Source organism: Aedes albopictus, chromosome 1, assembly GCF_035046485.1.
Source record: "Aedes albopictus strain Foshan chromosome 1, AalbF5, whole genome shotgun sequence".
Lineage (NCBI taxonomy): Eukaryota > Metazoa > Arthropoda > Insecta > Diptera > Culicidae > Aedes > Aedes albopictus.
The window spans coordinates 74,617,103-74,668,976 of NC_085136.1; the positions used below are offsets into that span (position 1 = coordinate 74,617,103).

A 51,874-nucleotide genomic window follows, 5' to 3' on the forward strand; every position below is an offset into this window, starting at 1 on the left:
AGATTATGGTTTTACTGCTGGTCAGTAACCTCTCAAGAAAAATCAGAATATGGCGATTATCTGCCTCTGGCTTCTGATATTAGCGCGACAGTCACTAATCATAACAGCGTCACCAGATTTAAAAGTATATAATTCCATTATATGGGGTTTGACAGCAAGAACACTCATTCTACTGAGTCAGTCTTGTCGTTCGTCACAAATACATTCAAAAACATCTGTCACTTCGTGAAATCCACGTGCTTTTGTTTTTGCCGGGAACACTTTTTCTTTTGTTTTGCCTTGCGACTGTCATGCGGCGGTATGCCTTGCGAGCGTACGACCGCCGCAGGGCTCTAATAAAAGATAAGCACGACAATATGTGCATCAGCACACTTTTCAACCTGATGGAAAGCGCTCGGATAGTTAAGAACTGTTGTCGCCAATACGGTCTTTCGGTAAATCCGAGTAAAACATCTAATATTCTTTTCACGGAAAGGCGAACCCGTAATGGAGTTCGACCTTTGTGGTGTCTCTTTGAGTCTGAAATTGATGTGACTGATCAGCTAAAGTACGTTGGAGTCATTCTTGATTACAAGCTTTCTTGAACAACCCACATTGAGTTCAGAATCAAGAAAGCTTGTATGGCCTTTGGGGAATGCCGGTGAACCTTTGATAAAACTTAGAAAAACCCAAGTACAGTGCCGTTTCGTTCGATGGAGGCTCGTCAGGGGGGGGACACGCGAATTATATGTCGCACAAAAATCGACCCCATCGATACCGGTGATCAAAACATCTAGTGCTCGCGCAGCAGCCTTAGAGGATCACATGAAGATTATCGAAGAAGAAAGGGCGGTGAAAGAACAGGAGCTTAAGGAACAGGACGAGCTAAGGAAGTGCGAACTCGAAGAAGAACAATGGCAGATCGAGGAGAAGAACCAGCTAATGGAGGAAGAGCGACGACTCCGCCAGCGAAAGCTGGAAGAGCAACGCGCGTTACTGGCGAAGCAGTAAATGTTCAGGAGAGAATCACTCGAGAAGAAGAACGAGCTCATCATGCGAATGTCGGAGGCAGGCAGCGGTAGCGGGAGTAGTATTGACTCGATCCCAGACTCCCGGGAAAGAGTGAATAGTTGGCTAGCGGATCAAGAATCGAACGGAAGAAGACTGGTGGGGAAGACGGGGAAGGAGCAACGAAGCAACATCGGTCTTCATCCTACTGGTTCCCACAGCCCGTCAAAATGTCAGCTGGAACAACAAAAGCTCGCGCTCGGCAACGAACAGGATCGCGAAAGGCAGTGTGGAAACATGGCTCAAGCTCGGTCGGAAATCATCGTGCAGCCGTTTCATCAGTACTTGGCGAACTCCCAGCCTAATCTTCATCAGAGACAGCGAGCGCATCACCCTGTGCACTCGCACCTTCAGCAGCATCAACTCAATCAGCAAAGGCAACCATCGCACAGTGATGCGAGGGCGGAAAAAAGTCGAAAAATCAACTTACGTATTTTGATTCAAATGTATTTTTTCATTTTTTCTCGACATTTGAATAGTCTATTTTCAAAATTTGGTGCTGATTGAACGAAAATTGATTTTTTTCCAGAGCTTTGAAGTAGGTGTAAATCATACTTGAAATTTAAGCTCCCATATAAAATGTATGGAAAAACAAAAACAAGCTTCCTCTAAGTTTTCAAATATGAGCACACATTTGTACACATTTGACGCTATATTCATTTTGAAGATTTTTTTGTCAGCTTTCAGAAAACCTAGGGGTTATTTTGCGCAAACTTGCGCAACATATGTTTTTCGGCAAAGAAACAACTAGAAAGCCCTTATGTTGAATGACATTTGACCTCCTGCTTACAGTTAGCGTATTGCTTTATTTATTTTGAAATTAAAAGGAGATACATGTATATCTTCAAATTATTACGATTGTATTGCTTCCATTTCTTATCTTTTATCATTCCACTTTTTATTTTCAAGGCTCAGACGTCATGAAGCTTTACGGAGCCATGCAAGCAACTCATACATAGACGAGAGGTCAATGGGAAAACATCTTTATATCTAAATTATTTCCAACACTTTCTCAAATTCTACATTGAGGAAGTTTCTATTCATTTGTATCGGCTCAGCGTTCATAGCGCATAACAGAGCCGATGTTTGTTGTAGAATGTTAACATTTTTGTGTGTGAAAAGTATTTTAGTTATTGTAGTCTGTGTTCGATTTATGACCGTTCCAAAATATTTTCGTATTTTAAATTTCGATTGCGATGGTGTCCCTTTGAGCCCTGTTTCTTGATTTTCGTGAAGTAAAAGGACCAATTTTAATTAGAAAGCATGAAATGACCCTAATATTCAAATCCGATCTTTTGATAAGTTGGTTGGCATGAATTTATCAACAAGCAAAAGTTTGATATTCACGCAAAACGTAACGCGTGGAATGTGTCAAACGCCAAAAAAAAGGTAAATTGGCATAGACAATTTTCAGTAAATAACTACGGAAGTCTTTAAAGAACTTTAATTGAAGCTGATGAGCAGATTTTGTTGAAGCTGGGACGTTACGCCAATAAAAAGAAGGAAGTTTTTTTTTTATCGAAATTGTAAACCCACGTATCTAAAATGAAAAAAAAAACAAAATACTTGAACTTATTAATCCATGTTAAATATATCAGGTTTTGTAATTGTTTGCATTACACACTTCTGGTAAACTTTTTTTTTGTCCTGTGTGAGTAATTAGGTGTTTTTGTTTTTCTATCGGATATTTTGTCTAAGATAGATCCTAATTCGCGGCCGGCGCTGGTATTGCTTATTGAAAAGTATTGGGATTCCAGCATTTACACAATGAAGAGAAAGCTAATCCCAAGCACCATATGTTGGTTCATTATGTAAATGCAGTTGTCCTTGCAATAACAGAGGAGCAACCGCGGGCGGTCAATCATGCTCATGCTCATGCTCATATTTTGTCTAAGATAGATCCTAATTTTCGCCACTTCCTCAAGCATTAACCAATAACTCTATGCTCTGGCATATTTTACCGGTAGCTGTTCGAAAAATATTTCTTTATATTATGTTTCCAGTTCAAAACCGAATTAGCGACATTTTTTCTTTGACTTCCGCTGCTTTTGCCTTTCGTTAAACACAATGTCGGAAGTGGGGCGCTGTATTGTACACCTGGTGCTCCATACGGCGCTCCACTTCCGACATTGTGTTTAACGCAAGGCAAAAGCAGCGGAAGTCAAAGAAAAAATGTCGCTAATTCGGTTTTGAACTGGAAACATAATAATATTTTTTTAGTATTGATTCAACATTTTTTTGTGCTCATGAATATTAGAAATTTATGGAAAATATAAATAAATACATAACTAAGTACTGGTACGAAATTGTTTTAGTTGGTTCAAAAGTGTAACGGTCAAACGAACTGGTTCTTCTGATCATTTAGGAGAACTTCAACGTTTCTCAAACTGAACAATGATTAATTTGAACCGGTTCATAACTAAGTTGGTTTTAGGCAGTTTGCGTTGATCTGTCATTGCACAGGCGGAAATTTTTTATTCTTTTCATAAGTTTATCGGATTAGTGAACTGGCTTTCCTTATCACTTATTTTGGTCCTATGTTTAATCGTTCATAAAAATAAATTATCAATTATCAAGCTGGACAGGAAAATTAATTAACCGGTTCATAAATTATTGTTTTTGATTAACCGGGTCTCAAAATTATCTTTTTTTTTTTGTCGAATGGGCATCCATTTACTAGTGGGATGAATTTCTTGATTTTACCGGTTCGAAAATGAACCGGTTTTCCAATTCACTTTTTTTATTTTTTGTGGAAGGTTAGCTATAAGAAGTTATTATAAAACAACTATCCTCAAGAGATATACTGTAATTATTTAACCGGTTAAAAAATAGATCGGTTAGACAAAACGGCTCAACAAATAATGAATTCTCCACTTGTTTATCATCAGAATGTATAGAACATCAGCATAATACCAGTTGGACGAAATCCTTGATTTTACCGGTTCAAAAGTGAACCGGTTGAGAAAACCGGTTCGCAAAATAATACATTTTATTCATGTTTAATTTCCCATGAGAATAATTATAAAAAAATTAACGATTTCTAATCGGAATTATAAAATATTTTTTACCGGTTCAAAAATGAATCGGTAAAATGAACCGGTTCGGCGAAATGTACATTTCTATTGTACTATTCGCTTCTCACTCAAAAAAAATCTGTTATCTCCATTGGTTCCCTTTTGGACGTTGGAGGGTAAAAAACATTCCCAAATTGTCCACTTCCCCAGGGGAACCAGGATTCCGGAACGGTCCTGAAAGTGGCCAACCTGGTCCAAAAGTTCTGAATTGACTTTTAGCGGTCCTATTTTGCAAAATTATGACAAACGATGTGTCGCAAGATAGGTTTAAAAAAAAAATTAAACTTTCCACTTCCCCAGGGGAACCAGGATTCCGGAACGGTCCTGAAAGTGGCCAATGTGGCCCATAGAAAGTCAACATGACTTCTAGTTAACTTATTCTAATAAATAATAAAGTTTTTATAAGCTTGGAACGAATATCATGCATGTTAGGACTTTTTGCCACCTTTTGTATGGAGCCGCATCACTGTGCATCGGTTCAGCAGCATAAACCTAGGCCGGCGGAGCAGCAGATATGTCAGCCACGGTGGCAGCAGCAATCAGTTCATCCGCATAATCCATTCGCCTACGGCATGTTGCTTCAGCAGCGGAACGATGGACATCAGTTTGATGCAATACAGGCTCCGATGGCATTCGAGCAGCCAATCCAACATCTAGCGGACATCCCGTGGTCCAGTGTATCCTCCTCGCATGCGCAAGTTGACTGGCAGCCCCACCGCTATCAGCAGGAGATCGTGCCTCCACAAAATCCAGAGCAGCCAGCAGCAAGGCTGGAACAACCCGTCGTACTCCAGTCGCAGCAGATTGCAGCTCGACAAGTGGCCAATGTTCATCAGTAGCTATGAACAGTCTACAGCTGCCTGCGGCTACACGAATGCGGAAAACCTAATTCGTCTGCAGCAATGCCTCACTGGACAGCCAGAGAATCGGTTTGTAGCAAACTTCTTCTACCAGAGAATGTACCTCACGCCATTGAGACACTTCGAATACGCTTCGGTCGACCGGAACTACTACTCAAATTGCTTCTTGAAAAGGTTCGGCGTACACCAGGTCCCAGGCAGGACAGATTGGAAACGATAATCGAATTTAGACTGGCAGTCGGGAATTTCGTCGACCATCTTCGGACGGCTCAACTGTTGGTGGCTTCATATCATATCATATCATATCACCATCTTCGGACGGCTCAACTGCAGCAGCATCTCTCCAACTCAACGATTGGTAGACAAGCTTACTGGTTCCATGAAAATGGAGTGGGAAGCCTTCAAGGACCAACAAACATTGGCAAACGTAGAAACCTTTGGGCTCTTTATGGAGAAACAGGTGAATGCAGCAAGCGCAGTGAGTTTCGAGCTTCCAATGCACGATAAACCGTATAGAAATGAGAAACAGAAAGGGAAGAAAATTGCTGGCGTGCACGTGCATTCGCAAGGAGAAGGTACGAGCAGTAAACCATCGAATCCCGCTGGACAATCTTGAAAACCAGCGAAAACATGTGGCGTCTGTACTCGCGAAGGCCACAGAGCTGCTGACTGCAATCAATTCAAGGAGTTAAACATCGTCGAACGGTGGAAGAGCCTCTTCAGGACTTGCCTAAACAGCCATAGAAAATGGCCCTGCAAATCGTGGCATGGATGTGCGGTGGATGGATGTCGTCTAAAGCACCACTCACTGCTTCACTCTCCATCGTCAACGCATCACGTCAACTTCTCCTCCAGCCATTCGTCTTTCACTATTTCGCATACTACCCGTCATCCTGTAACGAAGTAAGAATCGTTTCCGTGTTCGCTTTTATCGACGAAGGGTTATAAATCACATTGCACGAAGACAACGTCGCAAAGCCGTTAGGTGTAAACGGTAACCGGAATCCAAGTCCCAGGAAGTGATTTGGAAATATCAGAAACAGGAGATTCCAGCAACTTTGAACTTCGTTGTGCCAGGACAGTCAGCTGTTTGTTTCTTCCCAGCCAACGGCTCAACTACGGAGAATTGACACAGCGTTTTCCACATCCAGTCCAGCCGAAGCTTCTGATAGGTCTGGATAACCTTCGCCTCGGTGCTCCACTAAAACTTAGCGACGGTGGACTGAACGATCTCATCGCGACCAAGTGCCGTCTAGGGTGGACCGGCAAAAGAGGAAGGGATACCGCAATGATAAATTTCCATACAGCTGCAGCTTCCAACGAAGAGCATATGATGAGCGAGCAGTTGTGAGATTTCCTTACCATGGAGAATGGCGGCATCGCCAATCGTAATGAGCATCTAGATACGGAAGAAGACAAGCGAGCGAGAAGAATACTCGAGGAGACAACACGACGGGTCGGAGACAGATTTGAGACGAGTTTCCCGACAGCTATCCGATGGCGCTGCGGAATCTAACAAGCTTGGAACGAAAGTTCGCAAAGGAACCGACACTGGGAGACCGCGTACGGGAGCAGATCTACGATTATGAACGGAAAGTGTGCATAGCCAGGCAACTGATGCCGAGCTCAGAACTGCGGACCAAAACCGAATGTGGTTTCTGCCTCTAGGAGTTGTCCAACATCCAGAAAAAAAAGGTTCGCATAATTTACTCTGGAAACGATACTGGTGGAAGAAGAGTTCATCATCAATTCCAGACCTCTCACATACATCCTTCTCAAAATCGACGGATCGAGAATCGCTCATGCCCAACCACTTTCTGTTGGGCAACTCAAGCGGTTTGAAGATTCTGCCATCTGAACCAACACTTCAGCGAGGGGCCCTACGGAGTAGCTGGAAACTGGCACAATCAATATGTTATGAGTTCTGGCACAGATGGGTGAAGGAGTACGCACCCATCGATCATCGCTCGTCGGACCAAATAGTTCGTGAAGACGCGGGAGCTGAAAGAGGATGATCTAGTTTTGATCCTTGGTGGGACGGATCGTAATCAATGGGTCCGTGCATGCGTAGAGCGGACGATACCAGGAAGAGACGGATGAGTACGTAAGGCACTAGTTCGCACCGCATCAGGGGTATTCAGAAGACCAGTAGTGAACTAGCCCTACTGGACATCGCGATAAACAGTGAACCTGAAGGCGATTAGGATGGTGGCTCCAGAGAGGAACGTCATCGAGCTGGCTCCGTTGATGATCCCGCGCGCGCGAGTTGGATTTCGATGATCGTCTGTCAAATGGGGATATGGGAAGCTAGACCGAAATGCCCTACTGAAAACATTGTTGAAAAATGCACATTCAACACAAACTTCAGCCGGGGAACTGGACACATGGATGATTTGTGCGAATACCGTCGAAGAGTTTCAGCTCAGTGTGTGATGATAACGGCAACATCACCTATGGCTGGAGTCCAAAGAAAGTTATCAACAAGATTTATGCTGTCAATTTTGCGTTGCTCTATGACAAGCAGAATCGATGAACCGTGTCAGAAGATAATTTGACTGTCAACATTCTTCAAAACTGGAGAACGAAATCTGCCGTAGAACTGTTGCAATTTACGACCGCAAATGGCTGCCACAATCATGCTCACTTTCTGGTAGGGATAAGCCGATCTGACGTTTGGCTTGTGTCGTATTGTAGCTGGTCAATCAGCCTCCTGTCACCGCAATACTGCCCCACAGGAAAATAACGAGCCAACATCTCTGGTTCCCACTTCCAGCCGCCTCGTTGAACACAATAGCGGCGGCTCGGCGGCTTGGTTCCCCATGACAGCGCAAAGTTTGTAAACAAACATAATTCCAGGAGCAAAAATCAAAAGCGGCAAAACTGTTTTTCACAATCATTTTTTTTTCACCTTTTTAAATCGTTAGTTTAAGCAAAACATGATTTTTAATTTCGCAATTATTTATTTAAAAATGAAGTCGAGATAGTATCAGCTCATCTTCGTCACGGGAATAAAGTTTCCATAAAATTTAGAAATTTTATTGATATGATGCAGCCACAGTCAATAATCGATCCTGGATTTTGATGCTGACCTCAAAAACATGGCCGCGTGACAGGAGGCTGTGGTCAATAAAATCCAGAATAAAATCGAGAATCTTCAGGTATCACAGAAACCAAATTGGAGAATCATTCATCAGTTCTGCTGACGTTCGTGAGAATATGCGACGGGCTAGGCGACGGGACCCGTCAGGTGCTAGTGCAAATACGAAACCATTTGCCTGTCAGAAAAGACCACATCTGATTGGCCGATTCGACCAAAGCAGCGTTGCGTTCCGTTTCGTTCATTTACAAAAAGGCACTTTGTTGTTAAGTTAGCTGTGTTGCTAGTTGTGATTGTGACTGATTTTTCAAAAGCGATATTGTTGACTGTCAAGATTTATCATTTCCCAAGTAACCAATAAGCAGTTGAATAAGTATCACAGCAAAAAAATATGAAAGTTAAACAGCACGTAAATTGAAGATCAACTGAAATTTGCGACAGAAAAATGTAAATCGCCAACATTCAACGTCAGCCGAGCAGTCCGCTGCTGGTCAGACGGCTTGTTTACAGATTTTAAAGCATATTCGCTTTAAATTTACATGCATCTGCTATAAACCATGCCAGCCACTCTCCGTCGTCAGCTAAAGAACGGCTGCTCGCAGCTGTGGCGTGTAGTGATCCTAGGTGTATTAAAGACGATTTACAAAAGTGTGAATTTATAATCTAGTTGAACATTATTAATTTAAAACCGGAGCCTCAAATGGTTATAAAATATGATGCCTATCTCTGGCAAAAAAAAAAATGATTGCAATATAATTTATTTAATAAATGATTTTTACTGGGTATGTCTGGCATCACGGTAGTAAAATAAAATGAGAAATGGAAAGCTAACGTTTGCATAGGGAGAAAAAGTTCATTGGAATAAAATCGAAGAAAAGTGACTGGAAGTCTTACTCTCAAATTTGGGTATGAACAAAGAAAGAAGATTCTTTGGCGGTAACTCGTTTAGGTAAGAGTGAAACAGAGTGATCTTGTCCGCTAAAGCAACGAAAGAAATTATAAGAGAGAGTGAGCATAACGCTACGCTAGGTCTCACGCAGTGGCGCGCGTGAGAGCGTCTTCATTCTTTAGACGTATTTTGCGACGAACGGACGTTCGTAGTGTTGCGTTCCAGCAGGTAAAAAAAAATCGGCCGACCGGACGTTGGGAGTTCCGCGGTCCATCGGAGAAAATTCTGTCGACCGGACGTTAGTAGTTTCGCGGTCCATCGGGGAAAATTCGGCTGACCGGAAAATGGAAGGACACGGTCACCACAATGGCGCAGTCGAAGGGTGAGTATATCAGATAAGCAGAAATATTGATAAGTGAAACACTCGGAGCTTGCGAGAGGTCAAGCGTTGGCACGGATGGTAGCCATTTTGTACTTTAGCAGTTTAGAAGCTTCGTGCCAGGTGAGAGGTCAAACATCCGCGTAAATCAAAATCCCTAAAGTTTTGTAGCTTGCGAAAGGTCAAGCGTTGGCATGTATGGTCGTTATTTTGTACTTAAGCAGTTTAGACGGTTTGTGGCTTGCGAGAGGTCAAGCATCTGCGTAAATCAACTGAAATTGAAACTGATTGTGGCTTGCGAGAGGTCAAGCATTTTGTAGTTGTGAAGGAAATGTTCGAAACAGACAAGAAAAATAGAGGAAAAGTTATCCGTGCAAAAAAATGGCATTGAAGTTTACTGCGGCCCCTACGGCCGCACCCCAAACATATCTTATCGGCCGCGCTACATGTCGCCGCGAGATGATAGACGCTGTTGCATCTCCAACATCTTTCTGGATTAGCTCCCGAATCATCGTTCGGAGCCCGACGATTGGCACCATTACCGCCGGTAGTGCGGATTCCTCGAATCGGATCGAATCGCTCATCTCTTCTGCGTGACGCAATATGCTGGAATCGTCCTCGCCTAGGGTTGAATCCCTGGTTGAATCGTGGATTTGGAACTCTATCACCAACTGAATATCCCGCGGTTACTGGCGCAACCAGGCCCGGATCCGGTTTGCTGTGGCTTTGCTTGAAAAATTCTTCGTTGATGCGTATTGCTTCCAGTTCTCGCACTTTATCGACAAGATTAGCAAATGTTCCCTTTCGGCTCAACATTTTCAGAGCGGCAACACGAACATCTCGACACATTGCGTGTTCCGCTATGGCGCCCACAATTTCCTCGAATTCCTTTTCCTCTCCAAATTCACACAACCGAGCCGTATCGCCGACACGAGTGATGAAAGACAAACTTGACTCGCCGGGTTTCTGTTTCATTATGGACAACTTCCGTCTTTGCAACATCACATCTGACCCTGAGCCGAAATACGTTTTCAGCCGATGCAGTGCATTGGAAAACGGTTCGGTAGTTGCATCTGGTGAGTCAGTTTGGGATCTAGTATTTCGGTAGATCTGCAGTAGGCGTGCTCCCGCTTTTATCTTGAAGATGGTGAACTTGGTGGCTTCATCTTCCACGCCCGCGAGTCGCATTGTGTCCTCCAATAGCTCTCTCCATGCTTCATAGGAATACCTGTAGATTTCCACGTCTCCTTCCATAGGCTTGCATTCAGGGACGTGTATAGAGGAAACTGATAGTTGGTTTACCGAGGACATGAACCTGGATTCTTCCGCATTCGCCAGTGGTAGGGCCGCCCGCTGGGTACTCGATGGGCCAATAGCGTGAACAAAACCAATGCTGCCATCTTCGCTTGCTGCTGCCACTGTCGTCGCACCCGATCCCTCCTGAATCGCTCGGAGCGCTTCTCTCTCTTCTTGTGCTTTGAGTTGTTGTTGAAGTTGCTCAATGAGAGCTTTTCTCGCTTCAAGTTCCTTCGTCAATTCCTTGACTTTTTCGCTTTGCTCTGCAGAAGGGGGTTCGACCTTGTTTTCTTCCGACATTTCTCGAGATGATGTGGTAGGAGCAAACGGAATACCGATCTTCGTTTTCAACTTTTTGGACGATTTTTTCCTGCAAATCGAAACAAAATATGTTCGCTGTTAGAATGACAATCAGTATAGCTCCTTTTACGTTTTAAAACTAATGATCTTGTGCTAATGCTTAATCTTTCACAGTACATGTACAAAAAACTTCAAACCATAGTTTATTTGCGTTCCACCTAGAGCTCTTACAGGTCACAGCACTTAAACAATAATGAACAGTTTTTCAGTCTTTCTTGTATGTTTCGAACATTTCCTTTCCAATTTACAAAATGTCTACCAGACGTGAACTTTACTGTCATTTTAACTACAAAGGTACACTTTCGCATATTTTCCTGGTCTGTTTCGATCATTTCCTTTCCAAATTACAAAATGGCTACCATGCCTGACATCTCACAAACCTTAACCGAGTTGCTATCTACGTGTGTAGTTATAAAGAAACGCGAATGCTTATCTTTTCACAAGCTACAATACTTCGATGACTTTTGCACTCTGTTGGAACATTTCGCTCATTTCTTTTCCAAAGAATATCGATGCCATGCTTGACCTCACACAAGCCAGAAAACTTCTTCTGTATTTTTCTTGCACGGGCAACTTTTCGTCCCAAACTACAAAATGGCTACCATGCTTGACCTCTCGCAGCTTCCAAATTTCTAAAACACAAAATGGCTACCACACGTGCCAACGCTTGACCTCTCGCAAGCTAAAACTTGACCTTACAGACCTTGAGACAGTAAACTTCAATGCCATTTTTTTGCACGGATAACTTTTCCTCTATTTTTCTTGTCTGTTTCGAACATTTCCTTCACAACTACAAAATGCTTGACCTCTCGCAAGCCACAATCAGTTTCAATTTCAGTTGATTTACGCAGATGCTTGACCTCTCGCAAGCCACAAACCGTCTAAACTGCTTAAGTACAAAATAACGACCATACATGCCAACGCTTGACCTTTCGCAAGCTACAAAACTTTAGGGATTTTGATTTACGCGGATGTTTGACCTCTCACCTGGCACGAAGCTTCTAAACTGCTAAAGTACAAAATGGCTACCATCCGTGCCAACGCTTGACCTCTCGCAAGCTCCGAGTGTTTCACTTATCAATATTTCTGCTTATCTGATATACTCACCCTTCGACTGCGCCATTGTGGTGACCGTGTCCTTCCATTTTCCGGTCAGCCGAATTTTCCCCGATGGACCGCGAAACTACTAACGTCCGGTCGACAGAATTTTCTCCGATGGACCGCGGAACTCCCAACGTCCGGTCGGCCGATTTTTTTTTACCTGCTGGAACGCAACACTACGAACGTCCGTTCGTCGCAAAATACGTCTAAAGAATGAAGACGCTCTCACGCGCGCCACTGCGTGAGACCTAGCGTAGCGTTATGCTCACTCTCTCTTATAATTTCTTTCGTTGCTTTAGCGGACAAGATCACTCTGTTTCACTCTTACCTAAACGAGTTACCGCCAAAGAATCTTCTTTCTTTGTTCATACCCAAATTTGAGAGTAAGACTTCCAGTCACTTTTCTTCGATTTTATTCCAATGAACTTTTTCTCCCTATGCAAACGTTAGCTTTCCATTTCTCATTTTATTTTACTACCGTGATGCCAGACATACCCAGTAAAAATCATTTATTAAATAAATTATATTGCAATCATTTTTTTTTTTTTGCCAGAGATAGGCATCATATTTTATAACCATTTGAGGCTCCGGTTTTAAATTAATAATGTTCAACTAGATTATAAATTCACACTTTTGTAAATCGTCTTTAATACACCTAGGATCACTACATGACGGTTTCCCCGTTGTCTCTCTCAGTACTCTTTGCAGCAGTCGGAGCATGTCGGGAATGCGTGCATTATGGTAGAAGCAGTTTAACTTTGACTGTCTGCTTCTCAACAAGCTGAGCTAGCCGAGAGAGCTCGGGCGTACTACTCACACTCCAAGGATCTGAGTTCAATTCTCGCTCGGATCTCAATTTTTATTTATATTTTCTAGCAGATATCTGCAATGTAATTTTAAGATCGCACAAAAATTTCCATAACATATGACGGGGTCCTTTTGTTACATTCGATCCGTCATAATTTTACAGGTTTTTTTTCGAACTGTGAGTACATCAGTTTTATATTTGCATTTCTTGTGCTTGCTGCCCTAGCATAGCAGTTTGACAGCTAAGACGCCTTTAATTAGCATACAAAATACTATCCAACAATCATTAGCTGTTATCTAGCATTTCAAATGCACAATATGTTTTGGGTCGAACAGCATCCCGAATGCTATTTTATTGCCACAAAACTGCTAGGAAACTGGTGTGTTGCTGCTGATGTTGCTGAAAAACTTAATTCGTTTTTTTTCATGTTTATGTCTGTTTTTGTAGACTATACAGGGTGTTTAATAAGTTCGGATACACCATATAACTTCAATTAATTTCATATCTGTAATTCAGATTTTTAAAGTAAATGTATTTATTGAAAGGTCATATAACACTGATCAAATATAGCATATGGTTTTGAATAAAGTTTTTTTCTACTTTTTTTATAAGCCTTAGATGTATCTAAAGTTTGTTAGCTCCGGCACGCTGGAATAATTTTCGAAAAGTTGCTCAAGCTACAGAAGTCTAAAACGTTGACTTTTGAGTTTACATTTCACTATACTATATTAAAATAACTAAATTAATAGACAAAACCTTTACACTGCTATTTCAGTGATGATATGGTGATAAATTTGCAAGTTTAGTAAAACTGTGCTTAAATCTATGAAAAAGGCATAAAAACATTATATAAAGCCAATTTTGGTTCAAATTTGCCACAATAGGGATATAATCAAGTTTTGGAAAAGATAACTATGGATTAAACTGAGATATAAGGCAGCCTTGCTTTTTGATAAAACAAAAATCATTAAACCAGGTACAGCGGCAATTTTAGCAATTTTAAAGATCAAAATAAAATGAGTCCGTATTTCACCCAATCTGAATCTTATAGATTATTTCGTATAGCCATAGTTGCTACCACTAATGCTGAGGACAACAACCTAATTTGATTCAACTTAACACCATTACTCAATAAAAGCTAGACGAAATACCAATGACAGACGTGCGTGCCGGCCAAAAGGAACTTGAGAATTATTACAAAAGGATAAAGGACAGTTTATTTCAAAACATATACTGTATTTGATCAGTATTATGTGAGCTTTCAATTAATACATTCACTTTGCAAAACTGAATTACAGATGGAAAATAAATTCAATTTTACTGTGTATCCGAACTTATTGAACACCGTGTAATCGACGTCTGATATTGTATGATGTCTGATAAGTTGCTTTAGCAACCTACGCTCATGTCAAATTAAACAAGAATACGATTTTATACGTTTCCTCTATCTGTTGCCGTCGTCCCAGTTCAACTTCTCCCAAAGCGAAATTATTCAATCTTGGAGAAAATGTAACTCAATCACAACAAACCTTAAATAGAACAAAAAATCAGCGCACTTCACAGTTTCATGTTTAGCTTATCCTGTAACGCGCAACAGCTCCTTTAAGTGTAAAATTAGCTCTAAGTTAAAATACACATAAATAAAAACAAACAAAAAACAGCTCCTTCGCAATCGACGGGTCTTGAATTCAAATTGCAGTCAGAGTAGAAATCAGACAAAAAGGTTAGATAAACACAACAACCAAAAAATATGCAGCAAAGAACAGGATGGCAAAACAGAGTGATAGGTGGAGGGAAGTGAGAGAGGTGATATTCCTATTTTGGTGTGTGTTTTATATGATGCGTTACATTCAAGGTGTTACTATTTTGACAGTAGTTTATGAAGTTCCTGAAGGTCTAGCATTTAAGCAGCCGTTTATTGGGCCAAAACCTGCATTTAAGGCGCATAAACGGCTGAGTAGCATTAAATGATCAGCTTTAATAGTGCAGAAATAATGCTGAATAAAGTGCTTATTGGTTACCTGGGTTATCTCACTTTCTGTGCTGTTTTCATTCCGAACCTGCGATACGGTAAACTATCATGAAATAAAATGCAAAGCGATAAACTGAGGGCGGAGTATAATCCTGGGCATAATTTTTGCAGGTTTCCGAAAGATCCAAAGGCACGCCGGCACTGGATGGACGTTTGCGTGGGGAATGCAAATGAGGAAGACCTACTTGTTTCCAAACTTATTCCTTTAAGCAGAATTTACAAAGAAAAATAGTCAACAAGTTTTGATTGATTTGCACATGTCCCAGACAACCAGTAATCGTAAAAGATGTTGCATAAGATGATAAAGTGGAGGCCGTATGCATACATGCCCCCATTTAGGCGCATGTAAAATGTACGCATATCGCCTCCACTTTAGCATCTTATTCAACATCTTATACGATCACTGGTTGAATGGGGTATATTAATGGCAGCAATGGAGCAAACCCCGTATCAATCCTGCCAAAAAGAATAATAGGACTTCTACCAGTGAGCTGACTTGTCCCGTCCCAGGTTTCATGGTCTCATGCTGCGTGAGCTGTTGGTATCTAAGGTGAAAAACAACTTCCTGGTAACGAAGAACATTTTGTTCCGTACCCAACTCAAGTGTCTGGTTGGTCTATGCAATACGACCAGGGACTCTCAATGCAAAGGTTAGGATTCAAATCCCAATCGTTTAGGAAATTTTTGTCGCGAAATTTTTCAATTTAATCAGCGCATGTGACGAAGCTCATCAGGCACATCTAGAGAAAATTGAGGCGCACAACTTGCAGTCCCAAAATGTGCAGGAAGAAAAATCAAATGAATTCCAAGAGATCTATAGTAACCAAGTTGGGATCACAATATATCCGCGCTCCGTCTACAGCAATCCGATCTACGGCAGATCCCAACACACAGCAAATATTCACTGTTCAAACATTATCAGCGCAAAAGGCAATTAAAGTAAACAATATGCACTCAACGTTTGTTTTCGTAACTTCCAATATTTTGAATCGAGAAGTCTTCTCTTTGTCTATGGTAAGCATGACCGTCAAAACTATGCTCACTTTCTGGTAAAACTTTTATGCTGGATAACGCACTCGATGGGGTTTCCCCTTATTCAGTGCGTTCGCTTCTTATAAACGTTAATCAAATTTAGGGGAACTGCGAATGAAATAGGCGAAGAGTTAAAGGAACAGGGTGATGTAATACGGCAAACAACATGATGATAACGTGAATTTCTCTTCATCATTTTTCTCTTATTTCGGGATATTCGATCAGTGATTAAATGAAACCAATAGTCTATTTTACAAAACGACAACAGTGTTGATATTGATATTAAAACTCACGAGCTTGGGAGCGACCTACTGTCAAATTTTCATTCTTGAAATGAGCGATCAGCTGATCCGAAACGTCTCGTAAAAAGGCTCATAGAGAGAAATCGTCCTATTATACAATAAACACAAGGGATTTTCATATTATTTCAAATTATGAAGTCGGTTTGGGAGAGCATGAATGGCATGAATCATGATGATTAAAGTTAATCGTAACTTTATGATCCTTCAAATGACGCGCGATCTAAGCCGTCAATCAACTGTATCTGAGTGATGTTGGAAAACACTAAGTAATGCATTATTCATTTTGAAAGAATAACTTGGAATAAACTCTTATTATGCTTGCTCTGATTTCCTCCTTAGATACTTCGTGGTACGGTATGCGAGGGTACGCGGAATCTGCGAGTGACTCACCACAGCAACGGTCATGCACTCATACGAAATTCGATATACAGTAGACGTTCGGTCGGTGCAAACGGTTTAACTGCAATGCTTTTTAACTGCAAGTCCGGTAAGTGCAACAAATTTGCAGTTATCGCACCGCTATCCGTCAAAACGGTGCGCCAAGTTAGCCCAAATGAATAGTCGGATGAATTTTGCGTTCATTTAACGTCAATTGACGGGTTGTTGACGTCTATCTGACATTGCAGTTATCGAATTTTGTTCGCTAAGTGAAACGTAAACATGTTGCAGTTATCGAACGTCTACTGTACAGTGCGTAAATACGGCTCCACAATTTCGGGGACCTTGATAAGCTTCTAGTTGCGTTCTGATTGTGAGACTGGCACGATCGCAAGAAGGAGGATGTGCAAATTGGTGTGTTTTCTAGTGTTGAGCTCGTTATGTTTGCCGGAGTTTGTCCTACCTCAGGCAACGTATCAGTGTGGCATCAGGCAGCACGGGGTCCTTCCTCTGGTCAGTGAGGGTAATCAGGTGGAAGAGGGCCATTGGCCATGGCACGCGGCCGTGTATCAGAGGCTGAAAGGTGACGATCCGTTCAAGTATGGCTGCGGAGGAACTTTGGTCAACGAGAGGCACGTCCTGACGGCAGCCCATTGCGTGGTTAAGCGGATATCTCGCAATCAGTTACCCGCAATTACGTACGAGATCGAGCTCCATTTCGGTCAGCACCAACTGTCGAATGTGACCGATAGCGTGATAATTCGGGACGTCAGTAAGGCTCACGTTCATCCGGAATATGCGCTCAATAGGAATGATATCGCTGTGCTGGCAATGCGATTGCCAGTGGACTACTCCGATACTGTGATTCCGATCTGTCTAGATCAAAAGGTGGACCGTGACCTAAGGGAGTTGGAAGGTCAACGAGGCTGGATCACAGGGTGGGGAAAGACAGAGAATGGAAACCTTTCGGATGTTCTCCAGACGGCGTCGATGCCTGTGGTTAGTTACGTTAACTGCCTGAAGGACGATCCGTTACTTTATGGACATATTTTGAATGAAAATGTGTTCTGCGCTGGAAATAAGAATAGTAATATGAAAACTCAATATTACTTATAAGCAATGGCATTAAACTTTGTATTGATTTAGAAACTGGCCCAGGACCGGGAGACAGTGGCGGTGGAATGTACATCAGTGATGGCGATCGTTGGATACTCAGGGGAATCGTTTCGCTCGGAAAGTATAACGAGCTGAAGCAAGAAGTCGACCCGTTAAAGTACACTGTGTTTGTCAACGTTCAACCGTACCTAACGTGGATCAAGGAGGTTATTGCCGAGAGTGAGCCCCGTAAGAACAGAAGACAGAAGCGGATTAGTGAACTGGGTATGTACTTATATTGTTCAGACGCCTGGAAAACGTCCATGTGATGCTTTGTGGGGGAGGGGATGGGTTCAGAAAAAAAGAATCTGATATTTCATACAAAATGTATGGCATAGTGACCTCCATCGTCATTTATGGTTGAAAGTGACATTTATTCGTGACGTAATTTATGGACGTTTTTGTTTTGGTTGATTCACGCCAAAGAAATATGGTGAAACCACTGATAAACCACTCGGGGAGAGTTGTCTGGCCGAAGTCTACAAAACATTTTAGGATTTTCGCACCACGATGGCATAGTACACGCTCAGCGTGCCTGTCTGGGTCATATTGACCCCAACATCCTACTAGGGACTAGGGTTAAACATAACGTTAATAGTCGATTTCTTCTTCAACCAATTCCAGAATGCGAAAGATTCCAGAGCCTATCAATGAAACTACGCAACGGTGATTGCGTCAACAACAGATACCGGCACGATGTAAGTACCCAAATGTTCAGATATTTCTACCGTACCGTCAATATTGTTCCGTAATTTCCCGATGATCAGGTGTTGATATATAATGGCGAGAATTTGGTATGCAATGGTGTTTTAGTTGAGGAAAACCATGTAATAACAACTTGCAGCTGCATACGGTGAGATTGCAAAGTAGACCACACCCATCAGATTTGACCATTTTGCTTTTTTTTTCTGAAAAATATTCAATCGAGCTTTGGGCAATGCTCAGCAATAATAATCAATAAATTATGATAGCATAATCATAGCATGTGAATTTTTAAATTGAGGGTCAAATCTGACGGAAATTGTCAGTTGAATGATTTTTATTTCAAGTTCGATTCTATTGGGTTAAAGTTCAAAGAAATTCGTTGTGGAGTATCTGCCTTTGAGTGTAGTGATTGACGCATACGGAACTTTCGACGTTTTGGAAATGTTTTGTCATCCAAAACATATTGGCTACAGGAAAAACTACGATATAGCTGTTTTAAAGTTGGAAGCAAGTATCGTACTCAGCTACACCATGATTCCCGCATGTTTGGCAAATAACTGGACCGAAAATCTATACGACATTCTCGTACAGACTTTGTTTGTCAGTGAACCGACCAGTACCTTTGAACAGGGTAAACAGACATCATTTTTTTAGTATGCGTTCCTAATGAGCTAATTTCAATACTGAATACTTTCAGGTAAACATTTGACGCTCATTGAGTCGACAAACAACCGACTCACGTTGGAGAAAGAATGCACAGGTAGAAATAAAGCTGGGAATCGATATGAACCAAGATATGAACATATATTCAACAGATCTGTTCGAACCGGTGAACTATGCGTTAACGGTTCTGATCATACGTTGTACAAAACTTACGCTAAATTGATCGAAACAGCATCATCTGGTGCCGTACTACAGACGTTCAACAGGCGATCTTGCGTGTCCACAATAGTTGGACTTCTGATTCGCAATGTGAAAAAGAAGGATTTGCCTAGTCCATCTTGGGTTGATATATACGCGCGTATTTCCTCACATTTGGACTGGATTGAGCAGAACGTTTGGAATGTGACACCGAGAGGTAAGTAGTTCTTCGATAGTAGTCCAAGTTTGCCATTCACCAGCAAGTCTCGCCACAAATGTCACAGACTTTTCGGTTATCGTTCTCCGAGCACTCGACCTAGTCGTTTGGCAGATAACGATAGTGCCTCAGATAAAAAGACGCCCCATCCTACCTTACCTGCTTTGGTCGCCCTTTTACGATCAAGCATGATTAACAGTTTATTTGATATACTTAATTTTGATTAAAATCGACCAAAAATTAGGTAGTTTGAATTTTTCGTGTGGGCGATCATGAGTTCCTGACTATGTTTTTCTGACTGAGATTTGCTTTTAATGTCACGCCTGTTTGTCGATGATTACACTCTAACGTAAATAACTCATTGGCCACAATCTCGTTGGCCTGCTTACGATCACATACGGTGACCCGAAGCATGCTCGTACCAACCGTATCAGTGGCGTCAACGGAGGAAACCGCTAAGTTAGATCCTTGCTGAGACAAGTTTGTGGACGTTGCGACAATATCCAGAAGTTTGCGCTTACTGGAACAACACACTGGGGAGCTATTATTGGTCATCATCCGGAACAACCTCAACACCTCGTCATACATGACAATCCGTAGCACCGGACCCAAGATGTGAAGAGGTTCGGTCTTTCCGGAACTCAGAAAAGAACACGCGAGTAACGAACAAGAACGCTCGCCTGTTTCTGACTCGACCAAGACACCGTATTCCCGTAAACTTTGAATATGAAGCCACTTACCGATTTACGGTCTTCTTGATCACCGGTCCAATCTGCGTCGGCAAATCCAGTCAGAGGCTGGTGGCTTTCATGTCTCTCGAACTTCATCGTCAGTTGTTGTGATCCCTTCGAGTATCGCACCACACGTTCCACTGCTGTCCAGTGTCGTTCTCCAGGCTGCTGCTGAAATCTTCCAAGGTATCCAACCGACAAGCAGAGGTCTGGCCGGGTGCACATCATACAGTACATCAGACTTCCAAGTAATTCCCGGTAAGGTTGTTGGATTTCTTCAGTAGTATTCCGTTCCAGTTGTAGGTCTCTTTCCATTGGACTCCGAGTTGAGTTGCATTTCTTCATCCGAAACTTCTCCAGAATTTTCTCAATGGCAGTGCTCTGGGACAGTAGCATTCTTCCACTCGAGTGAACTCCGTCAACTTGAATTCCTGAGTCAGCTTGTTCTTCAAATCCTCGATTATGCGTAATTTGGGTCCAGCGATAAGGAGGTCATCAACATACAGCACCAAATAGATAGTTTCTTCATCGGTTCTTCCTTTCCGAACGTAGAGACAATAATAGTGCTTCGATCTCTGGAATCCGAGTTTCACCATGACACTGTGGAATGTCTCGTTCCAGCAACGGGGGGATTGCTTACGGCCATAAAGGGATTCCTGCAGCTGACACACATCACCAGGTTTAGCCTTCACGCCCTTCGGAACTGTCATGAAGATTGATTTTTGCAACTCGCCAAGCAGAAAGGCGGTTTTCACGTCCATTTGATGGAAGTAGCACTTCTTCTGAGTTCCGACCGCTAGCACAGTTCTTATGGTAGTCAGCTTCGCCACTGGTACATACGTGTCTTGAAAATCCACGAAAGGTTTCTGAAGATAGCCCTTGACAACGAGCCTCGTCTTATGCCTGATCGTATTACCGTTCTCGTCATGCTTCGTAAAGAATACCCACTTGGACTGCAGCGATCTTGCTCCAGCAGGGCATCGAACCAGTTTCCACACTCCGTTGTCGTCCATCGATTTGAGCTCGTCATTTATAACCGCAATCCAACGGTCACGATCATCACGTTCAATGATTTCATCATAGGAATTCGGAGGATCTGGGTGAGAGGACGTTTTAACAGCAGATGTCGCTCTTAAACCGGTGAAATAATTCAAAAACTTACCTGGGAGCCTGCGCTCCCGTTCGCTGCGCCTCGTGTTGGACTCTATACAGTCTTCACGTCTTAGTTGCGAAGGGAGCGCACCAGAATTTGCTTCATGTGGTTCCTCTTCTGCAAATTCATTGCGTTCATCACCAGATGAATTCTCTGCCTCTTCGTTTTCATCATCCGTTACTTCGACATTGTCTTGGAATCCGGCATCCACTACGTCTACAGCATCTCGATTTTCCCCCTCTTGCTCGTAACGTATGGGTATAACCAGAAGATCATTTCCAGCCTCGTCCTCTTTCGTCGCAAACGGCAAGCAAGTTTCGTCAAATCGCACATCTCGAGCAATGAAAACCTTTCTTAATGATCTGTCCCACAAACGGTACCCGTTGGGAGCATAACCTATCATGACCGCTTCACGACTCTTATCATCCAGCTTCTTCCTCAGTTGGCTCGGTACCCAAGCATAGGCCTTGCACCCGAAGATTCGCAGCTTCCCTATATCTGGTTTAGCTTTCATCCAACGTTCGGCTGGTGTAACATTCTCCGGAATACCAGCTGTCGGACTTCTGTTGATCAGGTACGTAGCAGTAAGGGCAGCTTCACACCACATGTTCTTGGGCATTCTTGAATCAATCAGCATGCTTCGAATCTTCCCCATCAGGGTGCGATTAAATCTCTCCGCCACTCCACGACTGTTGGTTGAATTTGAATGCCCTTTGTCTTGTAGAACTTCCGCTGGCCATTCGAGCAGTACTCTCTTCCTTGGTCCACGGTCAGCTTACTAATTTTCAAGTTCCACTGAGACGACACCATCGCTTCATACTCCTTGAATCATTCAAACACTTGCGACTTTCTCTTGATGTTGTAGATGATAGCGAAATGGCTGTAGTCAGCAATAAAGGACACGAAGTACCGCAAGCCATCCCAGCCTCGAGGGTCTATTGGTCCACAGACGTCCGAATGTACTCGCTCCAGGGGACGGGTCGCTCGTTCATGACTGTTGTTAAACGGATCTCTGCACTGCTTGCCTTTAACACACGTGTCGCAAAAACCAACGTCTTTCAGCTTCTCCGGGATTCCATTGACCATTCCGTGCTTCACTAAATTGTTCATCGCTTGCTGACTTGCATGCCCAAGACGACGTTGCCAAATGGAACTTACCTCCGCCGCACATAGATTAACCGTAACAGGGTCTGCAACCAACTCGAGCTCGTAAAGGTTACCTCTTAGATTCGCTTCTGCAATGGTTTCACCGTCGTGTTTCAAAATCGCTTTGTCTTGTCCATTGTGTTTCGTGAACAGCAACTCGATGCCGGACTGGATAGCTTCTTCACCGAAAGTAGATTGCCACGCAGGTCCGGGAGGTAGACCACAATTTTAATCTCGAACTGAACTCCAGCCTTCGTGACCCCTCGAATTTCTCCTTCGTATTCACCGACCAACGATACGCCATCCATTGCAACATCCACTATGAATGGTTCCGCCTTCTTCCTCAGCGACTGAATATATTCCTTGCGATTAACCAAATGGTCACTGCATCCCGAGTCCACGTAGAATACCAGCTTCTTGGACTTCTTCACGGGTTCCAACGATACCTTCATCGCTTCACTTGCTGCATTAGCTCCACCCTGGCCACCTTTCTTCGGCTTCTGTTGGCAATCACGCTGCATGTGCCCGACCACGCCGCAACGATGACACTTACCGGTGAACTTCTTCGTTTTCTTGGTTCTTCCGCCAACGAAAGCTGCGCCCTTGTCATCACGACGATCGGACCGCTTCATCTCCTCGGTTTGCAAACGCTGCTTCACCTTCTCGAGAGTTAGTGAGTCCTCGTTCATGTTCTCCAACGCTGTTACTAGAGGGTCAAAACTGTCCGGTAGGGTGAGGAACAGTTGCGCCACCAAATCGGTCTCCTCCAACTTTGCACCCGCCGTTTCCAACTGCCGCACTAGTTCATCAAACATCTGGAAATGACTTCTCATCGACGATCCTTCACGCATCCGGAGCCTGGCCAATTGCTTCCGCAATACTGTCTGACTTGCAACAGACTTTTTGGCAAAGGTATCCTCGAATGCCTTCCACATAGCCTTGGCCGTTTGCTTCTCCCGGACGATCTCCAAACATTCATCCGAGATTTCGCCTTCCGGTTCATTTGAAGAAATTTCTTCCGTTCCGGGTCCGCCGCAGGTACATCTTGCTCCAGTGCTTCAGATACTTCCACGGTCTTCAGGTGTAGCATGACTCTGTACTGCCAGTTCGCAAAGTTGTCCCCTTTGAGCTGGGGAATTCCAGAACTCTCCTTCATCATGGTGCCCATAATCTGAAGAGGTTCGGTCTTTCCGGAACTCAGAAAAGAACACGCGAGTAACGAACGAGAACAAATTGGTTTATTGAAAAGCTACAGGTACACGTCTACACTTCAGGAGGGTTTGTTTAGGTATGATCAATACGTTGCTAACGATCGCTTACGTGCTTGATCAAAGGCATCTTCGATTACAAGATGGAACCTTGTGGAGCTCCTGAAGTTATGTGAAGGCAGTTCCGACCAATCTCTACCACTCCATTTTGTAAGTAGCTTCCGAGAATCTTGCACAAGTAGCGCATTAGCAATTCCCTCGTTCAGGCATTTCTGCATAGCAGACCTGAACCTCTGCAATAGGTACTTTTAAGACCAGGTTCGGAACTCCGTCCGGACCTGGGATGTTACCTACGCTAAGGCACTTTGCTATCCCCGCAATATCCACATCAGTGACACTCTCTTCATCGCCAGCCCCAGTCCCCGGCCGTCCTACGAAAGAAGGCCAAGGACTAGGATCACGACGCAGAAAAAGGGTCTCGATGATTCCCTCCAACATCTGTGGAGATTGCTCTGTAGGAGCCTATTGCACCTCTTGTCTTGGCCATCACGATCCTGTAGGCATCACCCCACGGATTCGCATTGGCACTCTGACAGTAGAGACCCTCAAAGCAGACCTTTTCGCTTGCCCTTATATCGGCTTTAGCAGCGACGAACACCACTCGCCCTTCCTTGCGTTCTTCCTCAGATCGTGCTCACTGCATCCGCCACCTGGTCCGTAGGCAGGCGCGGCGCAGGTCCGCAACCGCATCGGTCCACCAGTAAGGGCTTGGCCTTTGCCTAGCTGCCTCTTCCTCTACCCGCTGTCTGCTGCTGTTGTAGTCGATACTGTAGCGAACGGCCAGGTGATCGCTCTGAGTGCAACTATAGGCTTCTCTCCAGTTCGAACTACTAATTAGACCAGGGATACAAAAAGTAACATCGATTATCGACTCCGGTCCGTTCCGACTTAAGGTACTTCTGATATCGACAATTGCCAGATCGATATCTAGCGTAGCCAGTGGCTCTAGCTGGATCTGACGCCGCTGGTTCGAAAAACGGCTTCCCCATACTACAGCCCAGGCACTGAAGTCACCCGCTATTACCACCGGCCTTCGCCCTATAAGCACGGTCGTCAAACAGTCCAGCATCTGCGTAAACTGCACGATCGACCACCGCGAAGTCGCTTAAAAGCTACAGAAGAAGATCCCGTTGAGCAGAGCTGCGGCGTCGAAAGCTGTGACAGTTGGTGTTCACATTCCTAGCGATGGATCTGCTACCACCTCTATGTGTACCGCCTTTACTACAAGGCAGACGAACACTCTCAGGTAGGATTTGACTGGTGCGGCCTTACGAGACGCTTAACGAACGTTGAACGGACCACAGTAGTCGACTCCGACGCGAAGAGAAACAGGAGCAGGAGTCACTTGCTCCATCGGCAAGTCCTCCATCAACTGTTCGTGGACTTGTGGACGAGCTGTAAAGCAGGTTACGCATTCGTGTTCTATCTTCCGAGCTGGGCTTCTTCCGGACAGCGGCCAGAACCTGTCCTTCATACAAGATAGCATCAGCTGTGCTCCTCCATGGAGCAGTCTGTGGTAGTAGTCAACCATTATCAGCGTCGTCAACGGATGATTGCTGTCCAGCACAATCGGATGCTTTCTGCTGAACGACACTAGAGCATGGCGAAGTCTTCCACCAACACGTATTAATCCATCTCGCAGACACGGATCCTTCGTGTGCAATATCGAACTAGGCTTTACTTCCCCTTTCGCTGCTAAATCTGCCAATTCCACTGGGAAGCACTCCGACTGCGCCAGCTCCACTAATGCGATCAAAGCTTCTTCGTGTTCTATTGAGCTCAGGACTCCACTTCGTCTGCAGGCTCGGTTTACAGTTCTGCAGTTGTTGGCAAAACGACATATCCAGGCAGTTGATCAAACTAGCTTCAGCAAAGACGAATAGCGGATGAAGATCTCACTGGACGCTTGCGGTTTTTCCTCCAACGTTACTGAATCGTACAGTTGTTCTGAACTACTACTCATCTTCGGCCAAGCACTCGGATTTTCTTGGAGCCACGTTGGTCCATTCTACCAGACTGAACATTCGACAAGCTGCAAGTGGTACTACACCTCGAGATATTAGATCTCGGACACTCTGTTGGAGACGAACGCTTGTCATCTGAACGGATGGGACGAAGTCGAGTCACGATGGTCGAGTCGGTCCAGAAGAACGGCTTCGCTGGGATCTGGATACTCTCTGTTACGGTCTCGAACAAGTGCGCCAATAGCAGTGCTGAAGACAACTTCAATCGGGTAGTCGACTGTCTTTTCTTTTTCTTGCTCAAGTCTTCCAACGGAGCTACCTTGGACTTGGCCATTACCAACCGAACTGTAACCTCTCCATCTTGTGCAGCGCAACGTAGGTATATTACTGCTCCGTACGCCTTTTCCGAGGCGTCACAGAATCCGTGTAGTTCGTATGATATCACATTATCACTGAATGAGATCCGGCGGGGTACGGAAACTGCATCGATTCGATCCAAGTTTGTTCTGAACTCGGGCCACAGTGCGCTCAACGGTTCATCCCAAGAATACTTCCGTTTCCAAAGTTCATGGAGAAACAGTTTCGCCTGCACGATCACTGGCCCTACTAAGCCACACGGATCTAATAAACGTGCGGAATCAGACACGCTACGATACGCTGTATCACTAGAAGCTTCGGGCTCCAGCGTGGTGTTCAGAACTTCTGAACCAGTACAAGTCTGTTGCTGGCTCCCAGGTTAAGCCGAGGGTCTTTACTGTAGCTGAAGCGTCAATATTCTACAGCTCTTCAGTATCGCTGCCACTTTCGGAGGTTAAATCCAAAAGAACCAAGTAACGACAGGACATCCACAACCGTATTCCTTTCTTTATAGACTTCGCTCCAGTGAGCATGTCGTCAATGTAGAAACCTTTTGTTGATGACTTTGGCTGCGGGTGGATTCGTCTGCTCTTCCTCCTCTACGTACCTCTTTAAGCTCCGTGTTGCTAGATACGGTGTGACAGAAGTACCGTAGGTCACGGTCGGCAGCTGGTACGTTCGGAGTGGCTCATCTACGGACTCTTGCCAAAGAACCCTCTGCAGCGGTTAATCCTCTTCGACTATGTTGATCATGCGGCACATGAGCGACGATCGCGTACTGTTGTAGTCGGAAGCGTCGTTCAGGAAAACTCCGGTGTCTGTAGCATACGACGCATCGAACACTACTCTGAGCTTCGTCGTGGTACTGTCAGGTTTCAGGACTGCGTTATACGGCAAATAGTAGCTGTGTTTCGGCTCTTCCTCGTTGTCACAAACTTCTCGCATGTGACCCATCAGTCGGTAGGAACTCGTGGATGAATTCTGTGTACAGAGCCTTCAACTCCGGGTTCGCATTCAAATGACGTTCTAATTCCATGAACCACTTGATAGCAATTGCCTTGGATTCGCCTAACTGCTTCAACACGTACTCCTTCTTCGGTAACACTACTCGAAACTCGAAACGACGATCAGGATCTCTCGTCGTTGTCCGCTCGAAGTACGACTCACACGTAGACTCCTCGATAGAAAGACAACTCTTCGTTCTACAGAATTCCAGTTCCCAAAAACGTGTTAGCTGGTCGTGGATCTCTTCGGTGGAAACTGAAGCGGTCACTGCACTGACAGGAGTTTCTGGAATCTCTCCGGCCAAAGTGTTTTGTAGTGCACAGCATCGGAACAGCCTCCGAGAGCCTTTTCTGCTCTCCCATCAGCAAGTCGTAGAAAACAGACACGCGAACAAAACGTTTTCAAGGAATCGCTTGAAGTTCAATCGCTGAGACAGGTTCTCCATGATCATACATATCTGTGAACCGTTATTCAGCCACGCACGAGCAATGACTGTGCTTCCGAAGCGATCGGCAAACTTTACGGTCGCGGTTGACAGAACTGTAGTAGTTCGCTGACTTCGAGTGTTGTGTGAAGTAGCAGTGTCGTGAGAAGTATTCGGTGTATTTGTAAGAGGTGAATGACGTGTATGTGGCGGAGAAGTGTTTTGGACGGGAGGTATTTGTGGATTTATTTTAGTATTATTCATCCGGAATTGGTCTTGAGAATTCGATTGCGATTGATGTCCTTAAGACTGAGGACGAGACTGTGATTGAACATTTGTGTTCGTGTTCGCGACTTGAGGCCTATTCGGGGTATTTGGAGTAGAATTCAGAGGGGTAGACGTGGGTGGAGAATACGGATGCAGCAGGTAATGATGACGTTGACTACATTTGGAACACGTACGTCTGGAACAATCTGCCACGAAGTGTCCGGACGATAGGCAATTCAAGCAGAGTCCAAGTCTTTGAATCGCCAGTTTTCTGTCCACCACTCGCATTTTGCTGATGGGACGGCACTGTTCAACGCTGCTATGCTGTCCAACGTTACAGATCTGACAACTGTTGGTAGCTGATGGCACAAAAGTGTGAATAGCTGAACTCTTGAACGAACGTTTTTGCTCAAATCTACTCCGTGTAGAAGTAGACTGCAGAATCGCGCAACACTTGTCCAGGAAGTCTAGCAAGTTGCCATATCAAGGGATGTCCTTGGATCCATGATGAGTCTTCCAAACGATATTATCGTTTTTTTTTCTACGCTTTTCTGTAGTTTTGGTGGTCAATAGCATAAAAACGGAAAAACATTATGAAGAATATTGAAGAATATTTCTGGATATCCAAATTATTCTTGAGTTTAGATCCTTAAGTCTATGGGTGTAACGGTAACTTTATTCATTATACAAAGCTACGATTTGTAATCTATCATGTCCAGCAAGTCTTCTGAAAGTTCAATGGACAGTATCAGGTCAGTCAAGATATCCTAGGGCATCCAAACTGTTCTTGAGTTTATATTCTATAGTCTGCGTTCGTAACGGTAACTTCTTTCACTATTCAAACCTAAGATTTGTAATCTATCATATCCTGTAAGTCTTCTGAACGGTTAATTGACAATATCAGATCAATCGGGATATACTAGGACATCCAAACTGTTCTTGAGTTTAGATCCTAAAGTCTACGTGTGTAACGGTAACTTCTTTCACTATTCAAAGCTAACATTTGTAATCTATCATATCCAGTAAGTCTTCTGAACAATTAATTGGCAATATCAGATCAAACAGAATAACTTAGGTCATCCAAACTGTTCATGAGTTTAAATCCTAAGGTCTACGGGTAGAATAAAATAAATCGTCGTAAATTAAGACTGAGATAGCCGTTTCTACGCAATGTAACGATAATTTCTTTCATTATACAAAGTTACGATTTGTAATCTATCATATCCTGTAAGTCTTCTGAACGGTTAATTGACAATATCAGATCAATCGGGATATACTAGGACATCCAAACTGTTCTTGAGTTTAGATCCTAAGGTCTACGTGTGTAACGGTAACTTCTTTCACTATTCAAAGCTAAGATTTGTAATCTATCATATCCAGTAAGTTTTCTGAACAATTAATTGGCAATATCAGATCAAACAGAATATCTTAAGTCATCCAAACTGTTCATGAGTTTAAATCCTAAAGTCTACGGATGTACCGGTAACTTCTTTCATTATACGAAGTTACGATTTGTAATCTATCATGTCCAGTAAGTCTTCTGAAAGGTTAATTGACAATATCAGATCAGTCGGGATATCCTAGGTATCCAAACTGTTGTTGAGTTTAGATTCTTAAGTCTGTGGGTGTAACGATAACTTCTTTCATTATACAAAGCTACGATTTGTATTCTATCATGACCAGTAAGTCTTCTGAACGGTTAATTAACAATATCAGATCAGTCGGGATGTCCTAGGACATCCAAACTGTTCTTGAGTTTAGATCCTAAAGTCTACGGGTGTAACGATAGCTTCTTTCACTATTCAAAGCTACGATTTGTAATCTATCATGTCCAGTAAGTTTTCTGAAAGGTTAAAAGACAGTATCAGTTCATCCGGGTAACTTCTTTTATTATATTAAGCTACGATTGGTAATCTGTTATGTCCTGTAAGTCTTCTGAAAGGTTAATTGACAATATCAGATCAGTCGGTATATCCTAGCTCATCCAAACTGTTCTTGAGTATAGATTCTGAAGTCTACAGGTGTAACGGTAACTACTTTCATTAAACAAAGCTATGATTTGTAATTTCTCATGTCCAGTAAGTCTTCTGAACGGTTAATTGACAATATCAGATCAGTCGGGATACCCTAGCTCATCCAAACTGTTCTTGAGTCTAGCTCCTAAGGTCTACGGGTGTAACGGTAACTTCTTTTATTATATTAAGCTACGGTTTGTAATCTATCATGTCCAGTAAGTCTTCTGAAAGGTTAATAGACAGTATCAGATCAGTCGGGATATCCAAGGGTATCCAAACTGTTCTTGAGCTCAGATCCTAAAGTCTGTGGGTGTAACGATAACTTCTTTCATTATACAAAGCTACGATTTGTATTCTATCATGTCCAGTAAGTCTTCTGAAAGGTTAATTGTCAATATCAGATCAGTCGGGATACCCTAGGGCATCCAAATTATCCTTGAATTTAGATCCTTAAGGTGTAACGGTAACTTTATTCATTATACAAAGCTACGATTTGTAATCTATTATGTCCAGTAAGTCTTCTGAAAAGTTAATAGTCAGTATCAGATCAGTCAAGATATCCTAGGGCATCCAAACTGTTCTTGAGTTTAGATCCTAAAGTCTACGTGTGTAACAATAACTTCTTTCACTATTCTAAGCTAAGATTTGTAATCTATCATGTCCAGTAAGTCTTCTGAAAGGTTAATTGACAATATCAGATCAGTTGGGATACCCTAAGGCATCCAAACTGTTCTTGAGTCTAGCTCCTAAAGTCTAGGGGTGCAACGGTAACTTCTTTTATTATATTAAGCTACGATTTGTAATAAATCATGTCCAGTAAGTCTTCTGAAAGGTTAATTGAGAATATCAGATCAGTCGGGATACCCTAGCTCATCCAAACTGTTCTTGAGTTCAGATCCTAAAGCCTGTGGGTGTAACGATAACTTCTTTCGTTATAGTTAGCTACGATTTGTAATCTATCATGTCCAGTAAGTTTTCTGAAAGTTACAGTGGTTGTTTTTATGAACTAAGCTTCATAATAGTAGCCCATAATATCCCAAAAATATATAACAACGCTTATTGTTCCTATAACTACTTTGGTAAGTACAGTGGGTTATGTAACACCACTTAACGTAGTGGCAAAATCTATAACCATAAGTGTAGACCTAAAACTATGGTCTCCGAGGTAGTATTTTTGATCTGGAATATCTCAAAACTATCACGCAATGACTCACTATATGCCAGGGGGATTACAGATAACAGTTTAAAGTTCATTGTGAGAATAACTGCTGTTACTATCAAAAGCTTAATTTCAGGATAGTTGGGATGACCCTCAATGTCTCAAAGGTTCATAATAACATATAGTAGGCTTGAGGTTGGTCCAGTCACCGCGATAGATTATGAAACGTTACACAGTATGTCAGATATAGTCGACATTACGAGTGTAGACCTGAAATTCTAAACTCAAAGATAATTTGACTGATCTGGAACATTCTCATGGAGTCTCTAAATAAGAGCTTCACGGATCTCAGTAGATTAAGCTATGCTATTATTTATGGTGAAAACACATGAAGTTTTTCTTGTAGGTTTGAAGGACTTCATTATAAAATAATTTGGAGGAACCTGAATGTCCCAAAGAATTATAATGAAAAATTAGGCTTCAGATTGGTCCAGTAACCACGGATAAATATGTAACGTTACTCAGTATAATAGATATGGCTACTGTTATGAGTGTAGACCTGAAGTTCTGAACTCCAAGGTAGTTTGGCTGACCTGGAATATCCCTATAAATGACATTGTAGATGTCAAGAGCTTCACGAATCCCAGTAGGTTATGCAATGCTATTATTTGTTACGGTAATGAATAACATTATTCTTGTAGATTTGAAGGACTTCACTATAGGACAGTTTGGAACACCTAGAACATCCCAGAATATAAAACACCTTTTGATATTCTTGACGAAGGTTAAATGAATACATATAAACTTAACCCACATCCAAGTTCAGCATCTAGAATCACTAGTATGTTAATTATTTCATTTTTCCAAATGGTTCATGGTGTTCAGGATGTTCTAGACAGTCAATGAAAATACAAATATTCCCGTTTTTCCCTAATAGAGGACTCAATTTGCAACAACTTTGCCGAAGTTAGTACACCCGATTCTTTTTTTTTCACGGATCTTGTTCCTGCTATAACTCAGTCAATTTTAACCGATTCTCATGAAATTTTGTACACAAATAGTACAAATCGTACCAAATTGCATGAGAATCGCTTGAAAATTGACTGAGGTATAGCAAAAATCAGACCCTTGCAAAAAAGAATCGGGTGTATTCTGTTTCATCGAATGGGTGAATTTATACAACCGTTTCTGTGTTGGGGTCATATATGACCCTTCCGGCTCCAAAGGGTTAACGGAGACCTCGCCAACCCACTTCACGTGAAGGGGTTAGCTTCGCCACCACCACTTGCTCCTTGGTTTTGATTTTTATTGTTAGAATTTTTCGTCTAGGTTTCTAATCTTCAGAGTCGCATCCGCTGTGAGATCCCTCACCTCTATCTGCCTGCTTCACCAACTACCTCTTCCATCAGACACTTTTAGGTGGCACCCTTACGCGTTTTGTCGCCTTCGAGGTCGAGGATTTCTTCACCGGAACGAGTACATCTCATACTGCGTAAGTCAGTTCAAACATCCACTAGCTTGGTTTCGCTCCTCTTCGCCTTCAAGACTTTCCGAGTGTGTACTTAGACTCTTTAATCTTAATATCGAGCGCGTCACCCTTCTCGCGCTTGGCTCCTGCTTTTCTACCTTGTGCTTTTGGCCTGGTGTCCCTTGAGGCTACCCGCGAATGCGAAGGCTTCCGTCTGGGTAGACCTCGGCACCTTCAGCTTCATGGGCTTTGCTGCGGCTGTCACAGTTACCATAAGTTTATCATGGCCACCATCGTTGACTCAACTATATCTGGTTATTCAGATGATCAAGACTACAATTATAAGGTATGAGAAGTGCTGATATTGTTCATAACACGTTAAAATAGTTAGATTATACTCAGCGGTAAATTTGATGAAAAAACACCCAAAATTCAGTAGCTCATTTTATCGCTTCCAGTTGATCCAGTGCCCATTTTAGGACCAGAATTTAGAAGGTTGATTTACGGAGATCTTCATACCCAATATAATGTGGAAATTCTGCACTGGAGTTCGAACTCCAGTGAATTCGAACCAAGATGCAGCGGCACCGTAATGAGCGTGAAGCACGTTCTGACAGCGGCACAGTGCGTCATGAATCAAACCATCGGCAAACCATTGGCAGCGGATACATTTGAACTACGTTTTGGTGAGTACCGTAAGGGCCAACGTACTGTAAACGAGTATGTACGATACGTCAGCGAAGTTCATGTCCATCCGGAGCGCTTGGTTAACGATATCGCCATACTGGTAGCCAGCTGGCCGGTCAGAAAAACAGAATATGTTGCGCACAGCTATTTTATGAACAGCACTGATTATACGTATTCTGATGTAAACGAAGTCGTTCTCAATGGGTGGAGTATAGGGAAGACAGGCATCCCAAACAATGGCTCTAAAGATTACTTTTCCTTCAGTACCGAGATAAGACAGTCATGCGTTCAAAACATATCCGCCTGCACTAACATCCTTATTTTGGACCGACAGAAATGTTTAGAAGTCGGGCTGAGGCTCTCTGCGAACCAGTTTTGCGCCGGATATTCCAATGGTAAGATCAGATCTATTGAGAACCGAAAATTGTTCAATCTATGATTTTGTTTCTTCCGGTAGAGGAAGTGCGTATCCTTGCTGACCGTGGCTCTGGAATGCGATTGTACATCAATTTTGCATACGTTTTGGCAGGAGTCGTATCATCAGAAATGACAGGTAATGATACCAAAACCTACACAATCCTTACGAACGCTGAGCCGTACGTTTCGTGGATCAATGGAATCATGTCTAGCGGAAAAACGAAAAGAATCAGCGAGAGAGGTACTACATATCGGGTTGCAGTCGTGACATTTTTCATGCCCTAATTATTTTGTTTATAACATTTAGAGTGTGAACGTTTTAGCAGCCATATCACCAAACATAGAGGAGCTTGTTGGCATTTGTTGGGACATATTGTAAGTCATGAATTGAAAAAAAAACGTGTTCAAATTTTCGACAATTGATTTTCTTTTTCTAGGTCAAACTTTACGATATTATTCGAAAATATGTTTGCGTTGGTGTACTCGTGAGAGAAAATCGAATATTGACTTCTTGTCAATGCACACGGTATGATGTACTATTGAACATAAGGGAAGAAATGATTTCTACAGTTGTAAATTCCAATAATCTCTGTGCGCGAAGAGAACGGAGTGTGGCGGTGAAAGATGAACCACGAGCTCGCTGCACTCTACAGCGAACCTAGCATCCGGAAGGTGGCAAAATCTGGAAGGATACGATGGGCAGGGCATGTTGTGAGAATGTCGAACAACAACTCTGTAGAGCTGATGTTCGCAAGAGATCCGTGTACCGTCCACCCCCGTTTGTTTGAACGACACCTCATGCAAACCAACGGGGTTTATTTTAAAATATGAACTTGTAGTAACCCTGTTGACATCGAAAAACTGTACTGGTAACCTTATTTGTTATGTTTTGTTTCGATTCTGCGTACCGTTTCACCCCGTTCCACGGGCAGAATGACGATTGGACCATTTTTAGTTTGAACGATGTGCAGATCAACGGGGTTCAAAATAAAAAGTATACAGATTAGACGCGGTCAAACCAACGGGGGTAGACGGTAGTGCCACAGAGAACAGACATTCAGGCTAGAACAAATTTCATTCAGAAAGTTGTGTAAGGATTTGAATCTTTACTTGAGTGAGGTTGCAAACCAATACACGATGAAAACACTAACGCCACCAAACACCATATTGCCACAGTCAGTGGTGAATTGAAACATTTCAAGTGGTGAATTAAATTAGTATGGGAAATTAACCGATTGCAGCGCCACGCTATTGCCACTTGTGTTGCCGATTTCAAATGGCCGTTAAATTCCTTACACAGTTTCCGAACTGGACTTGGATGTCTGTTCTCTGTGGTAGTGCATACTTAAAGTGTTGAATATTTATATAACTCAAAAGTTTCATCAATTATTTTGAGAGTGCATCAGAACTGTCACATTGGCTTTTGAACTTTTCGAACAAGAAGCTTTCCGCTTTCGAATTTGGGAATGTAGCAGCAGCATGCTGCCGTAATTCTGCAAAGTGACGTAAGCGCCATTCAAAATTCCGATATTTTGTGGTATATTATATTTAATATCTGGTTTAAAAATAACACCATGGTATGCCTGCTGTATTAGAATGCGAGATCTAGTCGTAATCTATCATCTATGGAAATAAACTTAGAGGATAAGCAAGAGTTTTATGCATAATAACCAAAAAATGGGCAAAAACTATGAATGTCGCTTACGTCACTTTGCAGAATTACGGCAGCATGGCCTGTGCGCCGACTTTCTTTTGCTCGGCGGCGGCGGCGGCGTCATCGGCGTCACGCTGGTGGCAGCTTTCGGCGGCGGCGGCGGCGCGAATCGGCGTGACCAAACTTTGACCGTAATGTCAACATTGGCGAAACAAGGAAGTTGTCTCTACGCTGTAGAATTTGTAGTTCAGTTTTTGCTTTTTCATGACCATTTATGACATGAATTATTATTATGTCAGTACACAGGATGAAGTATTTGACCAAAAAGAAACCAATGCTCAAACATCTTGTTTGTTTCATTATTATGCCTCTCAAGAAAAATCAGAATATGGCGATTATCTGCCTCTGGCTATATCAGCGCGACAGTCACTAATCATAACAACGTCACCAGATTTAAAAGTATATAATTCCATTACATGGAGTTTGACAGCAAGAACACTCATTCCACTGAGCCACTCTTTCCGTTCGTCACAAATACATTCAAAAACATCTGTCACTTCGCGAAACCCACGTGCTTTTGTTTTTGGCGGGAACACTTTTTCTATTGTTTTGCCATGCGACTGTCATGCGGCGGTATGCCTTGCGAGCGTACGACCGCCGCAGGACTCTAATAAAAGATAAGCGCGACAATAGTGTCAAACAGATGTTTTTTTCTTGAGTTCATTTGTCAAATATTTGACCCTGTGTATTATAACCTTACGTTTGAATCTGTAACTAGCTGCCTGCCAACTACTTACCCGTACAAGCTAGCAGCAGCAAGAAACTCCTCGAGCTGGGTCTCAGAGTCGGCTTACTACTGGGTGATCAAGGGGACGCGGACAAAGTATGGAAACTCCGGAATTTTCATGTTCTTTCAACTACATTTATTTGCCCTATTCTGTGGCGTGTGGGTGTGGGGTTCACATTTGGTGTGGAGTGTATGAGAGGTGATCGATCGTTCTTTTACTCACTGTTGTACTCCGACGTTGGCCCACACGGTTACGCACGATTGCGATAGCCCTACCGTGGGGCCGGAATCTCGCCGCGGGGCGGCTCGGGGATGTCCATTGGTCCGAAATGGCATCGGAATCTGTCCAGCGGCTTTGCTGGGGTCGTAGGCGAATGCAGGCGTCTCCTCTCGTTGACAAAATCGGCACGGCCCAGGACGAGACCGGAGTGACCGTGCCGAGAGAGGCCCTCCTGGGTAATTAGGGCCGGAGGCCCGAGGGATTCGTCCGCAATCGGACGACGGGGTGTCCTTGGCATTTAGACTCGGAAGCCATTTTGACTTCCGAGCCGACCCGTGTGAGGACCGTATTTTAAAATACGGCAAGAGGTCCTAGAGGAAATATATTGTTCCGTCAGGATGGTCGGAGATTTTTGATAGGGACCAAATTACCTGAACGGGAGTAGGCCGCAATCCCGGTATCCCTCCATAAAAGGGGGGGGGGGGGGGGGTGGTAGAAAAAACCACCGCGGACACTACTTTTCAACAATCACGAAGATCGATATGACTCACACGGACGCCTGAATACTTCTGCCAAAAAATCTTCAATTTGGAAGATGGCAGCGCCCATGGGACAAAATCCACGGCCATGACACCCATAAACATGAAAATAACGATGGCCATGTTCTACCCCTTCAGTAATGCTAGATTTTAATATTGGTAGCGGAGTAACCCTCTCAGTCGTGTGGGACCTTCTGACATTTACATTAAAAAAACATGAAATTTCTGCCAACATTCGGCTCATACAAACACAAAAATCTAAGGATGTAACCGACAGGTTACAAATCAACACCTTTTTTTATTCCTGTTCGGGTCCATCACTGTGCCCAGTAATTAGACCTATTGTGAAATTACCAGTATCCGTATTAGTGCATGTTGCATTACTCCATTGCAAATTAAGGGCAAAAATATAGATTTTGCTCCGTTTTTATTTTGTTTTTTTTTTAGAACCTTCAGAAGCTATCACATTTGATAATAAGGTCGCACTATTTTCAAGGAATCCTCGAATGATTTCCAAAAGAATTCCAGGAGGAGCCTTAAAGAATCTCCTGGATGAATCCATGAAGAAACTACTGGAATAATCTCTGCAAGAGCTGCCGTATGAAACCCTTAAGAAACTTCTGCTGAAATCACTGATATGTAGTTCAAGAATCTCTCTTAGAGACATCACTGGAAAAAAACTTATGAAGAATTCCCGAAGGAATTCCTAGAGGATTCCCCAAAAGAACTAAAGCAGGAATCCCCGAAGGAATTTCAGAAGGAACCCCCAATGGAATTTTAGGAGTTATCCTGGAAGGAGTTCCAGGAGTGATGCTCGTAGGAAATTAATGAGGGAGCCCTGAAAGAATTCCAGAAGAAATTCCCGCAGAATTTGCACAAGGAAATCCCGAAAGAATTCCAGTAGTAATCCCCAAAGGATTTCCAGAAAGAATCCTCGGAAGTATTCCAGTGGGAATTTCAAAGTGAATTCGAAAAAGAATCCCTTAAGGATTTCAAAGAGTAATCAACGAAAAATATCTAAGACGAACCTCTGAAGGAATTCCAGGAGAAATCCCTGAGGGATTTCTAAGAGGAATTGCCGAAAGAATTCCAAGAGGAAAACTCGAAGAACTTCTAGGAGAAATCTCCGAAGAAATTTGAAGTGAAACCCCAAAAGGAATTCTAGGAGCAAACCTCAAAGGAATTCCAGGAGAAATCTCTGGAAAAAACAGGAGGAATCCTCATTATAGTCCAGGAGCAATCCCTGAAAAAAAGTGCAGGAGGAATCCCCGGAGAAATTTTAGGAGGAATCCTCGAAGGAAATTCAGGAGAAATCCTCGAAGGAATTCCAGAATGAATGCCAGGAGAAATCCCCAAACGAAGTCCAGGAGGTATACCCGACAGAATTCCAGAAGAAATTCCTGCAAGAATCCCAGGGGGAACCCCCTTAAGGAATTCCGGTAGGAATCTCCGAAGGAACTCCAAGCGGAATCCTCGAAGGAGTTTCAAGAGGAAACCCCGAAGGAAGTACAGGAGGAATCCCTGAAGAAATCTTTTTTTATTTCTTTTTATTCGTGAATTTTAACTTCCCCAAAAGAACTCTGTGAGGAATTCCCGCAGGAATTCCAAAAGAAAATTCAGAAACAATACCTACGCGTATCTCAAAGGAATTCAAGCAGTACATCAAGGAAATTCCAGCAAAAATCCTTAAAATAATTTCACTGGGAATTTCAAGGAGGATTCAAGAAATAATCCCCGAAAAACCCAAGAGTTTGGGTTTGGCTCCATATAAAAATATTTGGAGTTTCATACCAAAAATCTTACAAGGGGGGGAGGTGTGCTGGTGTCAAAAATTCGAGAAAATTGTCTTACGTAATAAATGGATAATAATAAATAAATTCCGGGAGAAATTCCTAAAAAAATCTAAGAGGACCGAAGGAAATCCAAGATGAATCCCCGAAAAAAATCCAGGAGAACTCAGAAAGGAGGAATCCCCGAAGGAATTCTAGGAGGACTCACCGAAGGTTAACCCGAATAAATTCTAGGAGGAATTCCATGAGGAATCTCCGAAGCAGAGATGCCAGATTATTTTTATCAAAAATCTGTATCAATACAGATTTTTCTGTATCGCCGTATTTGAGGTTATAACAGACACCGAGAGTCCTAGATTTCAAAAGAAACTAACAAAAAAGTACTACTCAATTTTTACTGATATTTTTTTCTAAAACTTGTGTGAAAATGTACAAATTTTCATAAATTCTTTAATGTTTAAGCAGCTATTTATAAAGTTTTCATTAAAGTTATGGAAAATAACTTAAAATTCTGTGCTTTCTGGAGAAATCTGTATCATATTTTAAAAATCTGTATTTTCCTGTATTCTGTATCTTGTCTGTAAAGAAGGTCAAAAAACTATATATCTGGCATCTCTGTTCCGAAGAATTTGGAAGTGAAAGCTCCAAAGGAATTCCAAGAGGAAACTCTGAAGAAATTACAGGAGGAATCCCAGAAGCAACTCTAGGAGGAATCTCTGGAGGAATTCTAAATGAAATATCCGGAGAAATTCAAGGAAGAAGTCTAGGAAGAATCTCTGCAGGAACTCCAGGAGAAATCTCCGGAGGAATTTAAGAAGGAATCCCTGAAAGAAGTTCAGCAGGAATTTCCGAAGGAACTCTAGGAGGAATCCCCGAAGGGTTTCAAACCGAAATCCTCGTTTGATTTCCAAGAGGAATCCCCATAGGAACTCCAGGAGTAATTTCTGAAGCAATTCCCGAAGTAATCCCGAAGGAACTTTAATTCCATGAGGAAATCCAGGAGGAATCCAGGAGGAGTTCTAAGAGAAATTATTGAAGAAATTCCAGGAGGAAACACTGAAGAAATTCCAGGGGAACTCCACGACGCAGTATCAAATGAAAACTCTGAAAGAATTTCTGGTGGAATCCATGATGTAAGTCTAGAACGAATCCTCGAAGGAATTCCAGAAGAAATCTCCAAAAGAATTTTAGGAAGATTTCCTGAAGGAACTCTAGGAGAGACCCCCGAAGAAATTGTACGAGAAACCCCAGGAAGAATTCAGTAACAAATTTTGAAAACGACGTATAATCAATGGTGTAGCATTGATTATACGTCGTTTTCAAAATATGTTACTGAATTCCAAGAAGGATGTTTAAGTTGTATCTTCGAAAGAATTCCAGAAGGAATCCCCAAAGGCAGTTCAGGAGGAATCCACGACGGAATATTAGGAGGAATCCTTGAAAGAATTTCAGGAGAAATTCTAGGAAAACCCTGAAGGAAATCTAGGAAGAATCCCCGTAGGAATTCCAAGAGGAATCTTCGAAATAATTCCAGGAAGAATTTCCGAATGATTTCTTTGAAGAATCTCCAAACAAATTCCAGGAGGAATTTCCGTAGGAATTTCAGGAGGAATGCTCGGAGGAAGTCCATGAGGAATCCCCGAAGAAATTGCAGGGGAAATTGCTGCAGGAATGCCAGGGGGAATCCCCAAAAGAATTCCGGTAGCATTCTCCGAATGATTTCTAGGTGGAATTCTTGATAGGATTTTCAGCGGGATCTCCCGAGGGAATCTTTCTGGGTAGAGGGATCCCTGCAGGATTTGTAGGAGGAATCCCCAAAAGATTGTCAGGAGGAGTCCCCGAAAGAATTCCTGGATGAATTCCAGAACGAAATGCTTGAGGAATTCTCCATGAGAGATCCCACAATAATATCCTGGAGATATGCCTGATTATATTCCTAAGGTTATTCTCGAAGGAACTTTAACAAGATTCCCTCAAAGAACTCCTGTAAGAAATCTCTGATATAACTTTTGGTGCATCCGTAAGTCCACCTGGAAAAATCTCAGAAAGAACCCCAAGAGCGATCCCTTGAAGAACTTATGGATGAATTCCTAAATGAATTTCTCGAGCAATCCCCTAAGGTTATCCTAAAGGAATCTGAATGAACTTCTGAAGGAATCCCTGAAGAAATTCAGGAGAAACCTCTGAAGAAACATCTTCATGAATGCCGGAAACTCCTGGTGGAATCTATGAAGGAACTCTTGGACTTATTTCTGTAAGAACTCCTGTATGAATGTCTAAAAGAACTTATTAAAATAGCTGTATTTGAATTTTGTCAAGTCTAGATTTCGAACGTCAAGGCTAGATAAGCCATTTCAAAGTTAAATTCTATCGCAGTCGAATCCAAAAATCGTTAACTACTGTTCGACAGAACAACACTGGACGAAAAGTCGGCAATAATTGAGTCCTGAGGAAGGTACCAAATGTAACCGAAACGTCGGACAAGATATAATAATAGCTGTATTTTAAATGTATCAAAACTGGAAAAGCCATTCCAAAGTAAAATTTTTAAAGGTACTTCAAAAGGAATCCCTGCAGGAACTCCTAGACTAATTTCTAGGACCTTCTTCCTGAAAGAACTTCTAACGGAACTCTTGATGGATCTCCAGGAGGCATCTATGAATCCTCCTGAAAAAATCTTTGAAGGGACTTCTGAAAGAATACCCGAGCGAACTTCTGTTGAAATAGTTTAAAGAACCTCTGAAGGAATTCCTAATGAACACCTGGAGGCATTCCTGAATCCTCCTGGAATTGCTGAGGAGATCCCTGAAGGAACTCCTGAAGAGGTCACCGAAGGAACTTTTGGAGCATTTCTTGAAAGAACTACTATACTGCATGAATCCTTGAAAATGTTCATGAATTGATCTATGGAGAAACTTCTGTAGGAATATCTGAAGGAACTCCTAGATAAATCCCTAAAAGAACTCCTGAAAGGATTTCTGAAAAATTTCCATGAGGCATACCGATAGGAATTTCAGGAGGGATTGTTGAAAAAATTCCAGGAAGGATTTCCTGAAGGAACCCTTGATGGAACTCCTGGAGTGATTTCTGAAGAATACAGAACGCCAGGAGAAACCCGTTGTTGGAATTCTAGAGGAATTCCTGAGAGATCTCCTAGAGGAATCTCTGAAGAAACTTCTGGACTAATTCCTGAAGAAACTCCTGTATGAATTCCTGAAGGAATTTTCGAAGAAAACTCTGGAGAAACTCTCTGACTAATCTCTGAAAGGCCTCCTATTGGATCCCCTGATGAATCTTCTGGATGAATCTCGGATGTATTTCTAGGAGGAATCCCTGAAACCACCTGAAAAAAATCTGATCGTACTCCTGTCGAGACCTTCCTGAGAGATCTTCTGAAAAAAAAAAAAATGCGTGTTGAAACTCCTAGAGGCATCCCTGAATCTCTGAAGGAACTACTGGAGACATCTTTGAAGAAACTCCTGAAGGAATCTCTGAAGGAACTTCTGAAAAATTCTTTGATTGGAATTTTAGAGAAATCTTCGAAAGAGTTTTAGTATTTTATCTCAACTTAATGTATTGTCGCGCTTATCTTAGATTCTCAGCAAGCTGCGTTCGAAACGCGTAGCCTCAGATCGCGCCAGACCGCGCACATATGATTTGTACACGGTGTGTACCTTGGCTAAAACTGTTTTGCAGCCGCCGAGTGGAGCTGACAGCCGCCGCGTACAAATCAAACGGGCGCAATCATATGGCGGCTGACTCAGATCAGCAGGATCTGAGTGATTAAGCTAGGATGCACAATACATTGGAAGATTTTAAAATCGTAAAGTATTTATATTCTCCACTCTCAGGTACCCGAATCGACCGTCAAAGGCAAAACTATCGGATGCCACATTTATCAATATCACCAAAAAGTTTTGCCATCCGAACTACAACTCCACCAGTTTCCAGCACGACTTGGCAATTCTTGAACTAGCAACTCCGGTTGATCCAAAGATGATCGAGATAGCCTGTTTGGCGAACGTCCGCACAGAACAACTCCTGGACGCCGTGGTACAAACCGCGTCTCTTCAGAAAGCCAAGTGTGAGTATTTAACGTGGTATTTTACTTGAGTTTGTATTGTTTTATATAACTAGTATTCGAGATGTTTTTTTATGAAATACAGGGTGCGGCAGGAAAAAATGCGAAAAGTTCAAGGCACTATTACACGCTAAATATAGGATATATATGTGTATTTTTTCATGACAGTGTATCAGTCAATGTCTATATTCTAGCACTGAAAAATAAAAATGAACATATTTGATGTTTAACATGTGATAATGTAGGCCTAATAAGCGGATATCAATAAACTGCGCGCCCAATGGTCATTAAACAAAATGACTATAACAGTAACAAAATTAGCTCAAATTCGATGAACAACCAGACCACACTGATCCAGATCCATGTAGTTTCACATACCAGATGAAATAAGTACATATATTTGATGATATTGTAGAGAAAATCAAAAATTTTGTTTTATCAGATGCGAAATTTAGCGACCTGTGCGATTTTTTGCGGTTTGAAAATTCTGGTTGTCTTCATCTTCGGGCGCTGCCCTGTAAAGGTTAGTGACCAAAATGGGAAATATTTTAATTACCTTTTCAGAAAACTAGCCTATTATAGATCATGGAACGTTGAAACATAGATTGGTTAATGTCAAATGGACGAAAATGAGGTTTGAAGTTGAAAAACACTTTCGCATTTTTTCCTGCCGCATACTGTAAGTTGCAATATGTACATAATTTCACACAGTGTTGAGTTCCTCAATCAATATTTTAAGTCAAGATGTTCTTAGAACCTTCATAAAACCAAAATAAAATGTAAAAGGTTTTTTAACGGTTCTCAAAACCTCTACCAGACCAATTGATTATCAAAATATTACTTGGGTCTACTCTATTAAGTTAAGCGCAACCTATTCATTACAACGGTCGCTGTAAACAACCCTATGAGTTACATAATATTGATAATGCAACTCAAACAAGCTAAATAACATAATTTTGTTTATTTAAATTTCAGGGAAATCACCCTACTATGCATCCACGTATGAGTACTTCGGCACAGAGCAAGAATGCGCTAGAGTACTGCAACCGCCCCATAATGACACCTTTCTGAAGCCCGGTCAAACTTGTGTGATCAACAACCATTTCAAAAAAGACCTATTTAGCGGAAGTTTGTTCCAGTCTGTGGACAATCGAAACTGTACTTTCACAGTGGTCGGAATTGGAAGCACTGCCGTACACAACCGGGGTCTCATTGCTGGGCGGGCGGGTGCCAAGTTCAACATTGGCATTGTGCATCGCGTAGCCTACTATCTGGATTGGATCGAGCAGGTCGTTTGGCAAGAAGAGTTCGGGATTCAACACAAGTGGAGACTGGTGAATACGGCGCGAAACGCTGCTGCACGAAAGATTCAAGTGAATGTCTTGAGTTTTGCTGTGCTCGTCTTGGGCGTTCACTTTCTGGTGCATTCAATGTAAAAAAGTTATGTTTACATAAAAAAAACAATACCACTTGAATGATGTCGTAAATAATTCAGAACACTTTATAGTACCGACTGAAATGATACTCTGGTTTAAGGTGAAACGGGACGCCGTGTTATTTTTCCTATCTTGCCTCTCTTTCTAACAATTTGCCTCGCGATTTTAAAGATGGTAATCTCGAGTTCTATCGCACTGAAGATGCTGAGAAACAATCAGCATATGCACTGCAAGTGAGCATACACAGTGATAGGTTTTTGTTGCAAAATATGAAGTAGAATCTGAGATTACCATCTTAGTAGCAACAGAGCAATGGCGGATATTTACCCGACCGTCCCGTCCGCGCTTAAGCGAACAGATTGGCCACACCTTCAAAGAAACTTTATCTTATTAGAAAAATGTACGCAAAACAAGGAAAGCTCCGACCATGACCAAGTAACAATGTTTACTTACCAAAATAGATAGATAATATTCTTAATTCGATCATAATATCACAATCCATCAAACCCTTAGCATGTCGATGTTTTGTAGATGTACTAAAAAAAGGTTGCCAAGGCTTAGACCCGTGTCACAGACAAGAAAACGTAACAAATTCCTTAAAAAATCATTGCTCAGCTACACTAGCACCAGCTGGTAACGATATTGCGCAAAGCACTTAGCTTCGACATATCGTCAACAGCAGGCGCTAGTGTGAAACGTGGGCGATGGAAATTTTGTCAGTGTTACGTCTGTTTGTCTGTGTCCGGGCAGAGATGAAATACTAACGATCAAAACGTGATATTGGTTTGATTGACATTATAAGTGATAAAAGATTTGAAAATAATATATAAAACATATTCCTGGAACATCTGCACAATATCAAAAATTTATATTTCAAGATTAAACGAACAGATCGCTGACACTGGTTAGATCTTAAAACATCTAAATAAATAGGTTATGATGATGCTGTTCTAGGAGTAAAGTTTTGATATTATTTTTAGATCTTTTCTTGCGACATTTGCACCCATTTAGACTCGGCCGAAATTCATTATCATCGCAGTCGAATTTCGCACACGACTTCGCAGCGGCTGGCATACACAAGTTCGGTTGAGTTCATGACAGGGGCGTCGGATGCACAACAGGTAAACATAATAGTGTGAAATTTCGCTGGGAAATGATGATTCAGTGCATTCTCAAATTATCACAGTAGTCTAAAAAATAATGAGAAACCCAATATCAAACCAATATCAATTTTTAATCCCCATATCAAAATATGTTATTATTGAGCTCTTTTCCTCTTTTATCTTATCAGTAGGTCGGCTCCAAAGGTACGTTCTCCACGAGCCTATTCATCATTTACCTGAGGGAGAAGGGAAGGAAAAAGAATAGGACAGGGGAAAGGACAGGTAAAGGAGTATGATCGTCACCCAAGTAACATTTTAAGTTTTGTTCGGCTCTATAAGAGATCTTCATGACCAATTTTATAAAACTTGCAATAAAACTGATTTATACATCAAAACCTCTTGATAACCTCTTTAAGAGCATCTTCCGGCTAAGTGGACCACTCTCGGAGATATTTTGCAAACCACATTAAGAGTAGCAATAAAACAGTTTTAAAACCTAGTTGGAAATTTCTCCATTCTCGAAAAAAGGTTATGATGATTGTTGTTGTTTTTTTTTAACAAAAACTATGACAGCTCAAGATGCAGAGAAACTTCGTCGATGGCACGTAAAGTTCAGGAGGATACATCATTCGTAAGTAGAAAGCAATCATTTCAAAGTAATATTTTAGTAGTTATTGTGTTGGTAGGCTCATGCGCATTCAATTTTACCGTGAATATTGGGGTTGCAGAAACATAAAATTGATGCGCTTCGAAAATGGCAAATATTATCATCTTGGAATGAAATAAATTAATTTGTTGATTTAGTAAAACTATCACGAATCACAAGAAAACTCAGCTGAGAGAGTTTATTTATGTGAGCATGTTATGGAAATGGTGACAAACTATCAATTCATTGCTTATTTGAGCAAAATTAACTATTTTCCATTTACGTCAGCTAATTCTTCAATATGGCGACGACCATTATTAGCGAAAATAAAACGTTTTATGATGACTGCAATAAATCTGGCAGTGTCGTAGTTTCTGCTTTTCCACCAACAGATGTCGTTACTAATCGATCGGATCACCATCTGCTGAGAGTTTGAACAGTTTTATTGTGGTAATAATGAATGTCAGAAGGTTTACATATCGAAGAGTTTTGTTTACTCTTAAAATCTGGCTTTATGGATATCTTCAAGTATACTATAAAACATTTCATCACTGGTTTTCATACAAGTAGTCATAACACTGTAAGTTTTAATTATTGCTGTAATAAACCGCTAATAAAAATCAAAGAAACCAATCAGCAATGGAATTGTTACTTGGGCATACACGCATAAGCGTACAACAATGGGTTCACATAGCGTCGTGAAAAGGATAATGTAATAACGCATTTAGCGTAAAAAGAGCCTATAGCTCTTGGCCACAGTGGGTCAAGAACAACAGAACATCCTGAACATTCAGGTTTCTGAAGTCAGTTTCACTCAACAAGTGTTAACCGAAAACTCGGAAACGCAGTTGCGTAAAAACTGGACAGTAGGCCACCTCTTATTTTGCAAAAAATTGAAAATATTATAAGTTCGTTAGTGGAAAATGATCGTTTTAGCAAAGAAATGATCGTGTCAAGATTTGAAGTCCGTATCTCAAGGCTAAGTGGTCCCTCAAGGAGCCTAAAGTTGTCAAAAATGATATGGGACCAAAAAACATATTTTTTTTCGACGAAAAACCGGTGATTTTAGGACCCTTAAGGGCCGAAAATGTGCTTAGAATTGCGATATCTCTACTCGTTTTTGAGTTATTGAACAAAATAGGGTAAGTTTCCTTAATTGTAAGATCCCTTGGTGCAAGGACAACCTTGTCCCAATTCACCAAAAGTGGAAACAACGAGGTGTGTATTAAACTGCGGTTCACAGGAGTTTCCTCTAGTAAATCGAGTACCCGTAGACGGTAAGTGCTAGAAAGTGCTTTTTGTTTGAGATGAATGTGTAGTGGGGTAACGTCAAAGACAAGACTCCCCCTTGAGAGCATCCACAAACACTCAATTTCCTGATCGCCGCTTGACGCAATGTCGAGAAGAGATGTCGGTTTTTGAGCATTTGGTGAATCCAATTGGAAATCATTGGAGATATACCATGACCCCGTGCGGCTTCCAATATGGCATCGAAAGGCACGTTGTCAAAGGCACCCTCGATATCTAAGAAAACACCCAAGCAGGATTGCTTCTGAGCGAATGCCTTCTCGATATCGTAAACAAATTTGTGACAAAAAAAAAGTCACAGTGGACTTTCCAGATTGGTAAGCATGTTGGTTCACATGAAGAGGCACACTGGCCAGTTGAACATCACGGATGTGATGATCGACAATGCGTTCTTAGCATTTCAGAAGAAAAGAGGGCAAACTGATAGGTCTGACACTCTTTTCTTCTTCATACGACGCACGAACCACTTTCGGAATCAACTTTACAATAATATTCCCAAATCCTGGGAATTTACCCTGTAGCCAAATCCCTTCTGAAGCAAAATAGGATAAATTTCATCTGCTCCAGGAGATTTGAAAGGAGCAAAGCTATTTAGTGCCAATTCAATCGACTCTAAAGTTATGATACTCCGAGCCGAAGCCAGAGAATCATAACTACAAGAAAAGACATCAGGTTCATCCGATGATGTTGTAATATCCACACATCCGGGGAAGTGTGTACTCAATAAACATTCCAAAACTTCCTCATCAGAGGAAGTGAAATCACCATTAGGCAAACGAAGTTCGTTCACTTGAAAATCTTTAGATTTTGCAAGAACTTCAATTCTGTTCAACCGACTGACTTCACTCAAACTGGAAACATTTGTACAAAGGTTTTTCCAGCCGGATCGTTAAGCAGTCCAAAGAGCTTTATGGTAGGCCTTGCGAGCCAACCTGAAAGTCTCCTATCCAGCCGAACGTCGTCTGTTCCAACTCTTTCTACATTGTTTCCTGAGCTTCGCCAGATCAGAGTTCCACCAAGGGGTTCCTCTTGTGGTCTTCACAGACCGCAGAGGACAAGCTGCTTCAAAATCTTCCATAATTAGGGCCGTTGTCCATGAAATTTGGCTGCAAATAAATCGGTAAAGAGATCCCAGTTGGTTCCTGAAACGCAAAGTTGGCGAAGCAACATTTACATGTTCAAAAAAGATGTAGCAATGGTCATGCTTATAAAGATTCTTTATCTGACACATGCCAATTGAGTTGTCAAAAAAATGTCTCACGAAACCTAATGTAAGCCTATCCATATACGTGAGAACAAAACAAGTTTACAAAGTTCTTACAGATAGATTAACACGGGAAATCTGAACACAAACCACTACCACACAGAAATTTGGATTGGTCAATTGGTCAGCTCGTGACTAGTTCTGCTAGAGCAAAGCGTTATGTCTAACACTTGTTCTCTAGCAGATACCATGAAGGTTGGGCGGTTACCTATGTTAACCCGGATAAAAACTAACCCTAGGGTTTTGGATGAAAACCATTCCTGCACCATACAGTATACCAGCTACAATAAAGTGTATTGTAATGAAATGGTTCGCTAAAAGCTGAGCACATAGTAGCTACTATACATTTACATCCGATCTTTATGTAACAATTTTTTATACTGGGTTTCTTACGTTTGAACCATTCACTTTTCCGAAATATTATTGTCCCGTGCATTCCTAATTATTTATTCAGTTTTAGCTTTTTTCCGTGCTTTGTTTTGTTGATGTTCGTGACTTTTTTGATGCAAATGAAAGAAAAGCAAAGCAAATATAACCGTACACACGTTGCACAGAGATCCAATGAATGGTGCTTGGGACTAGCTAGTAGCTACACAATCTCAGTGTGCACAATTCGAGAGTTCAATATTTTAAAGTCAATAACGGCGCCGGCCACGTCCTTACGGTCATCGGGAAAGGGGAAGGAATGTTAGTTCGACAACCGTTGTTACTAGAAACCGTGGAATCCACAGCATCCCCACAGTTGTCTCAAGAAGAAGTATTTGTTAGTAGGGTAGAGTAAGGTGTGGATCTTGGAATTACCTTTGGTAGGTGATATGATCCACTAGTTATACAGAAATACACGCCGCGATTTTCATCCCGATTATGATTTATTTGGTCGCGATAGTATTGCCCGTTGTGAAGATTTATAGATTCCGACGCAAATAAATGAGTCAAGTACAAGACACTGAAGACGACCTTACAGTTGAGGTCAAAATACGTATCTGTCAAAGGATGCAAATTCTTAGTGGAATTCAAAGGAACAGTACTCAACCCGATTTTCTATTTATTTACAGATATTCCCCCAACTTGCCGGGGCCCGTGGCGTAGTTGGGCACACGTTCGCTCTATATGTGGATGGTCATGGGTTTGATTCCCAGCCCCGGCACTTGCAATTTTTCGTCAGTTGCTCTTCCCCCGAGAGCGGCTGGAACTGACCCTCTTCTGAGCCCCATGGCTCAAACGGACCCAGATACCTGGACATCGGCGAACTGCTACTCATAATGGACCCTCAATCGGACTGGAAAGGAACAACGGCCATCCATCATCTTTGTGCTCATCATTCTACCATGTGTTGAGTAGAAAAGTGAAAGCAGCAGAAAGGCAACCATTTCGATAAAGTAGAATAGAATATACATCTAGACGCTGTACACAATGTAAGTGCAGTCGTCAATTGAAATCGCTCACGTAGTGCCCTAGTGGACAATAGAGCTGTAAATTAGGTTAAGTGATTAAGAATAAAAAAAATTCCCCCAACAAGCCCAGGTTAATCATCATCAGGTGGAATGTGATGTATTAATCTTAAGAGTGTCACGAGGAATAAAATGAATGTTCAGTTACTGGGGGAAGGACCATAAAGAATAAGCGGGATGATAGGGAAAAGGGTGAAATAAAGATGGCTGAGTGTGCAACTAATCCGGACTAGATGTGTTTTGAGGAGGCAAATAGGACACAATCGGTGACCTACTAGAATTGAAGTAATGAGCTGAATTTTTGTATGGTGAGAAGGTCAATTCTCCGTTTCTGCAATGAAATGGTGCAAAAGTCGTGGGTATTATGATTTCTTACCTAATTTAATGCTGTTTGAGCAAAACTTTGGGTAACCCTGTTGTTGCTTTCTCCATTACTTGCAACTTAAACAACAAATCATCAAATGCATCAAATTAGGCAAGGAATCATACTGCCCACGCTTTTTGAACCATTTCATTGCAGAAACGGAGAATTAACCTTCTCACCATACTAAAATTCAGCTCATTACTACAAATCTAGTACTTCACCGATCTGTCCTATTCCGAAATCTAAGACATAACACTAGGGATTAAATGGATTGTAATATTATGTTTGAAACTTTCTTCTTTATTATTTGTTATACCACGAAGCATAAGATTCCAACGCTCAAGGTCAAATATTTGACCAAAAAGAAACCAATGCCCAACCAAATACTTTAGAACTTCTCAATGTTGATTAAGTAATACGACATGCACTATACCAAGGACACTGCCCGGATAAAAAAATACCTTTCATACATGGTAAATATTATTAACATATGACTGGTTTTATTGTTCACAATAAAACACATAGTAGATATATTGTTACTTTTTACAATAGAAATCAAGCCCATATAGTTCGTACAATAAGTGCACATTTGCTTTATTAGTGACTAATTGATTCGATTGTTTTCAATCTATCTATCTATATATATAAAAATGCAGTGGCATACGTGGGACCGCGCATAACTTGCGAACGGAAGGTCCGATTTTGGTCGTCTTAGTTTTGTTCTGTTAGTTTTCACCCAAGGAAGGTTTATGAGGCATAAAACATCGACAAATCGAGAGTTTTTGAAAATCGATTATTCATGCATTTTGAACGGGGACTTGGACTTGGCTGAAGAATTGAAACGTCAAAAAACGCAGTAGGCAAGACAAAGTTTGCCGGGGTCAGCTAGTAGTTCTATAAAAATTTGGAGCGGACCTGGTGTGGTGGTTAGAACACAAGACTATCACGCCGAGGACCTGGGATCGGATCCCACTCCCGACATACTCACAAAATGTGTATTCTTCCTTCGGAAGGGAAGTAAAGCGTGGGTCCCGAGATGAACTAGCCTAGGGTTAAAAATCTCGTTAATACAGAAAAAAAAAGTTATTATCAGTAAAAACTAATTTAAGTTGTTTTTATATAGTTGCAAAAGTGCCTGCAAAGTTCTCATGGAATTTTTATTAAAAAAGAGTTTATTTCTCAATTACACTTAAAAACAATTCGTAACAAATAAATAACAATAAACATTATTGTTGCTTGGATCATGTTTGTATAATCAAATACAAAATCACTTGACATATTTTTTTAAAGTTTTCGTTTTAAATTTGAGTACAGAAGATGATTCGGTTATCGAATGTTATTCGCTAAAACTTCAACGACTGACAGACGTCAAGCCGTGTTGGCAGACGAAGCTCTCACTGAATAACTGAGGAAGTACTTATAGAAAACTAGCTGAAAAGCAGGTTTTAGCCAAGTGAGGATGTTACGACTAGAAAAAGATGAACAATGATTTTTCTAATGTTTTCCAATAAATTAAAGGAATCTACTAAATAGTAAACTACCATTGATACACACTCAATCTTGAATTGCCTGTTCAG

General features: G+C 41.9%; 2 protein-coding genes across 5 annotated transcripts; one reads left to right on the forward strand and one right to left on the reverse strand.

Annotated features, from left to right (window-relative positions):
• Positions 1-6,493: 6,493 nt before the first annotated feature.
• LOC134288637 (uncharacterized) lies at positions 6,494-12,594 on the reverse strand. Its single transcript, XM_062854036.1, has 3 exons — positions 12,110-12,594; positions 9,757-11,012; positions 6,494-6,558 (listed from the first exon to the last, which is right to left on the reverse strand). Exons 1-3 carry the CDS (start codon positions 12,145-12,147, stop codon positions 6,494-6,496), a joined length of 1,359 nt encoding a protein of 452 aa, XP_062710020.1. The 5' UTR covers positions 12,148-12,594.
• A 4,375-nt stretch (positions 12,595-16,969) lies between these two features.
• Positions 16,970-44,563, forward strand: LOC109422069 (uncharacterized). Of its 4 annotated transcripts, none has more exons than XM_062844850.1 (12): positions 16,970-17,178; positions 17,802-18,035; positions 18,435-18,508; positions 18,578-18,663; positions 18,881-19,146; positions 19,213-19,593; positions 33,009-33,632; positions 33,695-33,895; positions 33,962-34,029; positions 34,092-34,180; positions 42,496-42,728; positions 43,701-44,563. In XM_062844850.1, exons 1-12 carry the CDS (start codon positions 17,058-17,060, stop codon positions 44,159-44,161), a joined length of 2,838 nt encoding a protein of 945 aa, XP_062700834.1. In that variant the 5' UTR covers positions 16,970-17,057; the 3' UTR covers positions 44,162-44,563. The 4 variants fall into 4 exon arrangements, 3 of the variants coding, with proteins under 3 accessions (XP_062700834.1, XP_029711269.2, XP_062700833.1); XM_029855409.2 differs by having other exon boundaries at positions 16,970-17,742; positions 33,695-33,790; positions 43,701-44,561; XM_062844849.1 differs by having other exon boundaries at positions 16,970-17,742; positions 43,701-44,560.
• Positions 44,564-51,874: the final 7,311 nt, after the last annotated feature.

Bases quoted from the DNA above. Each gene is read 5' to 3' on its own strand.
- LOC134288637 (XM_062854036.1), bottom strand. From the start codon at position 12,147: ATGGAAGGACACGGTCACCACAATGGCGCAGTCGAAGG. The intron at 11,013-12,109 runs GTGAGTATATCA...TTCGATTTGCAG, and splicing joins CACAATGGCGCAGTCGAAGG to GAAAAAATCGTCCAAAAAGT. The intron at 6,559-9,756 runs GTAGGGGCCGCA...TCATAATCGTAG, and splicing joins GATATGTTTGGGGTGCGGCC to ATCTGCTCCCGTACGCGGTC.
- LOC109422069 (XM_062844849.1), top strand. From the start codon at position 17,058: ATGTGCAAATTGGTGTGTTTTCTAGTGTTGAGCTCGTTATGTTTGCCG. The intron at 18,036-18,434 runs GTATGTACTTAT...AACCAATTCCAG, and splicing joins GAAGCGGATTAGTGAACTGG to AATGCGAAAGATTCCAGAGC. The intron at 33,896-33,961 runs GTACTACATATC...TATAACATTTAG, and splicing joins GAAAAGAATCAGCGAGAGAG to AGTGTGAACGTTTTAGCAGC.